The sequence below is a fragment of the Ranitomeya imitator genome, chromosome 4, assembly GCF_032444005.1.
Source record: "Ranitomeya imitator isolate aRanImi1 chromosome 4, aRanImi1.pri, whole genome shotgun sequence".
NCBI lineage: Eukaryota > Metazoa > Chordata > Amphibia > Anura > Dendrobatidae > Ranitomeya > Ranitomeya imitator.
The window spans coordinates 453,545,182-453,617,270 of record NC_091285.1 but is presented as its reverse complement, the minus strand read 5'-3'; the positions used below and the strand labels follow the sequence as shown (position 1 = coordinate 453,617,270).

Below are 72,089 nucleotides of genomic sequence, written 5' to 3'. Positions count from 1 at the left end.
CACAAGACCCATCATCAGTACATGAATACAGCACCAGAGACACCATCAGCACATAAACACAGCACCAAGCTTAACACAGAGATCCATTGCAATGGCGCAAAGGTCAACAGCAAAATACGCTGCAACTATACTATCTGCTTGCTACAGGCTTCAAATAACACCACCACACCATAGGGACAACTACTTCTGCAAATCAGTTAGGCATGCAATTCTACACAGAAAGCACTATGAACAAAACGCGGAGTAAAAAGAAACAAGCTTCAGCATCGACCTACCTGGGATGAAACGAGTGCACGGGACCTCTAAAAAGCTGTGCTTGGCCCGTACGGGGATCGAACCCGCGACCTTGGCGTTATTAGCACCACGCTCTAACCAACTGAGCTAACCGGCCATGGGTGGGGCGTTTATCCCCTACGCAAAGAACTGGAAATAGGTATGAGCGCAAATAATTCCGTTTTGGGGGGGGATGGATTTATCACACAATGTAGAGACTTCTGGTGGCAGTAAAGTGACAATCAAACAATAAAATATCAAAAGCCCCTGAATATGAATTTATTGCCAGCAGGATCAGCTTCTCGGAGCAAATTCAAGAATATAAGAGAGGCCTCCCCGTCGGGGAATCGAACCCCGGTCTCCCGCGTGACAGGCGGGGATACTTACCACTATACTAACGAGGATTGGCTGTGCCGTCACCTCTGGCATCGCACTCCGAGAAAGTGCACACGCGGTATGTGAATGATCAGATGAACCCCTGTTGGCCAGGCTCCTTTTTCGTTTTGGCACTTTCAGACAAGGGAGGCGAGACTGTGAAGAAAACTGCAATTTTTGGGAGAGAGAGCAGCCGCCCTAATGATGGCAAAGCTGTCTATAGTGTCTGGGAGCTTTTGTCAAACTTTTGCTCGGCAGACCAATAATGGCCTCATTCAGACAGCTGTATTTTCAGGACGGCATACTGACCCTAGCATGACCTAATATCAAGTCTAGTAAGTTAAAGATTGCCACAGCTACATTGATACATCACCAGAACCGCCGTCAGTGCCTGGCTGCGGAAACAGCACTTCCATCAGCATATGACTACATCAGCATATGAGTTCAACACAAGACCCATCATCAGTACATGAATACAGCACCAGAGACACCATCAGCACATAAACACAGCACCAAGCTTAACACAGAGATCCATTGCAATGGCGCAAAGGTCAACAGCAAAATACGCTGCAACTATACTATCTGCTTGCTACAGGCTTCAAATAACACCACCACACCATAGGGACAACTACTTCTGCAAATCAGTTAGGCATGCAATTCTACACAGAAAGCACTATGAACAAAACGCGGAGTAAAAAGAAACAAGCTTCAGCATCGACCTACCTGGGATGAAACGAGTGCACGGGACCTCTAAAAAGCTGTGCTTGGCCCGTACGGGGATCGAACCCGCGACCTTGGCGTTATTAGCACCACGCTCTAACCAACTGAGCTAACCGGCCATGGGTGGGGCGTTTATCCCCTACGCAAAGAACTGGAAATAGGTATGAGCGCAAATAATTCCGTTTTGGGGGGGGATGGATTTATCACACAATGTAGAGACTTCTGGTGGCAGTAAAGTGACAATCAAACAATAAAATATCAAAAGCCCCTGAATATGAATTTATTGCCAGCAGGATCAGCTTCTCGGAGCAAATTCAAGAATATAAGAGAGGCCTCCCCGTCGGGGAATCGAACCCCGGTCTCCCGCGTGACAGGCGGGGATACTTACCACTATACTAACGAGGATTGGCTGTGCCGTCACCTCTGGCATCGCACTCCGAAAAAGTGCACACGCGGTATGTGAATGATCAGATGAACCCCTGTTGGCCAGGCTCCTTTTTCGTTTTGGCACTTTCAGACAAGGGAGGCGAGACTGTGAAGAAAACTGCAATTTTTGGGAGAGAGAGCAACCGCCCTAATGATGGCAAAGCTGTCTATAGTGTCTGGGAGCTTTTGTCAAACTTTTGCTCGGCAGACCAATAATGGCCTCATTCAGACAGCTGTATTTTCAGGACGGCATACTGACCCTAGCATGACCTAATATCAAGTCTAGTAAGTTAAAGATTGCCACAGCTACATTGATACATCACCAGAACCGCCGTCAGTGCCTGGCTGCGGAAACAGCACTTCCATCAGCATATGACTACATCAGCATATGAGTTCAACACAAGACCCATCATCAGTACATGAATACAGCACCAGAGACACCATCAGCACATAAACACAGCACCAAGCTTAACACAGAGATCCATTGCAATGGCGCAAAGGTCAACAGCAAAATACGCTGCAACTATACTATCTGCTTGCTACAGGCTTCAAATAACACCACCACACCATAGGGACAACTACTTCTGCAAATCAGTTAGGCATGCAATTCTACACAGAAAGCACTATGAACAAAACGCGGAGTAAAAAGAAACAAGCTTCAGCATCGACCTACCTGGGATGAAACGAGTGCACGGGACCTCTAAAAAGCTGTGCTTGGCCCGTACGGGGATCGAACCCGCGACCTTGGCGTTATTAGCACCACGCTCTAACCAACTGAGCTAACCGGCCATGGGTGGGGCGTTTATCCCCTACGCAAAGAACTGGAAATAGGTATGAGCGCAAATAATTCCGTTTTGGGGGGGATGGATTTATCACACAATGTAGAGACTTCTGGTGGCAGTAAAGTGACAATCAAACAATAAAATATCAAAAGCCCCTGAATATGAATTTATTGCCAGCAGGATCAGCTTCTCGGAGCAAATTCAAGAATATAAGAGAGGCCTCCCCGTCGGGGAATCGAACCCCGGTCTCCCGCGTGACAGGCGGGGATACTTACCACTATACTAACGAGGATTGGCTGTGCCGTCACCTCTGGCATCGCACTCCGAGAAAGTGCACACGCGGTATGTGAATGATCAGATGAACCCCTGTTGGCCAGGCTCCCTTTTCGTTTTGGCACTTTCAGACAAGGGAGGCGAGACTGTGAAGAAAACTGCAATTTTTGGGAGAGAGAGCAGCCGCCCTAATGATGGCAAAGCTGTCTATAGTGTCTGGGAGCTTTTGTCAAACTTTTGCTCGGCAGACCAATAATGGCCTCATTCAGACAGCTGTATTTTCAGGACGGCATACTGACCCTAGCATGACCTAATATCAAGTCTAGTAAGTTAAAGATTGCCACAGCTACATTGATACATCACCAGAACCGCCGTCAGTGCCTGGCTGCGGAAACAGCACTTCCATCAGCATATGACTACATCAGCATATGAGTTCAACACAAGACCCATCATCAGTATATGAATACAGCACCAGAGACACCATCAGCACATAAACACAGCACCAAGCTTAACACAGAGATCCATTGCAATGGCGCAAAGGTCAACAGCAAAATACGCTGCAACTATACTATCTGCTTGCTACAGGCTTCAAATAACACCACCACACCATAGGGACAACTACTTCTGCAAATCAGTTAGGCATGCAATTCTACACAGAAAGCACTATGAACAAAACGCGGAGTAAAAAGAAACAAGCTTCAGCATCGACCTACCTGGGATGAAACGAGTGCACGGGACCTCTAAAAAGCTGTGCTTGGCCCGTACGGGGATCGAACCCGCGACCTTGGCGTTATTAGCACCACGCTCTAACCAACTGAGCTAACCGGCCATGGGTGGGGCGTTTATCCCCTACGCAAAGAACTGGAAATAGGTATGAGCGCAAATAATTCCGTTTTGGGGGGGGATGGATTTATCACACAATGTAGAGACTTCTGGTGGCAGTAAAGTGACAATCAAACAATAAAATATCAAAAGCCCCTGAATATGAATTTATTGCCAGCAGGATCAGCTTCTCGGAGCAAATTCAAGAATATAAGAGAGGCCTCCCCGTCGGGGAATCGAACCCCGGTCTCCCGCGTGACAGGCGGGGATACTTACCACTATACTAACGAGGATTGGCTGTGCCGTCACCTCTGGCATCGCACTCCGAGAAAGTGCACACGCGGTATGTGAATGATCAGATGAACCCCTGTTGGCCAGGCTCCTTTTTCGTTTTGGCACTTTCAGACAAGGGAGGCGAGACTGTGAAGAAAACTGCAATTTTTGGGAGAGAGAGCAGCCGCCCTAATGATGGCAAAGCTGTCTATAGTGTCTGGGAGCTTTTGTCAAACTTTTGCTCGGCAGACCAATAATGGCCTCATTCAGACAGCTGTATTTTCAGGACGGCATACTGACCCTAGCATGACCTAATATCAAGTCTAGTAAGTTAAAGATTGCCACAGCTACATTGATACATCACCAGAACCGCCGTCAGTGCCTGGCTGCGGAAACAGCACTTCCATCAGCATATGACTACATCAGCATATGAGTTCAACACAAGACCCATCATCAGTACATGAATACAGCACCAGAGACACCATCAGCACATAAACACAGCACCAAGCTTAACACAGAGATCCATTGCAATGGCGCAAAGGTCAACAGCAAAATACGCTGCAACTATACTATCTGCTTGCTACAGGCTTCAAATAACACCACCACACCATAGGGACAACTACTTCTGCAAATCAGTTAGGCATGCAATTCTACACAGAAAGCACTATGAACAAAACGCGGAGTAAAAAGAAACAAGCTTCAGCATCGACCTACCTGGGATGAAACGAGTGCACGGGACCTCTAAAAAGCTGTGCTTGGCCCGTACGGGGATCGAACCCGCGACCTTGGCGTTATTAGCACCACGCTCTAACCAACTGAGCTAACCGGCCATGGGTGGGGCGTTTATCCCCTACGCAAAGAACTGGAAATAGGTATGAGCGCAAATAATTCCGTTTTGGGGGGGGATGGATTTATCACACAATGTAGAGACTTCTGGTGGCAGTAAAGTGACAATCAAACAATAAAATATCAAAAGCCCCTGAATATGAATTTATTGCCAGCAGGATCAGCTTCTCGGAGCAAATTCAAGAATATAAGAGAGGCCTCCCCGTCGGGGAATCGAACCCCGGTCTCCCGCGTGACAGGCGGGGATACTTACCACTATACTAACGAGGATTGGCTGTGCCGTCACCTCTGGCATCGCGCTCCGAGAAAGTGCACACGCGGTATGTGAATGATCAGATGAACCCCTGTTGGCCAGGCTCCTTTTTCGTTTTGGCACTTTCAGACAAGGGAGGCGAGACTGTGAAGAAAACTGCAATTTTTGGGAGAGAGAGCAGCCGCCCTAATGATGGCAAAGCTGTCTATAGTGTCTGGGAGCTTTTGTCAAACTTTTGCTCGGCAGACCAATAATGGCCTCATTCAGACAGCTGTATTTTCAGGACGGCATACTGACCCTAGCATGACCTAATATCAAGTCTAGTAAGTTAAAGATTGCCACAGCTACATTGATACATCACCAGAACCGCCGTCAGTGCCTGGCTGCGGAAACAGCACTTCCATCAGCATATGACTACATCAGCATATGAGTTCAACACAAGACCCATCATCAGTACATGAATACAGCACCAGAGACACCATCAGCACATAAACACAGCACCAAGCTTAACACAGAGATCCATTGCAATGGCGCAAAGGTCAACAGCAAAATACGCTGCAACTATACTATCTGCTTGCTACAGGCTTCAAATAACACCACCACACCATAGGGACAACTACTTCTGCAAATCAGTTAGGCATGCAATTCTACACAGAAAGCACTATGAACAAAACGCGGAGTAAAAAGAAACAGGCTTCAGCATCGACCTACCTGGGATGAAACGAGTGCACGGGACCTCTAAAAAGCTGTGCTTGGCCCGTACGGGGATCGAACCCGCGACCTTAGCGTTATTAGCACCACGCTCTAACCAACTGAGCTAACCGGCCATGGGTGGGGCGTTTATCCCCTACGCAAAGAACTGGAAATAGGTATGAGCGCAAATAATTCCGTTTTGGGGGGGGATGGATTTATCACACAATGTAGAGACTTCTGGTGGCAGTAAAGTGACAATCAAACAATAAAATATCAAAAGCCCCTGAATATGAATTTATTGCCAGCAGGATCAGCTTCTCGGAGCAAATTCAAGAATATAAGAGAGGCCTCCCCGTCGGGGAATCGAACCCCGGTCTCCCGCGTGACAGGCGGGGATACTTACCACTATACTAAAGAGGATTGGCTGTGCCGTCACCTCTGGCATCGCACTCCGAGAAAGTGCACACGCGGTATGTGAATGATCAGATGAACCCCTGTTGGCCAGGCTCCTTTTTCGTTTTGGCACTTTCAGACAAGGGAGGCGAGACTGTGAAGAAAACTGCAATTTTTGGGAGAGAGAGCAGCCGCCCTAATGATGGCAAAGCTGTCTATAGTGTCTGGGAGCTTTTGTCAAACTTTTGCTCGGCAGACCAATAATGGCCTCATTCAGACAGCTGTATTTTCAGGACGGCATACTGACCCTAGCATGACCTAATATCAAGTCTAGTAAGTTAAAGATTGCCACAGCTACATTGATACATCACCAGAACCGCCGTCAGTGCCTGGCTGCGGAAACAGCACTTCCATCAGCATATGACTACATCAGCATATGAGTTCAACACAAGACCCATCATCAGTACATGAATACAGCACCAGAGACACCATCAGCACATAAACACAGCACCACGCTTAACACAGAGATCCATTGCAATGGCGCAAAGGTCAACAGCAAAATACGCTGCAACTATACTATCTGCTTGCTACAGGCTTCAAATAACACCACCACACCATAGGGACAACTACTTCTGCAAATCAGTTAGGCATGCAATTCTACACAGAAAGCACTATGAACAAAACGCGGAGTAAAAAGAAACAAGCTTCAGCATCGACCTACCTGGGATGAAACGAGTGCACGGGACCTCTAAAAAGCTGTGCTTGGCCCGTACGGGGATCGAACCCGCGACCTTGGCGTTATTAGCACCACGCTCTAACCAACTGAGCTAACCGGCCATGGGTGGGGCGTTTTTCCCCTACGCAAAGAACTGGAAATAGGTATGAGCGCAAATAATTCCGTTTTGGGGGGGGATGGATTTATCACACAATGTAGAGACTTCTGGTGGCAGTAAAGTGACAATCAAACAATAAAATATCAAAAGCCCCTGAATATGAATTTATTGCCAGCAGGATCAGCTTCTCGGAGCAAATTCAAGAATATAAGAGAGGCCTCCCCGTCGGGGAATCGAACCCCGGTCTCCCGCGTGACAGGCGGGGATACTTACCACTATACTAACGAGGATTGGCTGTGCCGTCACCTCTGGCATCGCACTCCGAGAAAGTGCACACGCGGTATGTGAATGATCAGATGAACCCCTGTTGGCCAGGCTCCTTTTTCGTTTTGGCACTTTCAGACAAGGGAGGCGAGACTGTGAAGAAAACTGCAATTTTTGGGAGAGAGAGCAGCCGCCCTAATGATGGCAAAGCTGTCTATAGTGTCTGGGAGCTTTTGTCAAACTTTTGCTCGGCAGACCAATAATGGCCTCATTCAGACAGCTGTATTTTCAGGACGGCATACTGACCCTAGCATGACCTAATATCAAGTCTAGTAAGTTAAAGATTGCCACAGCTACATTGATACATCACCAGAACCGCCGTCAGTGCCTGGCTGCGGAAACAGCACTTCCATCAGCATATGACTACATCAGCATATGAGTTCAACACAAGACCCATCATCAGTACATGAATACAGCACCAGAGACACCATCAGCACATAAACACAGCACCAAGCTTAACACAGAGATCCATTGCAATGGCGCAAAGGTCAACAGCAAAATACGCTGCAACTATACTATCTGCTTGCTACAGGCTTCAAATAACACCACCACACCATAGGGACAACTACTTCTGCAAATCAGTTAGGCATGCAATTCTACACAGAAAGCACTATGAACAAAACGTGGAGTAAAAAGAAACAAGCTTCAGCATCGACCTACCTGGGATGAAACGAGTGCACGGGACCTCTAAAAAGCTGTGCTTGGCCCGTACGGGGATCGAACCCGCGACCTTGGCGTTATTAGCACCACGCTCTAACCAACTGAGCTAACCGGCCATGGGTGGGGCGTTTATCCCCTACGCAAAGAACTGGAAATAGGTATGAGCGCAAATAATTCCGTTTTGGGGGGGGATGGATTTATCACACAATGTAGAGACTTCTGGTGGCAGTAAAGTGACAATCAAACAATAAAATATCAAAAGCCCCTGAATATGAATTTATTGCCAGCAGGATCAGCTTCTCGGAGCAAATTCAAGAATATAAGAGAGGCCTCCCCGTCGGGGAATCGAACCCCGGTCTCCCGCGTGACAGGCGGGGATACTTACCACTATACTAACGAGGATTGGCTGTGCCGTCACCTCTGGCATCGCACTCCGAGAAAGTGCACACGCGGTATGTGAATGATCAGATGAACCCCTGTTGGCCAGGCTCCTTTTTCGTTTTGGCACTTTCAGACAAGGGAGGCGAGACTGTGAAGAAAACTGCAATTTTTGGGAGAGAGAGCAGCCGCCCTAATGATGGCAAAGCTGTCTATAGTGTCTGGGAGCTTTTGTCAAACTTTTGCTCGGCAGACCAATAATGGCCTCATTCAGACAGCTGTATTTTCAGGACGGCATACTGACCCTAGCATGACCTAATATCAAGTCTAGTAAGTTAAAGATTGCCACAGCTACATTGATACATCACCAGAACCGCCGTCAGTGCCTGGCTGCGGAAACAGCACTTCCATCAGCATATGACTACATCAGCATATGAGTTCAACACAAGACCCATCATCAGTACATGAATACAGCACCAGAGACACCATCAGCACATAAACACAGCACCAAGCTTAACACAGAGATCCATTGCAATGGCGCAAAGGTCAACAGCAAAATACGCTGCAACTATACTATCTGCTTGCTACAGGCTTCAAATAACACCACCACACCATAGGGACAACTACTTCTGCAAATCAGTTAGGCATGCAATTCTACACAGAAAGCACTATGAACAAAACGCGGAGTAAAAAGAAACAAGCTTCAGCATCGACCTACCTGGGATGAAACGAGTGCACGGGACCTCTAAAAAGCTGTGCTTGGCCCGTACGGGGATCGAACCCGCGACCTTGGCGTTATTAGCACCACGCTCTAACCAACTGAGCTAACCGGCCATGGGTGGGGCGTTTATCCCCTACGCAAAGAACTGGAAATAGGTATGAGCGCAAATAATTCCGTTTTGGGGGGGGATGGATTTATCACACAATGTAGAGACTTCTGGTGGCAGTAAAGTGACAATCAAACAATAAAATATCAAAAGCCCCTGAATATGAATTTATTGCCAGCAGGATCAGCTTCTCGGAGCAAATTCAAGAATATAAGAGAGGCCTCCCCGTCGGAGAATCGAACCCCGGTCTCCCGCGTGACAGGCGGGGATACTTACCACTATACTAACGAGGATTGGCTGTGCCGTCACCTCTGGCATCGCACTCCGAGAAAGTGCACACGCGGTATGTGAATGATCAGATGAACCCCTGTTGGCCAGGCTCCTTTTTCGTTTTGGCACTTTCAGACAAGGGAGGCGAGACTGTGAAGAAAACTGCAATTTTTGGGAGAGAGAGCAGCCGCCCTAATGATGGCAAAGCTGTCTATAGTGTCTGGGAGCTTTTGTCAAACTTTTGCTCGGCAGACCAATAATGGCCTCATTCAGACAGCTGTATTTTCAGGACGGCATACTGACCCTAGCATGACCTAATATCAAGTCTAGTAAGTTAAAGATTGCCACAGCTACATTGATACATCACCAGAACCGCCGTCAGTGCCTGGCTGCGGAAACAGCACTTCCATCAGCATATGACTACATCAGCATATGAGTTCAACACAAGACCCATCATCAGTACATGAATACAGCACCAGAGACACCATCAGCACATAAACACAGCACCAAGCTTAACACAGAGATCCATTGCAATGGCGCAAAGGTCAACAGCAAAATACGCTGCAACTATACTATCTGCTTGCTACAGGCTTCAAATAACACCACCACACCATAGGGACAACTACTTCTGCAAATCAGTTAGGCATGCAATTCTACACAGAAAGCACTATGAACAAAACGCGGAGTAAAAAGAAACAAGCTTCAGCATCGACCTACCTGGGATGAAACGAGTGCACGGGACCTCTAAAGAGCTGTGCTTGGCCCGTACGGGGATCGAACCCGCGACCTTGGCGTTATTAGCACCACGCTCTAACCAACTGAGCTAACCGGCCATGGGTGGGGCGTTCTTCCCCTACGCAAAGAACTGGAAATAGGTATGAGCGCAAATAATTCCGTTTTGGGGGGGGATGGATTTATCACACAATGTAGAGACTTCTGGTGGCAGTAAAGTGACAATCAAACAATAAAATATCAAAGCCCCTGAATATGAATTTATTGCCAGCAGGATCAGCTTCTCGGAGCAAATTCAAGAATATAAGAGAGGCCTCCCCGTCGGGGAATCGAACCCCGGTCTCCCGCGTGACAGGCGGGGATACTTACCACTATACTAACGAGGATTGGCTGTGCCGTCACCTCTGGCATCGCACTCCGAGAAAGTGCACACGCGGTATGTGAATGATCAGATGAACCCCTGTTGGCCAGGCTCCTTTTTCGTTTTGGCACTTTCAGACAAGGGAGGCGAGACTGTGAAGAAAACTGCAATTTTTGGGAGAGAGAGCAGCCGCCCTAATGATGGCAAAGCTGTCTATAGTGTCTGGGAGCTTTTGTCAAACTTTTGCTCGGCAGACCAATAATGGCCTCATTCAGACAGCTGTATTTTCAGGACGGCATACTGACCCTAGCATGACCTAATATCAAGTCTAGTAAGTTAAAGATTGCCACAGCTACATTGATACATCACCAGAACCGCCGTCAGTGCCTGGCTGCGGAAACAGCACTTCCATCAGCATATGACTACATCAGCATATGAGTTCAACACAAGACCCATCATCAGTACATGAATACAGCACCAGAGACACCATCAGCACATAAACACAGCACCAAGCTTAACACAGAGATCCATTGCAATGGCGCAAAGGTCAACAGCAAAATACGCTGCAACTATACTATCTGCTTGCTACAGGCTTCAAATAACACCACCACACCATAGGGACAACTACTTCTGCAAATCAGTTAGGCATGCAATTCTAAACAGAAAGCACTATGAACAAAACGCGGAGTAAAAAGAAACAAGCTTCAGCATCGACCTACCTGGGATGAAACGAGTGCACGGGACCTCTAAAAAGCTGTGCTTGGCCCGTACGGGGATCGAACCCGCGACCTTGGCGTTATTAGCACCACGCTCTAACCAACTGAGCTAACCGGCCATGGGTGGGGCGTTTATCCCCTACACAAAGAACTGGAAATAGGTATGAGCGCAAATAATTCCGTTTTGGGGGGGGATGGATTTATCACACAATGTAGAGACTTCTGGTGGCAGTAAAGTGACAATCAAACAATAAAATATCAAAAGCCCCTGAATATGAATTTATTGCCAGCAGGATCAGCTTCTCGGAGCAAATTCAAGAATATAAGAGATGCCCCCCCGTCGGAGAATCGAACCCCGGTCTCCCGCGTGACAGGCGGGGATACTTACCACTATACTAACGAGGATTGGCTGTGCCGTCACCTCTGGCATCGCACTCCGAGAAAGTGCACACGCGGTATGTGAATGATCAGATGAACCCCTGTTGGCCAGGCTCCTTTTTCGTTTTGGCACTTTCAGACAAGGGAGGCGAGACTGTGAAGAAAACTGCAATTTTTGGGAGAGAGAGCAGCCGCCCTAATGATGGCAAAGCTGTCTATAGTGTCTGGGAGCTTTTGTCAAACTTTTGCTCGGCAGACCAATAATGGCCTCATTCAGACAGCTGTATTTTCAGGACGGCATACTGACCCTAGCATGACCTAATATCAAGTCTAGTAAGTTAAAGATTGCCACAGCTACATTGATACATCACCAGAACCGCCGTCAGTGCCTGGCTGCGGAAACAGCACTTCCATCAGCATATGACTACATCAGCATATGAGTTCAACACAAGACCCATCATCAGTACATGAATACAGCACCAGAGACACCATCAGCACATAAACACAGCACCAAGCTTAACACAGAGATCCATTGCAATGGCGCAAAGGTCAACAGCAAAATACGCTGCAACTATACTATCTGCTTGCTACAGGCTTCAAATAACACCACCACACCATAGGGACAACTACTTCTGCAAATCAGTTAGGCATGCAATTCTACACAGAAAGCACTATGAACAAAACGCGGAGTAAAAAGAAACAAGCTTCAGCATCGACCTACCTGGGATGAAACGAGTGCACGGGACCTCTAAAAAGCTGTGCTTGGCCCGTACGGGGATCGAACCCGCGACCTTGGCGTTATTAGCACCACGCTCTAACCAACTGAGCTAACCGGCCATGGGTGGGGCGTTTATCCCCTACGCAAAGAACTGGAAATAGGTATGAGCGCAAGTAATTCCGTTTTGGGGGGGGGATGGATTTATCACACAATGTAGAGAGTTCTGGTGGCAGTAAAGTGACAATCAAACAATAAAATATCAAAAGCCCCTGAATATGAATTTATTGCCAGCAGGATCAGCTTCTCGGAGCAAATTCAAGAATATAAGAGAGGCCTCCCCGTCGGGGAATCGAAACCCGGTCTCCCGCGTGACAGGCGGGGATACTTACCACTATACTAACGAGGATTGGCTGTGCCATCACCTCTGGCATCGCACTCCGAGAAAGTGCACACGCGGTATGTGAATGATCAGATGAACCCCTGTTGGCCAGGCTCCTTTTTCGTTTTGGCACTTTCAGACAAGGGAGGCGAGACTGTGAAGAAAACTGCAATTTTTGGGAGAGAGAGCAGCCGCCCTAATGATGGCAAAGCTGTCTATAGTGTCTGGGAGCTTTTGTCAAACTTTTGCTCGGCAGACCAATAATGGCCTCATTCAGACAGCTGTATTTTCAGGACGGCATACTGACCCTAGCATGACCTAATATCAAGTCTAGTAAGTTAAAGATTGCCACAGCTACATTGATACATCACCAGAACCGCCGTCAGTGCCTGGCTGCGGAAACAGCACTTCCATCAGCATATGACTACATCAGCATATGAGTTCAACACAAGACCCATCATCAGTACATGAATACAGCACCAGAGACACCATCAGCACATAAACACAGCACCAAGCTTAACACAGAGATCCATTGCAATGGCGCAAAGGTCAACAGCAAAATACGCTGCAACTATACTATCTGCTTGCTACAGGCTTCAAATAACACCACCACACCATAGGGACAACTACTTCTGCAAATCAGTTAGGCATGCAATTCTACACAGAAAGCACTATGAACAAAACGCGGAGTAAAAAGAAACAAGCTTCAGCATCGACCTACCTGGGATGAAACGAGTGCACGGGACCTCTAAAAAGCTGTGCTTGGCCCGTACGGGGATCGAACCCGCGACCTTGGCGTTATTAGCACCACGCTCTAACCAACTGAGCTAACCGGCCATGGGTGGGGCGTTTATCCCCTACGCAAAGAACTGGAAATAGGTATGAGCGCAAATAATTCCGTTTTGGGGGGGGATGGATTTATCACACAATGTAGAGACTTCTGGTGGCAGTAAAGTGACAATCAAACAATAAAATATCAAAAGCCCCTGAATATGAATTTATTGCCAGCAGGATCAGCTTCTCGGAGCAAATTCAAGAATATAAGAGAGGCCTCCCCGTCGGAGAATCGAACCCCGGTCTCCCGCGTGACAGGCGGGGATACTTACCACTATACTAACGAGGATTGGCTGTGCCGTCACCTCTGGCATCGCACTCCGAGAAAGTGCACACGCGGTATGTGAATGATCAGATGAACCCCTGTTGGCCAGGCTCCTTTTTCGTTTTGGCACTTTCAGACAAGGGAGGCGAGACTGTGAAGAAAACTGCAATTTTTGGGAGAGAGAGCAGCCGCCCTAATGATGGCAAAGCTGTCTATAGTGTCTGGGAGCTTTTGTCAAACTTTTGCTCGGCAGACCAATAATGGCCTCATTCAGACAGCTGTATTTTCAGGACGGCATACTGACCCTAGCATGACCTAATATCAAGTCTAGTAAGTTAAAGATTGCCACAGCTACATTGATACATCACCAGAACCGCCGTCAGTGCCTGGCTGCGGAAACAGCACTTCCATCAGCATATGACTACATCAGCATATGAGTTCAACACAAGACCCATCATCAGTACATGAATACAGCACCAGAGACACCATCAGCACATAAACACAGCACCAAGCTTAACACAGAGATCCATTGCAATGGCGCAAAGGTCAACAGCAAAATACGCTGCAACTATACTATCTGCTTGCTACAGGCTTCAAATAACACCACCACACCATAGGGACAACTACTTCTGCAAATCAGTTAGGCATGCAATTCTACACAGAAAGCACTATGAACAAAACGCGGAGTAAAAAGAAACAAGCTTCAGCATCGACCTACCTGGGATGAAACGAGTGCACGGGACCTCTAAAGAGCTGTGCTTGGCCCGTACGGGGATCGAACCCGCGACCTTGGCGTTATTAGCACCACGCTCTAACCAACTGAGCTAACCGGCCATGGGTGGGGCGTTCTTCCCCTACGCAAAGAACTGGAAATAGGTATGAGCGCAAATAATTCCGTTTTGGGGGGGGATGGATTTATCACACAATGTAGAGACTTCTGGTGGCAGTAAAGTGACAATCAAACAATAAAATATCAAAGCCCCTGAATATGAATTTATTGCCAGCAGGATCAGCTTCTCGGAGCAAATTCAAGAATATAAGAGAGGCCTCCCCGTCGGGGAATCGAACCCCGGTCTCCCGCGTGACAGGCGGGGATACTTACCACTATACTAACGAGGATTGGCTGTGCCGTCACCTCTGGCATCGCACTCCGAGAAAGTGCACACGCGGTATGTGAATGATCAGATGAACCCCTGTTGGCCAGGCTCCTTTTTCGTTTTGGCACTTTCAGACAAGGGAGGCGAGACTGTGAAGAAAACTGCAATTTTTGGGAGAGAGAGCAGCCGCCCTAATGATGGCAAAGCTGTCTATAGTGTCTGGGAGCTTTTGTCAAACTTTTGCTCGGCAGACCAATAATGGCCTCATTCAGACAGCTGTATTTTCAGGACGGCATACTGACCCTAGCATGACCTAATATCAAGTCTAGTAAGTTAAAGATTGCCACAGCTACATTGATACATCACCAGAACCGCCGTCAGTGCCTGGCTGCGGAAACAGCACTTCCATCAGCATATGACTACATCAGCATATGAGTTCAACACAAGACCCATCATCAGTACATGAATACAGCACCAGAGACACCATCAGCACATAAACACAGCACCAAGCTTAACACAGAGATCCATTGCAATGGCGCAAAGGTCAACAGCAAAATACGCTGCAACTATACTATCTGCTTGCTACAGGCTTCAAATAACACCACCACACCATAGGGACAACTACTTCTGCAAATCAGTTAGGCATGCAATTCTAAACAGAAAGCACTATGAACAAAACGCGGAGTAAAAAGAAACAAGCTTCAGCATCGACCTACCTGGGATGAAACGAGTGCACGGGACCTCTAAAAAGCTGTGCTTGGCCCGTACGGGGATCGAACCCGCGACCTTGGCGTTATTAGCACCACGCTCTAACCAACTGAGCTAACCGGCCATGGGTGGGGCGTTTATCCCCTACACAAAGAACTGGAAATAGGTATGAGCGCAAATAATTCCGTTTTGGGGGGGGATGGATTTATCACACAATGTAGAGACTTCTGGTGGCAGTAAAGTGACAATCAAACAATAAAATATCAAAAGCCCCTGAATATGAATTTATTGCCAGCAGGATCAGCTTCTCGGAGCAAATTCAAGAATATAAGAGATGCCCCCCCGTCGGAGAATCGAACCCCGGTCTCCCGCGTGACAGGCGGGGATACTTACCACTATACTAACGAGGATTGGCTGTGCCGTCACCTCTGGCATCGCACTCCGAGAAAGTGCACACGCGGTATGTGAATGATCAGATGAACCCCTGTTGGCCAGGCTCCTTTTTCGTTTTGGCACTTTCAGACAAGGGAGGCGAGACTGTGAAGAAAACTGCAATTTTTGGGAGAGAGAGCAGCCGCCCTAATGATGGCAAAGCTGTCTATAGTGTCTGGGAGCTTTTGTCAAACTTTTGCTCGGCAGACCAATAATGGCCTCATTCAGACAGCTGTATTTTCAGGACGGCATACTGACCCTAGCATGACCTAATATCAAGTCTAGTAAGTTAAAGATTGCCACAGCTACATTGATACATCACCAGAACCGCCGTCAGTGCCTGGCTGCGGAAACAGCACTTCCATCAGCATATGACTACATCAGCATATGAGTTCAACACAAGACCCATCATCAGTACATGAATACAGCACCAGAGACACCATCAGCACATAAACACAGCACCAAGCTTAACACAGAGATCCATTGCAATGGCGCAAAGGTCAACAGCAAAATACGCTGCAACTATACTATCTGCTTGCTACAGGCTTCAAATAACACCACCACACCATAGGGACAACTACTTCTGCAAATCAGTTAGGCATGCAATTCTACACAGAAAGCACTATGAACAAAACGCGGAGTAAAAAGAAACAAGCTTCAGCATCGACCTACCTGGGATGAAACGAGTGCACGGGACCTCTAAAAAGCTGTGCTTGGCCCGTACGGGGATCGAACCCGCGACCTTGGCGTTATTAGCACCACGCTCTAACCAACTGAGCTAACCGGCCATGGGTGGGGCGTTTATCCCCTACGCAAAGAACTGGAAATAGGTATGAGCGCAAGTAATTCCGTTTTGGGGGGGGGATGGATTTATCACACAATGTAGAGAGTTCTGGTGGCAGTAAAGTGACAATCAAACAATAAAATATCAAAAGCCCCTGAATATGAATTTATTGCCAGCAGGATCAGCTTCTCGGAGCAAATTCAAGAATATAAGAGAGGCCTCCCCGTCGGGGAATCGAAACCCGGTCTCCCGCGTGACAGGCGGGGATACTTACCACTATACTAACGAGGATTGGCTGTGCCATCACCTCTGGCATCGCACTCCGAGAAAGTGCACACGCGGTATGTGAATGATCAGATGAACCCCTGTTGGCCAGGCTCCTTTTTCGTTTTGGCACTTTCAGACAAGGGAGGCGAGACTGTGAAGAAAACTGCAATTTTTGGGAGAGAGAGCAGCCGCCCTAATGATGGCAAAGCTGTCTATAGTGTCTGGGAGCTTTTGTCAAACTTTTGCTCGGCAGACCAATAATGGCCTCATTCAGACAGCTGTATTTTCAGGACGGCATACTGACCCTAGCATGACCTAATATCAAGTCTAGTAAGTTAAAGATTGCCACAGCTACATTGATACATCACCAGAACCGCCGTCAGTGCCTGGCTGCGGAAACAGCACTTCCATCAGCATATGACTACATCAGCATATGAGTTCAACACAAGACCCATCATCAGTACATGAATACAGCACCAGAGACACCATCAGCACATAAACACAGCACCAAGCTTAACACAGAGATCCATTGCAATGGCGCAAAGGTCAACAGCAAAATACGCTGCAACTATACTATCTGCTTGCTACAGGCTTCAAATAACACCACCACACCATAGGGACAACTACTTCTGCAAATCAGTTAGGCATGCAATTCTACACAGAAAGCACTATGAACAAAACGCGGAGTAAAAAGAAACAAGCTTCAGCATCGACCTACCTGGGATGAAACGAGTGCATGGGACCTCTAAAAAGCTGTGCTTGGCCCGTACGGGGATCGAACCCGCGACCTTGGCGTTATTAGCACCACGCTCTAACCAACTGAGCTAACCGGCCATGGGTGGGGCGTTTATCCCCTACGCAAAGAACTGGAAATAGGTATGAGCGCAAATAATTCCGTTTTGGGGGGGGATGGATTTATCACACAATGTAGAGACTTCTGGTGGCAGTAAAGTGACAATCAAACAATAAAATATCAAAAGCCCCTGAATATGAATTTATTGCCAGCAGGATCAGCTTCTCGGAGCAAATTCAAGAATATAAGAGAGGCCTCCCCGTCGGGGAATCGAACCCCGGTCTCCCGCGTGACAGGCGGGGATACTTACCACTATACTAACGAGGATTGGCTGTGCCGTCACCTCTGGCATCGCACTCCGAGAAAGTGCACACGCGGTATGTGAATGATCAGATGAACCCCTGTTGGCCAGGCTCCTTTTTCGTTTTGGCACTTTCAGACAAGGGAGGCGAGACTGTGAAGAAAACTGCAATTTTTGGGAGAGAGAGCAGCCGCCCTAATGATGGCAAAGCTGTCTATAGTGTCTGGGAGCTTTTGTCAAACTTTTGCTCGGCAGACCAATAATGGCCTCATTCAGACAGCTGTATTTTCAGGACGGCATACTGACCCTAGCATGACCTAATATCAAGTCTAGTAAGTTAAAGATTGCCACAGCTACATTGATACATCACCAGAACCGCCGTCAGTGCCTGGCTGCGGAAACAGCACTTCCATCAGCATATGACTACATCAGCATATGAGTTCAACACAAGACCCATCATCAGTACATGAATACAGCACCAGAGACACCATCAGCACATAAACACAGCACCAAGCTTAACACAGAGATCCATTGCAATGGCGCAAAGGTCAACAGCAAAATACGCTGCAACTATACTATCTGCTTGCTACAGGCTTCAAATAACACCACCACACCATAGGGACAACTACTTCTGCAAATCAGTTAGGCATGCAATTCTACACAGAAAGCACTATGAACAAAACGCGGAGTAAAAAGAAACAAGCTTCAGCATCGACCTACCTGGGATGAAACGAGTGCACGGGACCTCTAAAAAGCTGTGCTTGGCCCGTACGGGGATCGAACCCGCGACCTTGGCGTTATTAGCACCACGCTCTAACCAACTGAGCTAACCGGCCATGGGTGGGGCGTTTATCCCCTACGCAAAGAACTGGAAATAGGTATGAGCGCAAATAATTCCGTTTTGGGGGGGGATGGATTTATCACACAATGTAGAGACTTCTGGTGGCAGTAAAGTGACAATCAAACAATAAAATATCAAAAGCCCCTGAATATGAATTTATTGCCAGCAGGATCAGCTTCTCGGAGCAAATTCAAGAATATAAGAGAGGCCTCCCCGTCGGGGAATCGAACCCCGGTCTCCCGCGTGACAGGCGGGGATACTTACCACTATACTAACGAGGATTGGCTGTGCCGTCACCTCTGGCATCGCACTCCGAGAAAGTGTGAATGATCAGATGAACCCCTGTTGGCCAGGCTCCTTTTTCGTTTTGGCACTTTCAGACAAGGGAGGCGAGACTGTGAAGAAAACTGCAATTTTTGGGAGAGAGCAGCCGCCCTAATGATGGCAAAGCTGTCTATAGTGTCTGGGAGCTTTTGTCAAACTTTTGCTCGGCAGACCAATAATGGCCTCATTCAGACAGCTGTATTTTCAGGACGGCATACTGACCCTAGCATGACCTAATATCAAGTCTAGTAAGTTAAAGATTGCCACAGCTACATTGATACATCACCAGAACCGCCGTCAGTGCCTGGCTGCGGAAACAGCACTTCCATCAGCATATGACTACATCAGCATATGAGTTCAACACAAGACCCATCATCAGTACATGAATACAGCACCAGAGACACCATCAGCACATAAACACAGCACCAAGCTTAACACAGAGATCCATTGCAATGGCGCAAAGGTCAACAGCAAAATACGCTGCAACTATACTATCTGCTTGCTACAGGCTTCAAATAACACCACCACACCATAGGGACAACTACTTCTGCAAATCAGTTAGGCATGCAATTCTACACAGAAAGCACTATGAACAAAACGCGGAGTAAAAAGAAACAAGCTTCAGCATCGACCTACCTGGGATGAAACGAGTGCACGGGACCTCTAAAAAGCTGTGCTTGGCCCGTACGGGGATCGAACCCGCGACCTTGGCGTTATTAGCACCACGCTCTAACCAACTGAGCTAACCGGCCATGGGTGGGGCGTTTATCCCCTACGCAAAGAACTGGAAATAGGTATGAGCGCAAATAATTCCGTTTTTGGGGGGGATGGATTTATCACACAATGTAGAGACTTCTGGTGGCAGTAAAGTGACAATCAAACAATAAAATATCAAAAGCCCCTGAATATGAATTTATTGCCAGCAGGATCAGCTTCTCGGAGCAAATTCAAGAATATAAGAGAGGCCTCCCCGTCGGGGAATCGAACCCCGGTCTCCCGCGTGACAGGCGGGGATACTTACCACTATACTAACGAGGATTGGCTGTGCCGTCACCTCTGGCATCGCACTCCGAGAAAGTGTGAATGATCAGATGAACCCCTGTTGGCCAGGCTCCTTTTTCGTTTTGGCACTTTCAGACAAGGGAGGCGAGACTGTGAAGAAAACTGCAATTTTTGGGAGAGAGAGCAGCCGCCCTAATGATGGCAAAGCTGTCTATAGTGTCTGGGAGCTTTTGTCAAACTTTTGCTCGGCAGACCAATAATGGCCTCATTCAGACAGCTGTATTTTCAGGACGGCAAACTGACCCTAGCATGACCTAATATCAAGTCTAGTAAGTTAAAGATTGCCACAGCTACATTGATACATCACCAGAACCGCCGTCAGTGCCTGGCTGCGGAAACAGCACTTCCATCAGCATATGACTACATCAGCATATGAGTTCAACACAAGACCCATCATCAGTACATGAATACAGCACCAGAGACACCATCAGCACATAAACACAGCACCAAGCTTAACACAGAGATCCATTGCAATGGCGCAAAGGTCAACAGCAAAATACGCTGCAACTATACTATCTGCTTGCTACAGGCTTCAAATAACACCACCACACCATAGGGACAACTACTTCTGCAAATCAGTTAGGCATGCAATTCTACACAGAAAGCACTATGAACAAAACGCGGAGTAAAAAGAAACAAGCTTCAGCATCGACCTACCTGGGATGAAACGAGTGCACGGGACCTCTAAAAAGCTGTGCTTGGCCCGTACGGGGATCGAACCCGCGACCTTGGCGTTATTAGCACCACGCTCTAACCAACTGAGCTAACCGGCCATGGGTGGGGCGTTTATCCCCTACGCAAAGAACTGGAAATAGGTATGAGCGCAAATAATTCCGTTTTGGGGGGGGATGGATTTATCACACAATGTAGAGACTTCTGGTGGCAGTAAAGTGACAATCAAATATCAAAAGCCCCTGAATATGAATTTATTGCCAGCAGGATCAGCTTCTCGGAGCAAATTCAAGAATATAAGAGAGGCCTCCCCGTCGGGGAATCGAACCCCGGTCTCCCGCGTGACAGGCGGGGATACTTACCACTATACTAACGAGGATTGGCTGTGCCGTCACCTCTGGCATCGCACTCCGAGAAAGTGCACACGCGGTATGTGAATGATCAGATGAACCCCTGTTGGCCAGGCTCCTTTTTCGTTTTGGCACTTTCAGACAAGGGAGGCGAGACTGTGAAGAAAACTGCAATTTTTGGGAGAGAGAGCAGCCGCCCTAATGATGGCAAAGCTGTCTATAGTGTCTGGGAGCTTTTGTCAAACTTTTGCTCGGCAGACCAATAATGGCCTCATTCAGACAGCTGTATTTTCAGGACGGCATACTGACCCTAGCATGACCTAATATCAAGTCTAGTAAGTTAAAGATTGCCACAGCTACATTGATACATCACCAGAACCGCCGTCAGTGCCTGGCTGCGGAAACAGCACTTCCATCAGCATATGACTACATCAGCATATGAGTTCAACACAAGACCCATCATCAGTACATGAATACAGCACCAGAGACACCATCAGCACATAAACACAGCACCAAGCTTAACACAGAGATCCATTGCAATGGCGCAAAGGTCAACAGCAAAATACGCTGCAACTATACTATCTGCTTGCTACAGGCTTCAAATAACACCACCACACCATAGGGACAACTACTTCTGCAAATCAGTTAGGCATGCAATTCTACACAGAAAGCACTATGAACAAAACGCGGAGTAAAAAGAAACAAGCTTCAGCATCGACCTACCTGGGATGAAACGAGTGCACGGGACCTCTAAAAAGCTGTGCTTGGCCCGTACGGGGATCGAACCCGCGACCTTGGCGTTATTAGCACCACGCTCTAACCAACTGAGCTAACCGGCCATGGGTGGGGCGTTTATCCCCTACGCAAAGAACTGGAAATAGGTATGAGCGCAAATAATTCCGTTTTGGGGGGGGATGGATTTATCACACAATGTAGAGACTTCTGGTGGCAGTAAAGTGACAATCAAACAATAAAATATCAAAATCCCCTGAATATGAATTTATTGCCAGCAGGATCAGCTTCTCGGAGCAAATTCAAGAATATAAGAAATGGCCTCCCCGTCGGGGAATCGAACCCCGGTCTCCCGCGTGACAGGCGGGGATACTTACCACTATACTAACGAGGATTGGCTGTGCCGTCACCTCTGGCATCGCACTCCGAGAAAGTGCACACGTGGTATGTGAATGATCAGATGAACCCCTGTTGGCCAGGCTCCTTTTTCGTTTTGGCACTTTCAGACAAGGGAGGCGAGACTGTGAAGAAAACTGCAATTTTTGGGAGAGAGAGCAGCCGCCCTAATGATGGCAAAGCTGTCTATAGTGTCTGGGAGCTTTTGTCAAACTTTTGCTCGGCAGACCAATAATGGCCTCATTCAGACAGCTGTATTTTCAGGACGGCATACTGACCCTAGCATGACCTAATATCAAGTCTAGTAAGTTAAAGATTGCCACAGCTACATTGATACATCACCAGAACCGCCGTCAGTGCCTGGCTGCGGAAACAGCACTTCCATCAGCATATGACTACATCAGCATATGAGTTCAACACAAGACCCATCATCAGTACATGAATACAGCACCAGAGACACCATCAGCACATAAACACAGCACCAAGCTTAACACAGAGATCCATTGCAATGGCGCAAAGGTCAACAGCAAAATACGCTGCAACTATACTATCTGCTTGCTACAGGCTTCAAATAACACCACCACACCATAGGGACAACTACTTCTGCAAATCAGTTAGGCATGCAATTCTACACAGAAAGCACTATGAACAAAACGCGGAGTAAAAAGAAACAAGCTTCAGCATCGACCTACCTGGGATGAAACGAGTGCACGGGACCTCTAAAAAGCTGTGCTTGGCCCGTACGGGGATCGAACCCGCGACCTTGGCGTTATTAGCACCACGCTCTAACCAACTGAGCTAACCGGCCATGGGTGGGGCGTTTATCCCCTTACGCAAAGAACTGGAAATAGGTATGAGCGCAAATAATTCCGTTTTGGGGGGGGATGGATTTATCACACAATGTAGAGACTTCTGGTGGCAGTAAAGTGACAATCAAACAATAAAATATCAAAAGCCCCTGAATATGAATTTATTGCCAGCAGGATCAGCTTCTCGGAGCAAATTCAAGAATATAAGAGAGGCCTCCCCGTCGGGGAATCGAACCCCGGTCTCCCGCGTGACAGGCGGGGATACTTACCACTATACTAACGAGGATTGGCTGTGCCGTCACCTCTGGCATCGCACTCCGAGAAAGTGCACACGCGGTATGTGAATGATCAGATGAACCCCTGTTGGCCAGGCTCCTTTTTCGTTTTGGCACTTTCAGACAAGGGAGGCGAGACTGTGAAGAAAACTGCAATTTTTGGGAGAGAGAGCAGCCGCCCTAATGATGGCAAAGCTGTCTATAGTGTCTGGGAGCTTTTGTCAAACTTTTGCTCGGCAGACCAATAATGGCCTCATTCAGACAGCTGTATTTTCAGGACGGCATACTGACCCTAGCATGACCTAATATCAAGTCTAGTAAGTTAAAGATTGCCACAGCTACATTGATACATCACCAGAACCGCCGTCAGTGCCTGGCTGCGGAAACAGCACTTCCATCAGCATATGACTACATCAGCATATGAGTTCAACACAAGACCCATCATCAGTACATGAATACAGCACCAGAGACACCATCAGCACATAAACACAGCACCAAGCTTAACACAGAGATCCATTGCAATGGCGCAAAGGTCAACAGCAAAATACGCTGCAACTATACTATCTGCTTGCTACAGGCTTCAAATAACACCACCACACCATAGGGACAACTACTTCTGCAAATCAGTTAGGCATGCAATTCTACACAGAAAGCACTATGAACAAAACGCGGAGTAAAAAGAAACAAGCTTCAGCATCGACCTACCTGGGATGAAACGAGTGCACGGGACCTCTAAAAAGCTGTGCTTGGCCCGTACGGGGATCGAACCCGCGACCTTGGCGTTATTAGCACCACGCTCTAACCAACTGAGCTAACCGGCCATGGGTGGGGCGTTTATCCCCTACGCAAAGAACTGGAAATAGGTATGAGCGCAAATAATTCCGTTTTGGGGGGGGATGGATTTATCACACAATGTAGAGACTTCTGGTGGCAGTAAAGTGACAATCAAACAATAAAATATCAAAAGCCCCTGAATATGAATTTATTGCCAGCAGGATCAGCTTCTCGGAGCAAATTCAAGAATATAAGAGAGGCCTCCCCGTCGGGGAATCGAACCCCGGTCTCCCGCGTGACAGGCGGGGATACTTACCACTATACTAACGAGGATTGGCTGTGCCGTCACCTCTGGCATCGCACTCCGAGAAAGTGCACACGCGGTATGTGAATGATCAGATGAACCCCTGTTGGCCAGGCTCCTTTTTCGTTTTGGCACTTTCAGACAAGGGAGGCGAGACTGTGAAGAAAACTGCAATTTTTGGGAGAGAGAGCAGCCGCCCTAATGATGGCAAAGCTGTCTATAGTGTCTGGGAGCTTTTGTCAAACTTTTGCTCGGCAGACCAATAATGGCCTCATTCAGACAGCTGTATTTTCAGGACGGCATACTGACCCTAGCATGACCTAATATCATCTGATCATTCACATACCGCGTGTGCACTTTCTCGGAGTGCGATGCCAGAGGTGACGGCACAGCCAATCCTCGTTAGTATAGTGGTAAGTATCCCCGCCTGTCACGCGGGAGACCGGGGTTCGATTCCCCGACGGGGAGGCCTCTCTTATATTCTTGAATTTGCTCCGAGAAGCTGATCCTGCTGGCAATAAATTCATATTCAGGGGCTTTTGATATTTTATTGTTTGATTGTCACTTTACTGCCACCAGAAGTCTCTACATTGTGTGATAAATCCATCCCCCCCCAAAACGGAATTATTTGCGCTCATACCTATTTCCAGTTCTTTGCGTAGGGGATAAACGCCCCACCCATGGCCGGTTAGCTCAGTTGGTTAGAGCGTGGTGCTAATAACGCCAAGGTCGCGGGTTCGATCCCCGTACGGGCCAAGCACAGCTTTTTAGAGGTCCCGTGCACTCGTTTCATCCTAGGTAGGTCGATGCTGAAGCTTGTTTCTTTTTACTCCGCGTTTTGTTCATAGTGCTTTCTGTGTAGAATTGCATGCCTAACTGATTTGCAGAAGTAGTTGTCCCTATGGTGTGGTGGTGTTATTTGAAGCCTGTAGCAAGCAGATAGTATAGTTGCAGCGTATTTTGCTGTTGACCTTTGCGCCATTGCAATGGATCTCTGTGTTAAGCTTGGTGCTGTGTTTATGTGCTGATGGTGTCTCTGGTGCTGTATTCATGTACTGATGATGGGTCTTGTGTTGAACTCATATGCTGATGTAGTCATATGCTGATGGAAGTGCTGTTTCCGCAGCCAGGCACTGACGGCGGTTCTGGTGATGTATCAATGTAGCTGTGGCAATCTTTAACTTACTAGACTTGATATTAGGTCATGCTAGGGTCAGTATGCCGTCCTGAAAATACAGCTGTCTGAATGAGGCCATTATTGGTCTGCCGAGCAAAAGTTTGACAAAAGCTCCCAGACACTATAGACAGCTTTGCCATCATTAGGGCGGCTGCTCTCTCTCCCAAAAATTGCAGTTTTCTTCACAGTCTCGCCTCCCTTGTCTGAAAGTGCCAAAACGAAAAAGGAGCCTGGCCAACAGGGGTTCATCTGATCATTCACATACCGCGTGTGCACTTTCTCGGAGTGCGATGCCAGAGGTGACGGCACAGCCAATCCTCGTTAGTATAGTGGTAAGTATCCCCGCCTGTCACGCGGGAGACCGGGGTTCGATTCCCCGACGGGGAGGCCTCTCTTATATTCTTGAATTTGCTCCGAGAAGCTGATCCTGCTGGCAATAAATTCATATTCAGGGGCTTTTGATATTTTATTGTTTGATTGTCACTTTACTGCCACCAGAAGTCTCTACATTGTGTGATAAATCCATCCCCCCCCAAAACGGAATTATTTGCGCTCATACCTATTTCCAGTTCTTTGCGTAGGGGATAAACGCCCCACCCATGGCCGGTTAGCTCAGTTGGTTAGAGCGTGGTGCTAATAACGCCAAGGTCGCGGGTTCGATCCCCGTACGGGCCAAGCACAGCTTTTTAGAGGTCCCGTGCACTCGTTTCATCCCAGGTAGGTCGATGCTGAAGCTTGTTTCTTTTTACTCCGCGTTTTGTTCATAGTGCTTTCTGTGTAGAATTGCATGCCTAACTGATTTGCAGAAGTAGTTGTCCCTATGGTGTGGTGGTGTTATTTGAAGCCTGTAGCAAGCAGATAGTATAGTTGCAGCGTATTTTGCTGTTGACCTTTGCGCCATTGCAATGGATCTCTGTGTTAAGCTTGGTGCTGTGTTTATGTGCTGATGGTGTCTCTGGTGCTGTATTCATGTACTGATGATGGGTCTTGTGTTGAACTCATATGCTGATGTAGTCATATGCTGATGGAAGTGCTGTTTCCGCAGCCAGGCACTGACGGCGGTTCTGGTGATGTATCAATGTAGCTGTGGCAATCTTTAACTTACTAGACTTGATATTAGGTCATGCTAGGGTCAGTATGCCGTCCTGAAAATACAGCTGTCTGAATGAGGCCATTATTGGTCTGCCGAGCAAAAGTTTGACAAAAGCTCCCAGACACTATAGACAGCTTTGCCATCATTAGGGCAGCTGCTCTCTCTCCCAAAAATTGCAGTTTTCTTCACAGTCTCGCCTCCCTTGTCTGAAAGTGCCAAAACGAAAAAGGAGCCTGGCCAACAGGGGTTCATCTGATCATTCACATACCGCGTGTGCACTTTCTCGGAGTGCGATGCCAGAGGTGACGGCACAGCCAATCCTCGTTAGTATAGTGGTAAGTATCCCCGCCTGTCACGCGGGAGACCGGGGTTCGATTCACCGACGGGGAGGCCTCTCTTATATTCTTGAATTTGCTCCGAGAAGCTGATCCTGCTGGCAATAAATTCATATTCAGGGGCTTTTGATATTTTATTGTTTGATTGTCACTTTACTGCCACCAGCTTTGCCACCTGTTGGCCAGGCTCCTTTTTCGTTTTGGCACTTTCAGACAAGGGAGGCGAGACTGTGAAGAAAACTGCAATTTTTGGGAGAGAGAGCAGCCGCCCTAATGATGGCAAAGCTGTCTATAGTGTCTGGGAGCTTTTGTCAAACTTTTGCTCGGCAGACCAATAATGGCCTCATTCAGACAGCTGTATTTTCAGGACGGCATACTGACCCTAGCATGACCTAATATCAAGTCTAGTAAGTTAAAGATTGCCACAGCTACATTGATACATCACCAGAACCGCCGTCAGTGCCTGGCTGCGGAAACAGCACTTCCATCAGCATATGACTACATCAGCATATGAGTTCAACACAAGACCCATCATCAGTACATGAATACAGCACCAGAGACACCATCAGCACATAAACACAGCACCAAGCTTAACACAGAGATCCATTGCAATGGCGCAAAGGTCAACAGCAAAATACGCTGCAACTATACTATCTGCTTGCTACAGGCTTCAAATAACACCACCACACCATAGGGACAACTACTTCTGCAAATCAGTTAGGCATGCAATTCTACACAGAAAGCACTATGAACAAAACGCGGAGTAAAAAGAAACAAGCTTCAGCATCGACCTACCTGGGATGAAACGAGTGCACGGGACCTCTAAAAAGCTGTGCTTGGCCCGTACGGGGATCGAACCCGCGACCTTGGCGTTATTAGCACCACGCTCTAACCAACTGAGCTAACCGGCCATGGGTGGGGCGTTTATCCCCTACGCAAAGAACTGGAAATAGGTATGAGCGCAAATAATTCCGTTTTGGGGGGGGATGGATTTATCACACAATGTAGAGACTTCTGGTGGCAGTAAAGTGACAATCAAACAATAAAATATCAAAAGCCCCTGAATATGAATTTATTGCCAGCAGGATCAGCTTCTAGTAAGTTAAAGATTGCCACAGCTACATTGATACATCACCAGAACCGCCGTCAGTGCCTGGCTGCGGAAACAGCACTTCCATCAGCATATGACTACATCAGCATATGAGTTCAACACAAGACCCATCATCAGTACATGAATACAGCACCAGAGACACCATCAGCACATAAACACAGCACCAAGCTTAACACAGAGATCCATTGCAATGGCGCAAAGGTCAACAGCAAAATACGCTGCAACTATACTATCTGCTTGCTACAGGCTTCAAATAACACCACCACACCATAGGGACAACTACTTCTGCAAATCAGTTAGGCATGCAATTCTACACAGAAAGCACTATGAACAAAACGCGGAGTAAAAAGAAACAAGCTTCAGCATCGACCTACCTGGGATGAAACGAGTGCACGGGACCTCTAAAAAGCTGTGCTTGGCCCGTACGGGGATCGAACCCGCGACCTTGGCGTTATTAGCACCACGCTCTAACCAACTGAGCTAACCGGCCATGGGTGGGGCGTTTATCCCCTACGCAAAGAACTGGAAATAGGTATGAGCGCAAATAATTCCGTTTTGGGGGGGGATGGATTTATCACACAATGTAGAGACTTCTGGTGGCAGTAAAGTGACAATCAAACAATAAAATATCAAAAGCCCCTGAATATGAATTTATTGCCAGCAGGATCAGCTTCTCGGAGCAAATTCAAGAATATAAGAGAGGCCTCCCCGTCGGGGAATCGAACCCCGGTCTCCCGCGTGACAGGCGGGGATACTTACCACTATACTAACGAGGATTGGCTGTGCCGTCACCTCTGGCATCGCACTCCGAGAAAGTGCACACGCGGTATGTGAATGATCAGATGAACCCCTGTTGGCCAGGCTCCTTTTTCGTTTTGGCACTTTCAGACAAGGGAGGCGAGACTGTGAAGAAAACTGCAATTTTTGGGAGAGAGAGCAGCCGCCCTAATGATGGCAAAGCTGTCTATAGTGTCTGGGAGCTTTTGTCAAACTTTTGCTCGGCAGACCAATAATGGCCTCATTCAGACAGCTGTATTTTCAGGACGGCATACTGACCCTAGCATGACCTAATATCAAGTCTAGTAAGTTAAAGATTGCCACAGCTACATTGATACATCACCAGAACCGCCGTCAGTGCCTGGCTGCGGAAACAGCACTTCCATCAGCATATGACTACATCAGCATATGAGTTCAACACAAGACCCATCATCAGTACATGAATACAGCACCAGAGACACCATCAGCACATAAACACAGCACCAAGCTTAACACAGAGATCCATTGCAATGGCGCAAAGGTCAACAGCAAAATACGCTGCAACTATACTATCTGCTTGCTACAGGCTTCAAATAACACCACCACACCATAGGGACAACTACTTCTGCAAATCAGTTAGGCATGCAATTCTACACAGAAAGCACTATGAACAAAACGCGGAGTAAAAAGAAACAAGCTTCAGCATCGACCTACCTGGGATGAAACGAGTGCACGGGACCTCTAAAAAGCTGTGCTTGGCCCGTACGGGGATCGAACCCGCGACCTTGGCGTTATTAGCACCACGCTCTAACCAACTGAGCTAACCGGCCATGGGTGGGGCGTTTATCCCCTACGCAAAGAACTGGAAATAGGTATGAGCGCAAATAATTCCGTTTTGGGGGGGGATGGATTTATCACACAATGTAGAGACTTCTGGTGGCAGTAAAGTGACAATCAAACAATAAAATATCAAAAGCCCCTGAATATGAATTTATTGCCAGCAGGATCAGCTTCTCGGAGCAAATTCAAGAATATAAGAGAGGCCTCCCCGTCGGGGAATCGAACCCCGGTCTCCCGCGTGACAGGCGGGGATACTTACCACTATACTAACGAGGATTGGCTGTGCCGTCACCTCTGGCATCGCACTCCGAGAAAGTGCACACGCGGTATGTGAATGATCAGATGAACCCCTGTTGGCCAGGCTCCTTTTTCGTTTTGGCACTTTCAGACAAGGGAGGCGAGACTGTGAAGAAAACTGCAATTTTTGGGAGAGAGAGCAGCCGCCCTAATGATGGCAAAGCTGTCTATAGTGTCTGGGAGCTTTTGTCAAACTTTTGCTCGGCAGACCAATAATGGCCTCATTCAGACAGCTGTATTTTCAGGACAGCATACTGACCCTAGCATGACCTAATATCAAGTCTAGTAAGTTAAAGATTGCCACAGCTACATTGATACATCACCAGAACCGCCGTCAGTGCCTGGCTGCGGAAACAGCACTTCCATCAGCATATGACTACATCAGCATATGAGTTCAACACAAGACCCATCATCAGTACATGAATACAGCACCAGAGACACCATCAGCACATAAACACAGCACCAAGCTTAACACAGAGATCCATTGCAATGGCGCAAAGGTCAACAGCAAAATACGCTGCAACTATACTATCTGCTTGCTACAGGCTTCAAATAACACCACCACACCATAGGGACAACTACTTCTGCAAATCAGTTAGGCATGCAATTCTACACAGAAAGCACTATGAACAAAACGCGGAGTAAAAAGAAACAAGCTTCAGCATCGACCTACCTGGGATGAAACGAGTGCACGGGACCTCTAAAAAGCTGTGCTTGGCCCGTACGGGGATCGAACCCGCGACCTTGGCGTTATTAGCACCACGCTCTAACCAACTGAGCTAACCGGCCATGGGTGGGGCGTTTATCCCCTACGCAAAGAACTGGAAATAGGTATGAGCGCAAATAATTCCGTTTTGGGGGGGGATGGATTTATCACACAATGTAGAGACTTCTGGTGGCAGTAAAGTGACAATCAAACAATAAAATATCAAAAGCCCCTGAATATGAATTTATTGCCAGCAGGATCAGCTTCTCGGAGCAAATTCAAGAATATAAGAGAGGCCTCCCCGTCGGGGAATCGAACCCCGGTCTCCCGCGTGACAGGCGGGGATACTTACCACTATACTAACGAGGATTGGCTGTGCTGTCACCTCTGGCATCGCACTCCGAGAAAGTGCACACGCGGTATGTGAATGATCAGATGAACCCCTGTTGGCCAGGCTCCTTTTTCGTTTTGGCACTTTCAGACAAGGGAGGCGAGACTGTGAAGAAAACTGCAATTTTTGGGAGAGAGAGCAGCCGCCCTAATGATGGCAAAGCTGTCTATAGTGTCTGGGAGCTTTTGTCAAACTTTTGCTCGGCAGACCAATAATGGCCTCATTCAGACAGCTGTATTTTCAGGACAGCATACTGACCCTAGCATGACCTAATATCAAGTCTAGTAAGTTAAAGATTGCCACAGCTACATTGATACATCACCAGAACCGCCGTCAGTGCCTGGCTGCGGAAACAGCACTTCCATCAGCATATGACTACATCAGCATATGAGTTCAACACAAGACCCATCATCAGTACATGAATACAGCACCAGAGACACCATCAGCACATAAACACAGCACCAAGCTTAACACAGAGATCCATTGCAATGGCGCAAAGGTCAACAGCAAAATACGCTGCAACTATACTATCTGCTTGCTACAGGCTTCAAATAACACCACCACACCATAGGGACAACTACTTCTGCAAATCAGTTAGGCATGCAATTCTACACAGAAAGCACTATGAACAAAACGCGGAGTAAAAAGAAACAAGCTTCAGCATCGACCTACCTGGGATGAAACGAGTGCACGGGACCTCTAAAAAGCTGTGCTTGGCCCGTACGGGGATCGAACCCGCGACCTTGGCGTTATTAGCACCACGCTCTAACCAACTGAGCTAACCGGCCATGGGTGGGGCGTTTATCCCCTACGCAAAGAACTGGAAATAGGTATGAGCGCAAATAATTCCGTTTTGGGGGGGGATGGATTTATCACACAATGTAGAGACTTCTGGTGGCAGTAAAGTGACAATCAAACAATAAAATATCAAAAGCCCCTGAATATGAATTTATTGCCAGCAGGATCAGCTTCTCGGAGCAAATTCAAGAATATAAGAGAGGCCTCCCCGTCGGGGAATCGAACCCCGGTCTCCCGCGTGACAGGCGGGGATACTTACCACTATACTAACGAGGATTGGCTGTGCCGTCACCTCTGGCATCGCACTCCGAGAAAGTGCACACGCGGTATGTGAATGATCAGATGAACCCCTGTTGGCCAGGCTCCTTTTTCGTTTTGGCACTTTCAGACAAGGGAGGCGAGACTGTGAAGAAAACTGCAATTTTTGGGAGAGAGAGCAGCCGCCCTAATGATGGCAAAGCTGTCTATAGTGTCTGGGAGCTTTTGTCAAACTTTTGCTCGGCAGACCAATAATGGCCTCATTCAGACAGCTGTATTTTCAGGACGGCATACTGACCCTAGCATGACCTAATATCAAGTCTAGTAAGTTAAAGATTGCCACAGCTACATTGATACATCACCAGAACCGCCGTCAGTGCCTGGCTGCGGAAACAGCACTTCCATCAGCATATGACTACATCAGCATATGAGTTCAACACAAGACCCATCATCAGTACATGAATACAGCACCAGAGACACCATCAGCACATAAACACAGCACCAAGCTTAACACAGAGATCCATTGCAATGGCGCAATGGTCAACAGCAAAATACGCTGCAACTATACTATCTGCTTGCTACAGGCTTCAAATAACACCACCACACCATAGGGACAACTACTTCTGCAAATCAGTTAGGCATGCAATTCTACACAGAAAGCACTATGAACAAAACGCGGAGTAAAAAGAAACAAGCTTCAGCATCGACCTACCTGGGATGAAACGAGTGCACGGGACCTCTAAAAAGCTGTGCTTGGCCCGTACGGGGATCGAACCCGCGACCTTGGCGTTATTAGCACCACGCTCTAACCAACTGAGCTAACCGGCCATGGGTGGGGCGTTTATCCCCTACGCAAAGAACTGGAAATAGGTATGAGCGCAAATAATTCCGTTTTGGGGGGGGGATGGATTTATCACACAATGTAGAGACTTCTGGTGGCAGTAAAGTGACAATCAAACAATAAAATATCAAAAGCCCCTGAATATGAATTTATTGCCAGCAGGATCAGCTTCTCGGAGCAAATTCAAGAATATAAGAGAGGCCTCCCCGTCGGGGAATCGAACCCCGGTCTCCCGCGTGACAGGCGGGGATACTTACCACTATACTAACGAGGATTGGCTGTGCCGTCACCTCTGGCATCGCACTCCGAGAAAGTGCACACGCGGTATGTGAATGATCAGATGAACCCCTGTTGGCCAGGCTCCTTTTTCGTTTTGGCACTTTCAGACAAGGGAGGCGAGACTGTGAAGAAAACTGCAATTTTTGGGAGAGAGAGCAGCCGCCCTAATGATGGCAAAGCTGTCTATAGTGTCTGGGAGCTTTTGTCAAACTTTTGCTCGGCAGACCAATAATGGCCTCATTCAGACAGCTGTATTTTCAGGACAGCATACTGACCCTAGCATGACCTAATATCAAGTCTAGTAAGTTAAAGATTGCCACAGCTACATTGATACATCACCAGAACCGCCGTCAGTGCCTGGCTGCGGAAACAGCACTTCCATCAGCATATGACTACATCAGCATATGAGTTCAACACAAGACCCATCATCAGTACATGAATACAGCACCAGAGACACCATCAGCACATAAACACAGCACCAAGCTTAACACAGAGATCCATTGCAATGGCGCAAAGGTCAACAGCAAAATACGCTGCAACTATACTATCTGCTTGCTACAGGCTTCAAATAACACCACCACACCATAGGGACAACTACTTCTGCAAATCAGTTAGGCATGCAATTCTACACAGAAAGCACTATGAACAAAACGCGGAGTAAAAAGAAACAAGCTTCAGCATCGACCTACCTGGGATGAAACGAGTGCACGGGACCTCTAAAAAGCTGTGCTTGGCCCGTACGGGGATCGAACCCGCGACCTTGGCGTTATTAGCACCACGCTCTAACCAACTGAGCTAACCGGCCATGGGTGGGGCGTTTATCCCCTACGCAAAGAACTGGAAATAGGTATGAGCGCAAATAATTCCGTTTTGGGGGGGGATGGATTTATCACACAATGTAGAGACTTCTGGTGGCAGTAAAGTGACAATCAAACAATAAAATATCAAAAGCCCCTGAATATGAATTTATTGCCAGCAGGATCAGCTTCTCGGAGCAAATTCAAGAATATAAGAGAGGCCTCCCCGTCGGGGAATCGAACCCCGGTCTCCCGCGTGACAGGCGGGGATACTTACCACTATACTAACGAGGATTGGCTGTGCCGTCACCTCTGGCATCGCACTCCGAGAAAGTGCACACGCGGTATGTGAATGATCAGATGAACCCCTGTTGGCCAGGCTCCTTTTTCGTTTTGGCACTTTCAGACAAGGGAGGCGAGACTGTGAAGAAAACTGCAATTTTTGGGAGAGAGAGCAGCCGCCCTAATGATGGCAAAGCTGTCTATAGTGTCTGGGAGCTTTTGTCAAACTTTTGCTCGGCAGACCAATAATGGCCTCATTCAGACAGCTGTATTTTCAGGACGGCATACTGACCCTAGCATGACCTAATATCAAGTCTAGTAAGTTAAAGATTGCCACAGCTACATTGATACATCACCAGAACCGCCGTCAGTGCCTGGCTGCGGAAACAGCACTTCCATCAGCATATGACTACATCAGCATATGCGTTCAACACAAGACCCATCATCAGTACATGAATACAGCACCAGAGACACCATCAGCACATAAACACAGCACCAAGCTTAACACAGAGATCCATTGCAATGGCGCAAAGGTCAACAGCAAAATACGCTGCAACTATACTATCTGCTTGCTACAGGCTTCAAATAACACCACCACACCATAGGGACAACTACTTCTGCAAATCAGTTAGGCATGCAATTCTACACAGAAAGCACTATGAACAAAACGCGGAGTAAAAAGAAACAAGCTTCAGCATCGACCTACCTGGGATGAAACGAGTGCACGGGACCTCTGAAAAGCTGTGCTTGGCCCGTACGGGGATCGAACCCGCGACCTTGGCGTTATTAGCACCACGCTCTAACCAACTGAGCTAACCGGCCATGGGTGGGGCGTTTATCCCCTACGCAAAGAACTGGAAATAGGTATGAGCGCAAATAATTCCGTTTTGGGGGGGGATGGATTTATCACACAATGTAGAGACTTCTGGTGGCAGTAAAGTGACAATCAAACAATAAAATATCAAAAGCCCCTGAATATGAATTTATTGCCAGCAGGATCAGCTTCTCGGAGCAAATTCAAGAATATAAGAGAGGCCTCCCCGTCGGGGAATCGAACCCCGGTCTCCCGCGTGACAGGCGGGGATACTTACCACTATACTAACGAGGATTGGCTGTGCCGTCACCTCTGGCATCGCACTCCGAGAAAGTGCACACGCGGTATGTGAATGATCAGATGAACCCCTGTTGGCCAGGCTCCTTTTTCGTTTTGGCACTTTCAGACAAGGGAGGCGAGACTGTGAAGAAAACTGCAATTTTTGGGAGAGAGAGCAGCCGCCCTAATGATGGCAAAGCTGTCTATAGTGTCTGGGAGCTTTTGTCAAACTTTTGCTCGGCAGACCAATAATGGCCTCATTCAGACAGCTGTATTTTCAGGACAGCATACTGACCCTAGCATGACCTAATATCAAGTCTAGTAAGTTAAAGATTGCCACAGCTACATTGATACATCACCAGAACCGCCGTCAGTGCCTGGCTGCGGAAACAGCACTTCCATCAGCATATGACTACATCAGCATATGAGTTCAACACAAGACCCATCATCAGTACATGAATACAGCACCAGAGACACCATCAGCACATAAACACAGCACCAAGCTTAACACAGAGATCCATTGCAATGGCGCAAAGGTCAACAGCAAAATACGCTGCAACTATACTATCTGCTTGCTACAGGCTTCAAATAACACCACCACACCATAGGGACAACTACTTCTGCAAATCAGTTAGGCATGCAATTCTACACAGAAAGCACTATGAACAAAACGCGGAGTAAAAAGAAACAAGCTTCAGCATCGACCTACCTGGGATGAAACGAGTGCACGGGACCTCTAAAAAGCTGTGCTTGGCCCGTACGGGGATCGAACCCGCGACCTTGGCGTTATTAGCACCACGCTCTAACCAACTGAGCTAACCGGCCATGGGTGGGGCGTTTATCCCCTACGCAAAGAACTGGAAATAGGTATGAGCGCAAATAATTCCGTTTTGGGGGGGGATGGATTTATCACACAATGTAGAGACTTCTGGTGGCAGTAAAGTGACAATCAAACAATAAAATATCAAAAGCCCCTGAATATGAATTTATTGCCAGCAGGATCAGCTTCTCGGAGCAAATTCAAGAATATAAGAGAGGCCTCCCCGTCGGGGAATCGAACCCCGGTCTCCCGCGTGACAGGCGGGGATACTTACCACTATACTAACGAGGATTGGCTGTGCTGTCACCTCTGGCATCGCACTCCGAGAAAGTGCACACGCGGTATGTGAATGATCAGATGAACCCCTGTTGGCCAGGCTCCTTTTTCGTTTTGGCACTTTCAGACAAGGGAGGCGAGACTGTGAAGAAAACTGCAATTTTTGGGAGAGAGAGCAGCCGCCCTAATGATGGCAAAGCTGTCTATAGTGTCTGGGAGCTTTTGTCAAACTTTTGCTCGGCAGACCAATAATGGCCTCATTCAGACAGCTGTATTTTCAGGACAGCATACTGACCCTAGCATGACCTAATATCAAGTCTAGTAAGTTAAAGATTGCCACAGCTACATTGATACATCACCAGAACCGCCGTCAGTGCCTGGCTGCGGAAACAGCACTTCCATCAGCATATGACTACATCAGCATATGAGTTCAACACAAGACCCATCATCAGTACATGAATACAGCACCAGAGACACCATCAGCACATAAACACAGCACCAAGCTTAACACAGAGATCCATTGCAATGGCGCAAAGGTCAACAGCAAAATACGCTGCAACTATACTATCTGCTTGCTACAGGCTTCAAATAACACCACCACACCATAGGGACAACTACTTCTGCAAATCAGTTAGGCATGCAATTCTACACAGAAAGCACTATGAACAAAACGCGGAGTAAAAAGAAACAAGCTTCAGCATCGACCTACCTGGGATGAAACGAGTGCACGGGACCTCTAAAAAGCTGTGCTTGGCCCGTACGGGGATCGAACCCGCGACCTTGGCGTTATTAGCACCACGCTCTAACCAACTGAGCTAACCGGCCATGGGTGGGGCGTTTATCCCCTACGCAAAGAACTGGAAATAGGTATGAGCGCAAATAATTCCGTTTTGGGGGGGGATGGATTTATCACACAATGTAGAGACTTCTGGTGGCAGTAAAGTGACAATCAAACAATAAAATATCAAAAGCCCCTGAATATGAATTTATTGCCAGCAGGATCAGCTTCTCGGAGCAAATTCAAGAATATAAGAGAGGCCTCCCCGTCGGGGAATCGAACCCCGGTCTCCCGCGTGACAGGCGGGGATACTTACCACTATACTAACGAGGATTGGCTGTGCCGTCACCTCTGGCATCGCACTCCGAGAAAGTGCACACGCGGTATGTGAATGATCAGATGAACCCCTGTTGGCCAGGCTCCTTTTTCGTTTTGGCACTTTCAGACAAGGGAGGCGAGACTGTGAAGAAAACTGCAATTTTTGGGAGAGAGAGCAGCCGCCCTAATGATGGCAAAGCTGTCTATAGTGTCTGGGAGCTTTTGTCAAACTTTTGCTCGGCAGACCAATAATGGCCTCATTCAGACAGCTGTATTTTCAGGACGGCATACTGACCCTAGCATGACCTAATATCAAGTCTAGTAAGTTAAAGATTGCCACAGCTACATTGATACATCACCAGAACCGCCGTCAGTGCCTGGCTGCGGAAACAGCACTTCCATCAGCATATGACTACATCAGCATATGAGTTCAACACAAGACCCATCATCAGTACATGAATACAGCACCAGAGACACCATCAGCACATAAACACAGCACCAAGCTTAACACAGAGATCCATTGCAATGGCGCAATGGTCAACAGCAAAATACGCTGCAACTATACTATCTGCTTGCTACAGGCTTCAAATAACACCACCACACCATAGGGACAACTACTTCTGCAAATCAGTTAGGCATGCAATTCTACACAGAAAGCACTATGAACAAAACGCGGAGTAAAAAGAAACAAGCTTCAGCATCGACCTACCTGGGATGAAACGAGTGCACGGGACCTCTAAAAAGCTGTGCTTGGCCCGTACGGGGATCGAACCCGCGACCTTGGCGTTATTAGCACCACGCTCTAACCAACTGAGCTAACCGGCCATGGGTGGGGCGTTTATCCCCTACGCAAAGAACTGGAAATAGGTATGAGCGCAAATAATTCCGTTTTGGGGGGGGGATGGATTTATCACACAATGTAGAGACTTCTGGTGGCAGTAAAGTGACAATCAAACAATAAAATATCAAAAGCCCCTGAATATGAATTTATTGCCAGCAGGATCAGCTTCTCGGAGCAAATTCAAGAATATAAGAGAGGCCTCCCCGTCGGGGAATCGAACCCCGGTCTCCCGCGTGACAGGCGGGGATACTTACCACTATACTAACGAGGATTGGCTGTGCCGTCACCTCTGGCATCGCACTCCGAGAAAGTGCACACGCGGTATGTGAATGATCAGATGAACCCCTGTTGGCCAGGCTCCTTTTTCGTTTTGGCACTTTCAGACAAGGGAGGCGAGACTGTGAAGAAAACTGCAATTTTTGGGAGAGAGAGCAGCCGCCCTAATGATGGCAAAGCTGTCTATAGTGTCTGGGAGCTTTTGTCAAACTTTTGCTCGGCAGACCAATAATGGCCTCATTCAGACAGCTGTATTTTCAGGACAGCATACTGACCCTAGCATGACCTAATATCAAGTCTAGTAAGTTAAAGATTGCCACAGCTACATTGATACATCACCAGAACCGCCGTCAGTGCCTGGCTGCGGAAACAGCACTTCCATCAGCATATGACTACATCAGCATATGAGTTCAACACAAGACCCATCATCAGTACATGAATACAGCACCAGAGACACCATCAGCACATAAACACAGCACCAAGCTTAACACAGAGATCCATTGCAATGGCGCAAAGGTCAACAGCAAAATACGCTGCAACTATACTATCTGCTTGCTACAGGCTTCAAATAACACCACCACACCATAGGGACAACTACTTCTGCAAATCAGTTAGGCATGCAATTCTACACAGAAAGCACTATGAACAAAACGCGGAGTAAAAAGAAACAAGCTTCAGCATCGACCTACCTGGGATGAAACGAGTGCACGGGACCTCTAAAAAGCTGTGCTTGGCCCGTACGGGGATCGAACCCGCGACCTTGGCGTTATTAGCACCACGCTCTAACCAACTGAGCTAACCGGCCATGGGTGGGGCGTTTATCCCCTACGCAAAGAACTGGAAATAGGTATGAGCGCAAATAATTCCGTTTTGGGGGGGGATGGATTTATCACACAATGTAGAGACTTCTGGTGGCAGTAAAGTGACAATCAAACAATAAAATATCAAAAGCCCCTGAATATGAATTTATTGCCAGCAGGATCAGCTTCTCGGAGCAAATTCAAGAATATAAGAGAGGCCTCCCCGTCGGGGAATCGAACCCCGGTCTCCCGCGTGACAGGCGGGGATACTTACCACTATACTAACGAGGATTGGCTGTGCCGTCACCTCTGGCATCGCACTCCGAGAAAGTGCACACGCGGTATGTGAATGATCAGATGAACCCCTGTTGGCCAGGCTCCTTTTTCGTTTTGGCACTTTCAGACAAGGGAGGCGAGACTGTGAAGAAAACTGCAATTTTTGGGAGAGAGAGCAGCCGCCCTAATGATGGCAAAGCTGTCTATAGTGTCTGGGAGCTTTTGTCAAACTTTTGCTCGGCAGACCAATAATGGCCTCATTCAGACAGCTGTATTTTCAGGACGGCATACTGACCCTAGCATGACCTAATATCAAGTCTAGTAAGTTAAAGATTGCCACAGCTACATTGATACATCACCAGAACCGCCGTCAGTGCCTGGCTGCGGAAACAGCACTTCCATCAGCATATGACTACATCAGCATATGCGTTCAACACAAGACCCATCATCAGTACATGAATACAGCACCAGAGACACCATCAGCACATAAACACAGCACCAAGCTTAACACAGAGATCCATTGCAATGGCGCAAAGGTCAACAGCAAAATACGCTGCAACTATACTATCTGCTTGCTACAGGCTTCAAATAACACCACCACACCATAGGGACAACTACTTCTGCAAATCAGTTAGGCATGCAATTCTACACAGAAAGCACTATGAACAAAACGCGGAGTAAAAAGAAACAAGCTTCAGCATCGACCTACCTGGGATGAAACGAGTGCACGGGACCTCTGAAAAGCTGTGCTTGGCCCGTACGGGGATCGAACCCGCGACCTTGGCGTTATTAGCACCACGCTCTAACCAACTGAGCTAACCGGCCATGGGTGGGGCGTTTATCCCCTACGCAAAGAACTGGAAATAGGTATGAGCGCAAATAATTCCGTTTTGGGGGGGGATGGATTTATCACACAATGTAGAGACTTCTGGTGGCAGTAAAGTGACAATCAAACAATAAAATATCAAAAGCCCCTGAATATGAATTTATTGCCAGCAGGATCAGCTTCTCGGAGCAAATTCAAGAATATAAGAGAGGCCTCCCCGTCGGGGAATCGAACCCCGGTCTCCCGCGTGACAGGCGGGGATACTTACCACTATACTAACGAGGATTGGCTGTGCCGTCACCTCTGGCATCGCACTCCGAGAAAGTGCACACGCGGTATGTGAATGATCAGATGAACCCCTGTTGGCCAGGCTCCTTTTTCGTTTTGGCACTTTCAGACAAGGGAGGCGAGACTGTGAAGAAAACTGCAATTTTTGGGAGAGAGAGCAGCCGCCCTAATGATGGCAAAGCTGTCTATAGTGTCTGGGAGCTTTTGTCAAACTTTTGCTCGGCAGACCAATAATGGCCTCATTCAGACAGCTGTATTTTCAGGACGGCATACTGACCCTAGCATGACCTAATATCAAGTCTAGTAAGTTAAAGATTGCCACAGCTACATTGATACATCACCAGAACCGCCGTCAGTGCCTGGCTGCGGAAACAGCACTTCCATCAGCATATGACTACATCAGCATATGAGTTCAACACAAGACCCATCATCAGTACATGAATACAGCACCAGAGACACCATCAGCACATAAACACAGCACCAAGCTTAACACAGAGATCCATTGCAATGGCGCAAAGGTCAACAGCAAAATACGCTGCAACTATACTATCTGCTTGCTACAGGCTTCAAATAACACCACCACACCATAGGGACAACTACTTCTGCAAATCAGTTAGGCATGCAATTCTACACAGAAAGCACTATGAACAAAACGCGGAGTAAAAAGAAACAAGCTTCAGCATCGACCTACCTGGGATGAAACGAGTGCACGGGACCTCTAAAAAGCTGTGCTTGGCCCGTACGGGGATCGAACCCGCGCCCTTGGCGTTATTAGCACCACGCTCTAACCAACTGAGCTAACCGGCCATGGGTGGGGCGTTTATCCCCTACGCAAAGAACTGGAAATAGGTATGAGCGCAAATAATTCCGTTTTGGGGGGGGATGGATTTATCACACAATGTAGAGACTTCTGGTGGCAGTAAAGTGACAATCAAACAATAAAATATCAAAAGCCCCTGAATATGAATTTATTGCCAGCAGGATCAGCTTCTCGGAGCAAATTCAAGAATATAAGAGAGGCCTCCCCGTCGGGGAATCGAACCCCGGTCTCCCGCGTGACAGGCGGGGATACTTACCACTATACTAACGAGGATTGGCTGTGCCGTCACCTCTGGCATCGCACTCCGAGAAAGTGCACACGCGGTATGTGAATGATCAGATGAACCCCTGTTGGCCAGGCTCCTTTTTCGTTTTGGCACTTTCAGACAAGGGAGGCGAGACTGTGAAGAAAACTGCAATTTTTGGGAGAGAGAGCAGCCGCCCTAATGATGGCAAAGCTGTCTATAGTGTCTGGGAGCTTTTGTCAAACTTTTGCTCGGCAGACCAATAATGGCCTCATTCAGACAGCTGTATTTTCAGGACGGCATACTGACCCTAGCATGACCTAATATCAAGTCTAGTAAGTTAAAGATTGCCACAGCTACATTGATACATCACCAGAACCGCCGTCAGTGCCTGGCTGCGGAAACAGCACTTCCATCAGCATATGACTACATCAGCATATGAGTTCAACACAAGACCCATCATCAGTACATGAATACAGCACCAGAGACACCATCAGCACATAAACACAGCACCAAGCTTAACACAGAGATCCATTGCAATGGCGCAAAGGTCAACAGCAAAATACGCTGCAACTATACTATCTGCTTGCTACAGGCTTCAAATAACACCACCACACCATAGGGACAACTACTTCTGCAAATCAGTTAGGCATGCAATTCTACACAGAAAGCACTATGAACAAAACGCGGAGTAAAAAGAAACAAGCTTCAGCATCGACCTACCTGGGATGAAACGAGTGCACGGGACCTCTAAAAAGCTGTGCTTGGCCCGTACGGGGATCGAACCCGCGACCTTGGCGTTATTAGCACCACGCTCTAACCAACTGAGCTAACCGGCCATGGGTGGGGCGTTTATCCCCTACGCAAAGAACTGGAAATAGGTATGAGCGCAAATAATTCCGTTTTGGGGGGGGATGGATTTATCACACAATGTAGAGACTTCTGGTGGCAGTAAAGTGACAATCAAACAATAAAATATCAAAAGCCCCTGAATATGAATTTATTGCCAGCAGGATCAGCTTCTCGGAGCAAATTCAAGAATATAAGAGAGGCCTCCCCGTCGGGGAATCGAACCCCGGTCTCCCGCGTGACAGGCGGGGATACTTACCACTATACTAACGAGGATTGGCTGTGCCGTCACCTCTGGCATCGCACTCCGAGAAAGTGCACACGCGGTATGTGAATGATCAGATGAACCCCTGTTGGCCAGGCTCCTTTTTCGTTTTGGCACTTTCAGACAAGGGAGGCGAGACTGTGAAGAAAACTGCAATTTTTGGGAGAGAGAGCAGCCGCCCTAATGATGGCAAAGCTGTCTATAGTGTCTGGGAGCTTTTGTCAAACTTTTGCTCGGCAGACCAATAATGGCCTCATTCAGACAGCTGTATTTTCAGGACGGCATACTGACCCTAGCATGACCTAATATCAAGTCTAGTAAGTTAAAGATTGCCACAGCTACATTGATACATCACCAGAACCGCCGTCAGTGCCTGGCTGCGGAAACAGCACTTCCATCAGCATATGACTACATCAGCATATGAGTTCAACACAAGACCCATCATCAGTACATGAATACAGCACCAGAGACACCATCAGCACATAAACACAGCACCAAGCTTAACACAGAGATCCATTGCAATGGCGCAAAGGTCAACAGCAAAATACGCTGCAACTATACTATCTGCTTGCTACAGGCTTCAAATAACACCACCACACCATAGGGACAACTACTTCTGCAAATCAGTTAGGCATGCAATTCTACACAGAAAGCACTATGAACAAAACGCGGAGTAAAAAGAAACAAGCTTCAGCATCGACCTACCTGGGATGAAACGAGTGCACGGGACCTCTAAAAAGCTGTGCTTGGCCCGTACGGGGATCGAACCCGCGCCCTTGGCGTTATTAGCACCACGCTCTAACCAACTGAGCTAACCGGCCATGGGTGGGGCGTTTATCCCCTACGCAAAGAACTGGAAATAGGTATGAGCGCAAATAATTCCGTTTTGGGGGGGGATGGATTTATCACACAATGTAGAGACTTCTGGTGGCAGTAAAGTGACAATCAAACAATAAAATATCAAAAGCCCCTGAATATGAATTTATTGCCAGCAGGATCAGCTTCTCGGAGCAAATTCAAGAATATAAGAGAGGCCTCCCCGTCGGGGAATCGAACCCCGGTCTCCCGCATGACAGGCGGGGATACTTACCACTATACTAACGAGGATTGGCTGTGCCGTCACCTCTGGCATCGCACTCCGAGAAAGTGCACACGCGGTATGTGAATGATCAGATGAACCCCTGTTGGCCAGGCTCCTTTTTCGTTTTGGCACTTTCAGACAAGGGAGGCGAGACTGTGAAGAAAACTGCAATTTTTGGGAGAGAGAGCAGCCGCCCTAATGATGGCAAAGCTGTCTATAGTGTCTGGGAGCTTTTGTCAAACTTTTGCTCGGCAGACCAATAATGGCCTCATTCAGACAGCTGTATTTTCAGGACGGCATACTGACCCTAGCATGACCTAATATCAAGTCTAGTAAGTTAAAGATTGCCACAGCTACATTGATACATCACCAGAACCGCCGTCAGTGCCTGGCTGCGGAAACAGCACTTCCATCAGCATATGACTACATCAGCATATGAGTTCAACACAAGACCCATCATCAGTACATGAATACAGCACCAGAGACACCATCAGCACATAAACACAGCACCAAGCTTAACACAGAGATCCATTGCAATGGCGCAAAGGTCAACAGCAAAATACGCTGCAACTATACTATCTGCTTGCTACAGGCTTCAAATAACACCACCACACCATAGGGACAACTACTTCTGCAAATCAGTTAGGCATGCAATTCTACACAGAAAGCACTATGAACAAAACGCGGAGTAAAAAGAAACAAGCTTCAGCATCGACCTACCTGGGATGAAACGAGTGCACGGGACCTCTAAAAAGCTGTGCTTGGCCCGTACGGGGATCGAACCCGCGACCTTGGCGTTATTAGCACCACGCTCTAACCAACTGAGCTAACCGGCCATGGGTGGGGCGTTTATCCCCTACGCAAAGAACTGGAAATAGGTATGAGCGCAAATAATTCCGTTTTGGGGGGGGATGGATTTATCACACAATGTAGAGACTTCTGGTGGCAGTAAAGTGACAATCAAACAATAAAATATCAAAAGCCCCTGAATATGAATTTATTGCCAGCAGGATCAGCTTCTCGGAGCAAATTCAAGAATATAAGAGAGGCCTCCCCGTCGGGGAATCGAACCCCGGTCTCCCGCGTGACAGGCGGGGATACTTACCACTATACTAACGAGGATTGGCTGTGCCGTCACCTCTGGCATCGCACTCCGAGAAAGTGCACACGCGGTATGTGAATGATCAGATGAACCCCTGTTGGCCAGGCTCCTTTTTCGTTTTGGCACTTTCAGACAAGGGAGGCGAGACTGTGAAGAAAACTGCAATTTTTGGGAGAGAGAGCAGCCGCCCTAATGATGGCAAAGCTGTCTATAGTGTCTGGGAGCTTTTGTCAAACTTTTGCTCGGCAGACCAATAATGGCCTCATTCAGACAGCTGTATTTTCAGGACGGCATACTGACCCTAGCATGACCTAATATCAAGTCTAGTAAGTTAAAGATTGCCACAGCTACATTGATACATCACCAGAACCGCCGTCAGTGCCTGGCTGCGGAAACAGCACTTCCATCAGCATATGACTACATCAGCATATGAGTTCAACACAAGACCCATCATCAGTACATGAATACAGCACCAGAGACACCATCAGCACATAAACACAGCACCAAGCTTAACACAGAGATCCATTGCAATGGCGCAAAGGTCAACAGCAAAATACGCTGCAACTATACTATCTGCTTGCTACAGGCTTCAAATAACACCACCACACCATAGGGACAACTACTTCTGCAAATCAGTTAGGCATGCAATTCTACACAGAAAGCACTATGAACAAAACGCGGAGTAAAAAGAAACAAGCTTCAGCATCGACCTACCTGGGATGAAACGAGTGCACGGGACCTCTAAAAAGCTGTGCTTGGCCCGTACGGGGATCGAACCCGCGACCTTGGCGTTATTAGCACCACGCTCTAACCAACTGAGCTAACCGGCCATGGGTGGGGCGTTTATCCCCTACGCAAAGAACTGGAAATAGGTATGAGCGCAAATAATTCCGTTTTGGGGGGGGATGGATTTATCACACAATGTAGAGACTTCTGGTGGCAGTAAAGTGACAATCAAACAATAAAATATCAAAAGCCCCTGAATATGAATTTATTGCCAGCAGGATCAGCTTCTCGGAGCAAATTCAAGAATATAAGAGAGGCCTCCCCGTCGGGGAATCGAACCCCGGTCTCCCGCGTGACAGGCGGGGATACTTACCACTATACTAACGAGGATTGGCTGTGCCGTCACCTCTGGCATCGCACTCCGAGAAAGTGCACACGCGGTATGTGAATGATCAGATGAACCCCTGTTGGCCAGGCTCCTTTTTCGTTTTGGCACTTTCAGACAAGGGAGGCGAGACTGTGAAGAAAACTGCAATTTTTGGGAGAGAGAGCAGCCGCCCTAATGATGGCAAAGCTGTCTATAGTGTCTGGGAGCTTTTGTCAAACTTTTGCTCGGCAGACCAATAATGGCCTCATTCAGACAGCTGTATTTTCAGGACGGCATACTGACCCTAGCATGACCTAATATCAAGTCTAGTAAGTTAAAGATTGCCACAGCTACATTGATACATCACCAGAACCGCCGTCAGTGCCTGGCTGCGGAAACAGCACTTCCATCAGCATATGACTACATCAGCATATGAGTTCAACACAAGACCCATCATCAGTACATGAATACAGCACCAGAGACACCATCAGCACATAAACACAGCACCAAGCTTAACACAGAGATCCATTGCAATGGCGCAAAGGTCAACAGCAAAATACGCTGCAACTATACTATCTGCTTGCTACAGGCTTCAAATAACACCACCACACCATAGGGACAACTACTTCTGCAAATCAGTTAGGCATGCAATTCTACACAGAAAGCACTATGAACAAAACGCGGAGTAAAAAGAAACAAGCTTCAGCATCGACCTACCTGGGATGAAACGAGTGCACGGGACCTCTAAAAAGCTGTGCTTGGCCCGTACGGGGATCGAACCCGCGACCTTGGCGTTATTAGCACCACGCTCTAACCAACTGAGCTAACCGGCCATAGGTGGGGCGTTTATCCCCTACGCAAAGAACTGGAAATAGGTATGAGCGCAAATAATTCCGTTTTGAGGGGGGATGGATTTATCACACAATGTAGAGACTTCTGGTGGCAGTAAAGTGACAATCAAACAATAAAATATCAAAAGCCCCTGAATATGAATTTATTGCCAGCAGGATCAGCTTCTCGGAGCAAATTCAAGAATATAAGAGAGGCCTCCCCGTCGGGGAATCGAACCCCGGTCTCCCGCGTGACAGGCGGGGATACTTACCACTATACTAACGAGGATTGGCTGTGCCGTCACCTCTGGCATCGCACTCCGAGAAAGTGCACACGCGGTATGTGAATGATCAGATGAACCCCTGTTGGCCAGGCTCCTTTTTCGTTTTGGCACTTTCAGACAAGGGAGGCGAGACTGTGAAGAAAACTGCAATTTTTGGGAGAGAGAGCAGCCGCCCTAATGATGGCAAAGCTGTCTATAGTGTCTGGGAGCTTTTGTCAAACTTTTGCTCGGCAGACCAATAATGGCCTCATTCAGACAGCTGTATTTTCAGGACGGCATACTGACCCTAGCATGACCTAATATCAAGTCTAGTAAGTTAAAGATTGCCACAGCTACATTGATACATCACCAGAACCGCCGTCAGTGCCTGGCTGCGGAAACAGCACTTCCATCAGCATATGACTACATCAGCATATGAGTTCAACACAAGACCCATCATCAGTACATGAATACAGCACCAGAGACACCATCAGCACATAAACACAGCACCAAGCTTAACACAGAGATCCATTGCAATGGCGCAAAGGTCAACAGCAAAATACGCTGCAACTATACTATCTGCTTGCTACAGGCTTCAAATAACACCACCACACCATAGGGACAACTACTTCTGCAAATCAGTTAGGCATGCAATTCTACACAGAAAGCACTATGAACAAAACGCGGAGTAAAAAGAAACAAGCTTCAGCATCGACCTACCTGGGATGAAACGAGTGCACGGGACCTCTAAAAAGCTGTGCTTGGCCCGTACGGGGATCGAACCCGCGACCTTGGCGTTATTAGCACCACGCTCTAACCAACTGAGCTAACCGGCCATGGGTGGGGCGTTTATCCCCTACGCAAAGAACTGGAAATAGGTATGAGCGCAAATAATTCCGTTTTGGGGGGGGATGGATTTATCACACAATGTAGAGACTTCTGGTGGCAGTAAAGTGACAATCAAACAATAAAATATCAAAAGCCCCTGAATATGAATTTATTGCCAGCAGGATCAGCTTCTCGGAGCAAATTCAAGAATATAAGAGAGGCCTCCCCGTCGGGGAATCGAACCCCGGTCTCCCGCGTGACAGGCGGGGATACTTACCACTATACTAACGAGGATTGGCTGTGCCGTCACCTCTGGCATCGCACTCCGAGAAAGTGCACACGCGGTATGTGAATGATCAGATGAACCCCTGTTGGCCAGGCTCCTTTTTCGTTTTGGCACTTTCAGACAAGGGAGGCGAGACTGTGAAGAAAACTGCAATTTTTGGGAGAGAGAGCAGCCGCCCTAATGATGGCAAAGCTGTCTATAGTGTCTGGGAGCTTTTGTCAAACTTTTGCTCGGCAGACCAATAATGGCCTCATTCAGACAGCTGTATTTTCAGGACGGCATACTGACCCTAGCATGACCTAATATCAAGTCTAGTAAGTTAAAGATTGCCACAGCTACATTGATACATCACCAGAACCGCCGTCAGTGCCTGGCTGCGGAAACAGCACTTCCATCAGCATATGACTACATCAGCATATGAGTTCAACACAAGACCCATCATCAGTACATGAATACAGCACCAGAGACACCATCAGCACATAAACACAGCACCAAGCTTAACACAGAGATCCATTGCAATGGCGCAAAGGTCAACAGCAAAATACGCTGCAACTATACTATCTGCTTGCTACAGGCTTCAAATAACACCACCACACCATAGGGACAACTACTTCTGCAAATCAGTTAGGCATGCAATTCTACACAGAAAGCACTATGAACAAAACGCGGAGTAAAAAGAAACAAGCTTCAGCATCGACCTACCTGGGATGAAACGAGTGCACGGGACCTCTAAAAAGCTGTGCTTGGCCCGTACGGGGATCGAACCCGCGACCTTGGCGTTATTAGCACCACGCTCTAACCAACTGAGCTAACCGGCCATGGGTGGGGCGTTTATCCCCTACGCAAAGAACTGGAAATAGGTATGAGCGCAAATAATTCCGTTTTGGGGGGGGATGGATTTATCACACAATGTAGAGACTTCTGGTGGCAGTAAAGTGACAATCAAACAATAAAATATCAAAAACCCCTGAATATGAATTTATTGCCAGCAGGATCAGCTTCTCGGAGCAAATTCAAGAATATAAGAGAGGCCTCCCCGTCGGGGAATCGAACCCCGGTCTCCCGCGTGACAGGCGGGGATACTTACCACTATACTAACGAGGATTGGCTGTGCCGTCACCTCTGGCATCGCACTCCGAGAAAGTGCACACGCGGTATGTGAATGATCAGATGAACCCCTGTTGGCCAGGCTCCTTTTTCGTTTTGGCACTTTCAGACAAGGGAGGCGAGACTGTGAAGAAAACTGCAATTTTTGGGAGAGAGAGCAGCCGCCCTAATGATGGCAAAGCTGTCTATAGTGTCTGGGAGCTTTTGTCAAACTTTTGCTCGGCAGACCAATAATGGCCTCATTCAGACAGCTGTATTTTCAGGACGGCATACTGACCCTAGCATGACCTAATATCAAGTCTAGTAAGTTAAAGATTGCCACAGCTACATTGATACATCACCAGAACCGCCGTCAGTGCCTGGCTGCGGAAACAGCACTTCCATCAGCATATGACTACATCAGCATATGAGTTCAACACAAGACCCATCATCAGTACATGAATACAGCACCAGAGACACCATCAGCACATAAACACAGCACCAAGCTTAACACAGAGATCCATTGCAATGGCGCAAAGGTCAACAGCAAAATACGCTGCAACTATACTATCTGCTTGCTACAGGCTTCAAATAACACCACCACACCATAGGGACAACTACTTCTGCAAATCAGTTAGGCATGCAATTCTACACAGAAAGCACTATGAACAAAACGTGGAGTAAAAAGAAACAAGCTTCAGCATCGACCTACCTGGGATGAAACGAGTGCACGGGACCTCTCAAAAGCTGTGCTTGGCCCGTACGGGGATCGAACCCGCGACCTTGGCGTTGTTAGCACCACGCTCTAACCAACTGAGCTAACCGGCCATGGGTGGGGCGTTTATCCCCTACGCAAAGAACTGGAAATAGGTATGAGCGCAAATAATTCCGTTTTGGGGGGGGATGGATTTATCACACAATGTAGAGACTTCTGGTGGCAGTAAAGTGACAATCAAACAATAAAATATCAAAAGCCCCTGAATATGAATTTATTGCCAGCAGGATCAGCTTCTCGGAGCAAATTCAAGAATATAAGAGAGGCCTCCCCGTCGGGGAATCGAACCCCGGTCTCCCGCGTGACAGGCGGGGATACTTACCACTATACTAACGAGGATTGGCTGTGCCGTCACCTCTGGCATCGCACTCCGAGAAAGTGCACACGCGGTATGTGAATGATCAGATGAACCCCTGTTGGCCAGGCTCCTTTTTCGTTTTGGCACTTTCAGACAAGGGAGGCGAGACTGTGAAGAAAACTGCAATTTTTGGGAGAGAGAGCAGCCGCCCTAATGATGGCAAAGCTGTCTATAGTGTCTGGGAGCTTTTGTCAAACTTTTGCTCGGCAGACCAATAATGGCCTCATTCAGACAGCTGTATTTTCAGGACGGCATACTGACCCTAGCATGACCTAATATCAAGTCTAGTAAGTTAAAGATTGCCACAGCTACATTGATACATCACCAGAACCGCCGTCAGTGCCTGGCTGCGGAAACAGCACTTCCATCAGCATATGACTACATCAGCATATGAGTTCAACACAAGACCCATCATCAGTACATGAATACAGCACCAGAGACACCATCAGCACATAAACACAGCACCAAGCTTAACACAGAGATCCATTGCAATGGCGCAAAGGTCAACAGCAAAATACGCTGCAACTATACTATCTGCTTGCTACAGGCTTCAAATAACACCACCACACCATAGGGACAACTACTTCTGCAAATCAGTTAGGCATGCAATTCTACACAGAAAGCACTATGAACAAAACGCGGAGTAAAAAGAAACAAGCTTCAGCATCGACCTACCTGGGATGAAACGAGTGCACGGGACCTCTAAAAAGCTGTGCTTGGCCCGTACGGGGATCGAACCCGCGACCTTGGCGTTATTAGCACCACGCTCTAACCAACTGAGCTAACCGGCCATGGGTGGGGTGTTTATCCCCTACGCAAAGAACTGGAAATAGGTATGAGCGCAAATAATTCCGTTTTGGGGGGGATGGATTTATCACACAATGTAGAGACTTCTGGTGGCAGTAAAGTGACAATCAAACAATAAAATATCAAAAGCCCCTGAATATGAATTTATTGCCAGCAGGATCAGCTTCTCGGAGCAAATTCAAGAATATAAGAGAGGCCTCCCCGTCGGGGAATCGAACCCCGGTCTCCCGCGTGACAGGCGGGGATACTTACCACTATACTAACGAGGATTGGCTGTGCCGTCACCTCTGGCATCGCACTCCGAGAAAGTGCACACGCGGTATGTGAATGATCAGATGAACCCCTGTTGGCCAGGCTCCTTTTTCGTTTTGGCACTTTCAGACAAGGGAGGCGAGACTGTGAAGAAAACTGCAATTTTTGGGAGAGAGAGCAGCCGCCCTAATGATGGCAAAGCTGTCTATAGTGTCTGGGAGCTTTTGTCAAACTTTTGCTCGGCAGACCAATAATGGCCTCATTCAGACAGCTGTATTTTCAGGACAGCATACTGACCCTAGCATGACCTAATATCAAGTCTAGTAAGTTAAAGATTGCCACAGCTACATTGATACATCACCAGAACCGCCGTCAGTGCCTGGCTGCGGAAACAGCACTTCCATCAGCATATGACTACATCAGCATATGAGTTCAACACAAGACCCATCATCAGTACATGAATACAGCACCAGAGACACCATCAGCACATAAACACAGCACCAAGCTTAACACAGAGATCCATTGCAATGGCGCAAAGGTCAACAGCAAAATACGCTGCAACTATACTATCTGCTTGCTACAGGCTTCAAATAACACCACCACACCATAGGGACAACTACTTCTGCAAATCAGTTAGGCATGCAATTCTACACAGAAAGCACTATGAACAAAACGCGGAGTAAAAAGAAACAAGCTTCAGCATCGACCTACCTGGGATGAAACGAGTGCACGGGACCTCTAAAAAGCTGTGCTTGGCCCGTACGGGGATCGAACCCGCGACCTTGGCGTTATTAGCACCACGCTCTAACCAACTGAGCTAACCGGCCATGGGTGGGGCGTTTATCCCCTACGCAAAGAACTGGAAATAGGTATGAGCGCAAATAATTCCGTTTTGGGGGGGGATGGATTTATCACACAATGTAGAGACTTCTGGTGGCAGTAAAGTGACAATCAAACAATAAAATATCAAAAGCCCCTGAATATGAATTTATTGCCAGCAGGATCAGCTTCTCGGAGCAAATTCAAGAATATAAGAGAGGCCTCCCCGTCGGGGAATCGAACCCCGGTCTCCCGCGTGACAGGCGGGGATACTTACCACTATACTAACGAGGATTGGCTGTGCCGTCACCTCTGGCATCGCACTCCGAGAAAGTGCACACGCGGTATGTGAATGATCAGATGAACCCCTGTTGGCCAGGCTCCTTTTTCGTTTTGGCACTTTCAGACAAGGGAGGCGAGACTGTGAAGAAAACTGCAATTTTTGGGAGAGAGAGCAGCCGCCCTAATGATGGCAAAGCTGTCTATAGTGTCTGGGAGCTTTTGTCAAACTTTTGCTCGGCAGACCAATAATGGCCTCATTCAGACAGCTGTATTTTCAGGACGGCATACTGACCCTAGCATGACCTAATATCAAGTCTAGTAAGTTAAAGATTGCCACAGCTACATTGATACATCACCAGAACCGCCGTCAGTGCCTGGCTGCGGAAACAGCACTTCCATCAGCATATGACTACATCAGCATATGAGTTCAACACAAGACCCATCATCAGTACATGAATACAGCACCAGAGACACCATCAGCACATAAACACAGCACCAAGCTTAACACAGAGATCCATTGCAATGGCGCAAAGGTCAACAGCAAAATACGCTGCAACTATACTATCTGCTTGCTACAGGCTTCAAATAACACCACCACACCATAGGGACAACTACTTCTGCAAATCAGTTAGGCATGCAATTCTACACAGAAAGCACTATGAACAAAACGCGGAGTAAAAAGAAACAAGCTTCAGCATCGACCTACCTGGGATGAAACGAGTGCACGGGACCTCTAAAAAGCTGTGCTTGGCCCGTACGGGGATCGAACCCGCGACCTTGGCGTTATTAGCACCACGCTCTAACCAACTGAGCTAACCGGCCATGGGTGGGGCGTTTATCCCCTACGCAAAGAACTGGAAATAGGTATGAGCGCAAATAATTCCGTTTTGGGGGGGATGGATTTATCACACAATGTAGAGACTTCTGGTGGCAGTAAAGTGACAATCAAACAATAAAATATCAAAAGCCCCTGAATATGAATTTATTGCCAGCAGGATCAGCTTCTCGGAGCAAATTCAAGAATATAAGAGAGGCCTCCCCGTCGGGGAATCGAACCCCGGTCTCCCGCGTGACAGGCGGGGATACTTACCACTATACTAACGAGGATTGGCTGTGCCGTCACCTCTGGCATCGCACTCCGAGAAAGTGCACACGCGGTATGTGAATGATCAGATGAACCCCTGTTGGCCAGGCTCCTTTTTCGTTTTGGCACTTTCAGACAAGGGAGGCGAGACTGTGAAGAAAACTGCAATTTTTGGGAGAGAGAGCAGCCGCCCTAATGATGGCAAAGCTGTCTATAGTGTCTGGGAGCTTTTGTCAAACTTTTGCTCGGCAGACCAATAATGGCCTCATTCAGACAGCTGTATTTTCAGGACAGCATACTGACCCTAGCATGACCTAATATCAAGTCTAGTAAGTTAAAGATTGCCACAGCTACATTGATACATCACCAGAACCGCCGTCAGTGCCTGGCTGCGGAAACAGCACTTCCATCAGCATATGACTACATCAGCATATGAGTTCAACACAAGACCCATCATCAGTACATGAATACAGCACCAGAGACACCATCAGCACATAAACACAGCACCAAGCTTAACACAGAGATCCATTGCAATGGCGCAAAGGTCAACAGCAAAATACGCTGCAACTATACTATCTGCTTGCTACAGGCTTCAAATAACACCACCACACCATAGGGACAACTACTTCTGCAAATCAGTTAGGCATGCAATTCTACACAGAAAGCACTATGAACAAAACGCGGAGTAAAAAGAAACAAGCTTCAGCATCGACCTACCTGGGATGAAACGAGTGCACGGGACCTCTAAAAAGCTGTGCTTGGCCCGTACGGGGATCGAACCCGCGACCTTGGCGTTATTAGCACCACGCTCTAACCAACTGAGCTAACCGGCCATGGGTGGGGCGTTTATCCCCTACGCAAAGAACTGGAAATAGGTATGAGCGCAAATAATTCCGTTTTGGGGGGGGATGGATTTATCACACAATGTAGAGACTTCTGGTGGCAGTAAAGTGACAATCAAACAATAAAATATCAAAAGCCCCTGAATATGAATTTATTGCCAGCAGGATCAGCTTCTCGGAGCAAATTCAAGAATATAAGAGAGGCCTCCCCGTCGGGGAATCGAACCCCGGTCTCCCGCGTGACAGGCGGGGATACTTACCACTATACTAACGAGGATTGGCTGTGCCGTCACCTCTGGCATCGCACTCCGAGAAAGTGCACACGCGGTATGTGAATGATCAGATGAACCCCTGTTGGCCAGGCTCCTTTTTCGTTTTGGCACTTTCAGACAAGGGAGGCGAGACTGTGAAGAAAACTGCAATTTTTGGGAGAGAGAGCAGCCGCCCTAATGATGGCAAAGCTGTCTATAGTGTCTGGGAGCTTTTGTCAAACTTTTGCTCGGCAGACCAATAATGGCCTCATTCAGACAGCTGTATTTTCAGGACGGCATACTGACCCTAGCATGACCTAATATCAAGTCTAGTAAGTTAAAGATTGCCACAGCTACATTGATACATCACCAGAACCGCCGTCAGTGCCTGGCTGCGGAAACAGCACTTCCATCAGCATATGACTACATCAGCATATGAGTTCAACACAAGACCCATCATCAGTACATGAATACAGCACCAGAGACACCATCAGCACATAAACACAGCACCAAGCTTAACACAGAGATCCATTGCAATGGCGCAAAGGTCAACAGCAAAATACGCTGCAACTATACTATCTGCTTGCTACAGGCTTCAAATAACACCACCACACCATAGGGACAACTACTTCTGCAAATCAGTTAGGCATGCAATTCTACACAGAAAGCACTATGAACAAAACGCGGAGTAAAAAGAAACAAGCTTCAGCATCGACCTACCTGGGATGAAACGAGTGCACGGGACCTCTAAAAAGCTGTGCTTGGCCCGTACGGGGATCGAACCCGCGACCTTGGCGTTATTAGCACCACGCTCTAACCAACTGAGCTAACCGGCCATGGGTGGGGCGTTTATCCCCTACGCAAAGAACTGGAAATAGGTATGAGCGCAAATAATTCCGTTTTGGGGGGGGATGGATTTATCACACAATGTAGAGACTTCTGGTGGCAGTAAAGTGACAATCAAACAATAAAATATCAAAAGCCCCTGAATATGAATTTATTGCCAGCAGGATCAGCTTCTCGGAGCAAATTCAAGAATATAAGAGAGGCCTCCCCGTCGGGGAATCGAACCCCGGTCTCCCGCGTGACAGGCGGGGATACTTACCACTATACTAACGAGGATTGGCTGTGCCGTCACCTCTGGCATCGCACTCCGAGAAAGTGCACACGCGGTATGTGAATGATCAGATGAACCCCTGTTGGCCAGGCTCCTTTTTCGTTTTGGCACTTTCAGACAAGGGAGGCGAGACTGTGAAGAAAACTGCAATTTTTGGGAGAGAGAGCAGCCGCCCTAATGATGGCAAAGCTGTCTATAGTGTCTGGGAGCTTTTGTCAAACTTTTGCTCGGCAGACCAATAATGGCCTCATTCAGACAGCTGTATTTTCAGGACGGCATACTGACCCTAGCATGACCTAATATCAAGTCTAGTAAGTTAAAGATTGCCACAGCTACATTGATACATCACCAGAACCGCCGTCAGTGCCTGGCTGCGGAAACAGCACTTCCATCAGCATATGACTACATCAGCATATGAGTTCAACACAAGACCCATCATCAGTACATGAATACAGCACCAGAGACACCATCAGCACATAAACACAGCACCAAGCTTAACACAGAGATCCATTGCAATGGCGCAAAGGTCAACAGCAAAATACGCTGCAACTATACTATCTGCTTGCTACAGGCTTCAAATAACACCACCACACCATAGGGACAACTACTTCTGCAAATCAGTTAGGCATGCAATTCTACACAGAAAGCACTATGAACAAAACGCGGAGTAAAAAGAAACAAGCTTCAGCATCGACCTACCTGGGATGAAACGAGTGCACGGGACCTCTAAAAAGCTGTGCTTGGCCCGTACGGGGATCGAACCCGCGACCTTGGCGTTATTAGCACCACGCTCTAACCAACTGAGCTAACCGGCCATGGGTGGGGCGTTTATCCCCTACGCAAAGAACTGGAAATAGGTATGAGCGCAAATAATTCCGTTTTGGGGGGGGATGGATTTATCACACAATGTAGAGACTTCTGGTGGCAGTAAAGTGACAATCAAACAATAAAATATCAAAAGCCCCTGAATATGAATTTATTGCCAGCAGGATCAGCTTCTCGGAGCAAATTCAAGAATATAAGAGAGGCCTCCCCGTCGGGGAATCGAACCCCGGTCTCCCGCGTGACAGGCGGGGATACTTACCACTATACTAACGAGGATTGGCTGTGCCGTCACCTCTGGCATCGCACTCCGAGAAAGTGCACACGCGGTATGTGAATGATCAGATGAACCCCTGTTGGCCAGGCTCCTTTTTCGTTTTGGCACTTTCAGACAAGGGAGGCGAGACTGTGAAGAAAACTGCAATTTTTGGGAGAGAGAGCAGCCGCCCTAATGATGGCAAAGCTGTCTATAGTGTCTGGGAGCTTTTGTCAAACTTTTGCTCGGCAGACCAATAATGGCCTCATTCAGACAGCTGTATTTTCAGGACGGCATACTGACCCTAGCATGACCTAATATCAAGTCTAGTAAGTTAAAGATTGCCACAGCTACATTGATACATCACCAGAACCGCCGTCAGTGCCTGGCTGCGGAAACAGCACTTCCATCAGCATATGACTACATCAGCATATGAGTTCAACACAAGACTAGTGTTGAGCATTCCGATACCGCAAGTATCGGGTATCGGCCGATACTTGCGGTATCGGAATTCCGATACCGAGATACGATATTTTTGTGATATCGGGTATCGGTATCGGAAGTGTAAAATAAAGAATTAAAATAAAAAATATTGTTATATTCACCTCTCCGGCGGCCCCTGGACATCAGCGGGAGGATCCGGCGTCCGGCACGGCTTCTTTCTTCAAAATGCGCGCCTTCAGGACCTGTGGAATGACGTCCCGGCTTCTGATTGGTCGCGTGCCGCCCATGTGACCGCCACGCGACCAATCAGAAGCCGCGACGTCATTCCTCAGCTAAAGTCCTAGAATGAGCGCCTTCTAGGACCTGAGGAATGACGTCGCGGCTTCTGATTGGTCGCGTGGCGGTCACATGGGCGGCACGCGACCAATCAGAAGCCGGGACGTCATTCCACAGGTCCTGAAGGCGCGCATTTTGAAGAAAGAAGCCGTGCCGGACGCCGGATCCTCCCGCTGATGTCCAGGGGCCGCCGGAGAGGTGAATATAACAATATTTTTTATTTTAATTCTTTATTTTACACTTTAATATGGATCCCAGGGCCTGAAGGAGAGTTTCCTCTCCTTCAGACCCTGGGATCCATGAGGATACATTCCGATACTTGATGTCCCATTGACTTGTATTGGTATCGGATATCGGTATCGGCGATATCCGATATTTTTCGGGTATCGGCCGATACTATCCGATACCGATACTTTCAAGTATCGGACGGTATCGCTCAACACTACACAAGACCCATCATCAGTACATGAATACAGCACCAGAGACACCATCAGCACATAAACACAGCACCAAGCTTAACACAGAGATCCATTGCAATGGCGCAAAGGTCAACAGCAAAATACGCTGCAACTATACTATCTGCTTGCTACAGGCTTCAAATAACACCACCACACCATAGGGACAACTACTTCTGCAAATCAGTTAGGCATGCAATTCTACACAGAAAGCACTATGAACAAAACGCGGAGTAAAAAGAAACAAGCTTCAGCATCGACCTACCTGGGATGAAACGAGTGCACGGGACCTCTGAAAAGCTGTGCTTGGCCCGTACGGGGATCGAACCCGCGACCTTGGCGTTATTAGCACCACGCTCTAACCAACTGAGCTAACCGGCCATGGGTGGGGCGTTTATCCCCTACGCAAAGAACTGGAAATAGGTATGAGCGCAAATAATTCCGTTTTGGGGGGGGATGGATTTATCACACAATGTAGAGACTTCTGGTGGCAGTAAAGTGACAATCAAACAATAAAATATCAAAAGCCCCTGAATATGAATTTATTGCCAGCAGGATCAGCTTCTCGGAGCAAATTCAAGAATATAAGAGAGGCCTCCCCGTCGGGGAATCGAACCCCGGTCTCCCGCGTGACAGGCGGGGATACTTACCACTATACTAACGAGGATTGGCTGTGCCGTCACCTCTGGCATCGCACTCCGAGAAAGTGCACACGCGGTATGTGAATGATCAGATGAACCCCTGTTGGCCAGGCTTCTTTTTCGTTTTGGCACTTTCAGACAAGGGAGGCGAGACTGTGAAGAAAACTGCAATTTTTGGGAGAGAGAGCAGCCGCCCTAATGATGGGCAAAGCTGTCTATAGTGTCTGGGAGCTTTTGTCAAACTTTTGCTCGGCAGACCAATAATGGCCTCATTCAGACAGCTGTATTTTCAGGACAGCATACTGACCCTAGCATGACCTAATATCAAGTCTAGTAAGTTAAAGATTGCCACAGCTACATTGATACATCACCAGAACCGCCGTCAGTGCCTGGCTGCGGAAACAGCACTTCCATCAGCATATGACTACATCAGCATATGAGTTCAACACAAGACCCATCATCAGTACATGAATACAGCACCAGAGACACCATCAGCACATAAACACAGCACCAAGCTTAACACAGAGATCCATTGCAATGGCGCAAAGGTCAACAGCAAAATACGCTGCAACTATACTATCTGCTTGCTACAGGCTTCAAATAACACCACCACACCATAGGGACAACTACTTCTGCAAATCAGTTAGGCATGCAATTCTACACAGAAAGCACTATGAACAAAACGCGGAGTAAAAAGAAACAAGCTTCAGCATCGACCTACCTGGGATGAAACGAGTGCACGGGACCTCTAAAAAGCTGTGCTTGGCCCGTACGGGGATCGAACCCGCGACCTTGGCGTTATTAGCACCACGCTCTAACCAACTGAGCTAACCGGCCATGGGTGGGGCGTTTATCCCCTACGCAAAGAACTGGAAATAGGTATGAGCGCAAATAATTCCGTTTTGGGGGGGGATGGATTTATCACACAATGTAGAGACTTCTGGTGGCAGTAAAGTGACAATCAAACAATAAAATATCAAAAGCCCCTGAATATGAATTTATTGCCAGCAGGATCAGCTTCTCGGAGCAAATTCAAGAATATAAGAGAGGCCTCCCCGTCGGGGAATCGAACCCCGGTCTCCCGCGTGACAGGCGGGGATACTTACCACTATACTAACGAGGATTGGCTGTGCCGTCACCTCTGGCATCGCACTCCGAGAAAGTGCACACGCGGTATGTGAATGATCAGATGAACCCCTGTTGGCCAGGCTCCTTTTTCGTTTTGGCACTTTCAGACAAGGGAGGCGAGACTGTGAAGAAAACTGCAATTTTTGGGAGAGAGAGCAGCCGCCCTAATGATGGCAAAGCTGTCTATAGTGTCTGGGAGCTTTTGTCAAACTTTTGCTCGGCAGACCAATAATGGCCTCATTCAGACAGCTGTATTTTCAGGACGGCATACTGACCCTAGCATGACCTAATATCAAGTCTAGTAAGTTAAAGATTGCCACAGCTACATTGATACATCACCAGAACCGCCGTCAGTGCCTGGCTGCGGAAACAGCACTTCCATCAGCATATGACTACATCAGCATATGAGTTCAACACAAGACCCATCATCAGTACATGAATACAGCACCAGAGACACCATCAGCACATAAACACAGCACCAAGCTTAACACAGAGATCCATTGCAATGGCGCAAAGGTCAACAGCAAAATACGCTGCAACTATACTATCTGCTTGCTACAGGCTTCAAATAACACCACCACACCATAGGGACAACTACTTCTGCAAATCAGTTAGGCATGCAATTCTACACAGAAAGCACTATGAACAAAACGCGGAGTAAAAAGAAACAAGCTTCAGCATCGACCTACCTGGGATGAAACGAGTGCACGGGACCTCTAAAAAGCTGTGCTTGGCCCGTACGGGGATCGAACCCGCGACCTTGGCGTTATTAGCACCACGCTCTAACCTCTGGCATCGCACTCCGAGAAAGTGCACACGCGGTATGTGAATGATCAGATGAACCCCTGTTGGCCAGGCTCCTTTTTCGTTTTGGCACTTTCAGACAAGGGAGGCGAGACTGTGAAGAAAACTGCAATTTTTGGGAGAGAGAGCAGCCGCCCTAATGATGGCAAAGCTGTCTATAGTGTCTGGGAGCTTTTGTCAAACTTTTGCTCGGCAGACCAATAATGGCCTCATTCAGACAGCTGTATTTTCAGGACAGCATACTGACCCTAGCATGACCTAATATCAAGTCTAGTAAGTTAAAGATTGCCACAGCTACATTGATACATCACCAGAACCGCCGTCAGTGCCTGGCTGCGGAAACAGCACTTCCATCAGCATATGACTACATCAGCATATGAGTTCAACACAAGACCCATCATCAGTACATGAATACAGCACCAGAGACACCATCAGCACATAAACACAGCACCAAGCTTAACACAGAGATCCATTGCAATGGCGCAAAGGTCAACAGCAAAATACGCTGCAACTATACTATCTGCTTGCTACAGGCTTCAAATAACACCACCACACCATAGGGACAACTACTTCTGCAAATCAGTTAGGCATGCAATTCTACACAGAAAGCACTATGAACAAAACGCGGAGTAAAAAGAAACAAGCTTCAGCATCGACCTACCTGGGATGAAACGAGTGCACGGGACCTCTAAAAAGCTGTGCTTGGCCCGTACGGGGATCGAACCCGCGACCTTGGCGTTATTAGCACCACGCTCTAACCAACTGAGCTAACCGGCCATGGGTGGGGCGTTTATCCCCTACGCAAAGAACTGGAAATAGGTATGAGCGCAAATAATTCCGTTTTGGGGGGGGATGGATTTATCACACAATGTAGAGACTTCTGGTGGCAGTAAAGTGACAATCAAACAATAAAATATCAAAAGCCCCTGAATATGAATTTATTGCCAGCAGGATCAGCTTCTCGGAGCAAATTCAAGAATATAAGAGAGGCCTCCCCGTCGGGGAATCGAACCCCGGTCTCCCGCGTGACAGGCGGGGATACTTACCACTATACTAACGAGGATTGGCTGTGCCGTCACCTCTGGCATCGCACTCCGAGAAAGTGCACACGCGGTATGTGAATGATCAGATGAACCCCTGTTGGCCAGGCTCCTTTTTCGTTTTGGCACTTTCAGACAAGGGAGGCGAGACTGTGAAGAAAACTGCAATTTTTGGGAGAGAGAGCAGCCGCCCTAATGATGGCAAAGCTGTCTATAGTGTCTGGGAGCTTTTGTCAAACTTTTGCTCGGCAGACCAATAATGGCCTCATTCAGACAGCTGTATTTTCAGGACAGCATACTGACCCTAGCATGACCTAATATCAAGTCTAGTAAGTTAAAGATTGCCACAGCTACATTGATACATCACCAGAACCGCCGTCAGTGCCTGGCTGCGGAAACAGCACTTCCATCAGCATATGACTACATCAGCATATGAGTTCAACACAAGACCCATCATCAGTACATGAATACAGCACCAGAGACACCATCAGCACATAAACACAGCACCAAGCTTAACACAGAGATCCATTGCAATGGCGCAAAGGTCAACAGCAAAATACGCTGCAACTATACTATCTGCTTGCTACAGGCTTCAAATAACACCACCACACCATAGGGACAACTACTTCTGCAAATCAGTTAGGCATGCAATTCTACACAGAAAGCACTATGAACAAAACGCGGAGTAAAAAGAAACAAGCTTCAGCATCGACCTACCTGGGATGAAACGAGTGCACGGGACCTCTAAAAAGCTGTGCTTGGCCCGTACGGGGATCGAACCCGTGACCTTGGCGTTATTAGCACCACGCTCTAACCAACTGAGCTAACCGGCCATGGGTGGGGCGTTTATCCCCTACGCAAAGAACTGGAAATAGGTATGAGCGCAAATAATTCCGTTTTGGGGGGAGATGGATTTATCACACAATGTAGAGACTTCTGGTGGCAGTAAAGTGACAATCAAACAATAAAATATCAAAAGCCCCTGAATATGAATTTATTGCCAGCAGGATCAGCTTCTCGGAGCAAATTCAAGAATATAAGAGAGGCCTCCCCGTCGGGGAATCGAACCCCGGTCTCCCGCGTGACAGGCGGGGATACTTACCACTATACTAACGAGGATTGGCTGTGCCGTCACCTCTGGCATCGCACTCCGAGAAAGTGCACACGCGGTATGTGAATGATCAGATGAACCCCTGTTGGCCAGGCTCCTTTTTCGTTTTGGCACTTTCAGACAAGGGAGGCGAGACTGTGAAGAAAACTGCAATTTTTGGGAGAGAGAGCAGCCGCCCTAATGATGGCAAAGCTGTCTATAGTGTCTGGGAGCTTTTGTCAAACTTTTGCTCGGCAGACCAATAATGGCCTCATTCAGACAGCTGTATTTTCAGGACGGCATACTGACCCTAGCATGACCTAATATCAAGTCTAGTAAGTTAAAGATTGCCACAGCTACATTGATACATCACCAGAACCGCCGTCAGTGCCTGGCTGCGGAAACAGCACTTCCATCAGCATATGACTACATCAGCATATGAGTTCAACACAAGACCCATCATCAGTACATGAATACAGCACCAGAGACACCATCAGCACATAAACACAGCACCAAGCTTAACACAGAGATCCATTGCAATGGCGCAAAGGTCAACAGCAAAATACGCTGCAACTATACTAACTGCTTGCTACAGGCTTCAAATAACACCACCACACCATAGGGACAACTACTTCTGCAAATCAGTTAGGCATGCAATTCTACACAGAAAGCACTATGAACAAAACGCGGAGTAAAAAGAAACAAGCTTCAGCATCGACCTACCTGGGATGAAACGAGTGCACGGGACCTCTAAAAAGCTGTGCTTGGCCCGTACGGGGATCGAACCCGCGACCTTGGCGTTATTAGCACCACGCTCTAACCAACTGAGCTAACCGGCCATGGGTGGGGCGTTTATCCCCTACGCAAAGAACTGGAAATAGGTATGAGCGCAAATAATTCCGTTTTGGGGGGGGATGGATTTATCACACAATGTAGAGACTTCTGGTGGCAGTAAAGTGACAATCAAACAATAAAATATCAAAAGCCCCTGAATATGAATTTATTGCCAGCAGGATCAGCTTCTCGGAGCAAATTCAAGAATATAAGAGAGGCCTCCCCGTCGGGGAATCGAACCCCGGTCTCCCGCGTGACAGGCGGGGATACTTACCACTATACTAACGAGGATTGGCTGTGCCGTCACCTCTGGCATCGCACTCCGAGAAAGTGCACACGCGGTATGTGAATGATCAGATGAACCCCTGTTGGCCAGGCTCCTTTTTCGTTTTGGCACTTTCAGACAAGGGAGGCGAGACTGTGAAGAAAACTGCAATTTTTGGGAGAGAGAGCAGCCGCCCTAATGATGGCAAAGCTGTCTATAGTGTCTGGGAGCTTTTGTCAAACTTTTGCTCGGCAGACCAATAATGGCCTCATTCAGACAGCTGTATTTTCAGGACAGCATACTGACCCTAGCATGACCTAATATCAAGTCTAGTAAGTTAAAGATTGCCACAGCTACATTGATACATCACCAGAACCGCCGTCAGTGCCTGGCTGCGGAAACAGCACTTCCATCAGCATATGACTACATCAGCATATGAGTTCAACACAAGACCCATCATCAGTACATGAATACAGCACCAGAGACACCATCAGCACATAAACACAGCACCAAGCTTAACACAGAGATCCATTGCAATGGCGCAAAGGTCAACAGAAAAATACGCTGCAACTATACTATCTGCTTGCTACAGGCTTCAAATAACACCACCACACCATAGGGACAACTACTTCTGCAAATCAGTTAGGCATGCAATTCTACACAGAAAGCACTATGAACAAAACGCGGAGTAAAAAGAAACAAGCTTCAGCATCGACCTACCTGGGATGAAACGAGTGCACGGGACCTCTAAAAAGCTGTGCTTGGCCCGTACGGGGATCGAACCCGCGACCTTGGCGTTATTAGCACCACGCTCTAACCAACTGAGCTAACCGGCCATGGGTGGGGCGTTTATCCCCTACGCAAAGAACTGGAAATAGGTATGAGCGCAAATAATTCCGTTTTGGGGGGGGATGGATTTATCACACAATGTAGAGACTTCTGGTGGCAGTAAAGTGACAATCAAACAATAAAATATCAAAAGCCCCTGAATATGAATTTATTGCCAGCAGGATCAGCTTCTCGGAGCAAATTCAAGAATATAAGAGAGGCCTCCCCGTCGGGGAATCGAACCCCGGTCTCCCGCGTGACAGGCGGGGATACTTACCACTATACTAACGAGGATTGGCTGTGCCGTCACCTCTGGCATCGCACTCCGAGAAAGTGCACACGCGGTATGTGAATGATCAGATGAACCCCTGTTGGCCAGGCTCCTTTTTCGTTTTGGCACTTTCAGACAAGGGAGGCGAGACTGTGAAGAAAACTGCAATTTTTGGGAGAGAGAGCAGCCGCCCTAATGATGGCAAAGCTGTCTATAGTGTCTGGGAGCTTTTGTCAAACTTTTGCTCGGCAGACCAATAATGGCCTCATTCAGACAGCTGTATTTTCAGGACAGCATACTGACCCTAGCATGACCTAATATCAAGTCTAGTAAGTTAAAGATTGCCACAGCTACATTGATACATCACCAGAACCGCCGTCAGTGCCTGGCTGCGGAAACAGCACTTCCATCAGCATATGACTACATCAGCATATGAGTTCAACACAAGACCCATCATCAGTACATGAATACAGCACCAGAGACACCATCAGCACATAAACACAGCACCAAGCTTAACACAGAGATCCATTGCAATGGCGCAAAGGTCAACAGCAAAATACGCTGCAACTATACTATCTGCTTGCTACAGGTTTCAAATAACACCACCACACCATAGGGACAACTACTTCTGCAAATCAGTTAGGCATGCAATTCTACACAGAAAGCACTATGAACAAAACGCGGAGTAAAAAGAAACAAGCTTCAGCATCGACCTACCTGGGATGAAACGAGTGCACGGGACCTCTAAAAAGCTGTGCTTGGCCCGTACGGGGATCGAACCCGCGACCTTGGCGTTATTAGCACCACGCTCTAACCAACTGAGCTAACCGGCCATGGGTGGGGCGTTTATCCCCTACGCAAAGAACTGGAAATAGGTATGAGCGCAAATAATTCCGTTTTGGGGGGGATGGATTTATCACACAATGTAGAGACTTCTGGTGGCAGTAAAGTGACAATCAAACAATAAAATATCAAAAGCCCCTGAATATGAATTTATTGCCAGCAGGATCAGCTTCTCGGAGCAAATTCAAGAATATAAGAGAGGCCTCCCCGTCGGGGAATCGAACCCCGGTCTCCCGCGTGACAGGCGGGGATACTTACCACTATACTAACGAGGATTGGCTGTGCCGTCACCTCTGGCATCGCACTCCGAGAAAGTGCACACGCGGTATGTGAATGATCAGATGAACCCCTGTTGGCCAGGCTCCTTTTTCGTTTTGGCACTTTCAGACAAGGGAGGCGAGACTGTGAAGAAAACTGCAATTTTTGGGAGAGAGAGCAGCCGCCCTAATGATGGCAAAGCTGTCTATAGTGTCTGGGAGCTTTTGTCAAACTTTTGCTCGGCAGACCAATAATGGCCTCATTCAGACAGCTGTATTTTCAGGACAGCATACTGACCCTAGCATGACCTAATATCAAGTCTAGTAAGTTAAAGATTGCCACAGCTACATTGATACATCACCAGAACCGCCGTCAGTGCCTGGCTGCGGAAACAGCACTTCCATCAGCATATGACTACATCAGCATATGAGTTCAACACAAGACCCATCATCAGTACATGAATACAGCACCAGAGACACCATCAGCACATAAACACAGCACCAAGCTTAACACAGAGATCCATTGCAATGGCGCAAAGGTCAACAGCAAAATACGCTGCAACTATACTATCTGCTTGCTACATGATCAGATGAACCCCTGTTGGCCAGGCTCCTTTTTCGTTTTGGCACTTTCAGACAAGGGAGGCGAGACTGTGAAGAAAACTGCAATTTTTGGGAGAGAGAGCAGCCGCCCTAATGATGGCAAAGCTGTCTATAGTGTCTGGGAGCTTTTGTCAAACTTTTGCTCGGCAGACCAATAATGGCCTCATTCAGACAGCTGTATTTTCAGGACAGCATACTGACCCTAGCATGACCTAATATCAAGTCTAGTAAGTTAAAGATTGCCACAGCTACATTGATACATCACCAGAACCGCCGTCAGTGCCTGGCTGCGGAAACAGCACTTCCATCAGCATATGACTACATCAGCATATGAGTTCAACACAAGACCCATCATCAGTACATGAATACAGCACCAGAGACACCATCAGCACATAAACACAGCACCAAGCTTAACACAGAGATCCATTGCAATGGCGCAAAGGTCAACAGCAAAATACGCTGCAACTATACTATCTGCTTGCTACAGGCTTCAAATAACACCACCACACCATAGGGACAACTACTTCTGCAAATCAGTTAGGCATGCAATTCTACACAGAAAGCACTATGAACAAAACGCGGAGTAAAAAGAAACAAGCTTCAGCATCGACCTACCTGGGATGAAACGAGTGCACGGGACCTCTAAAAAGCTGTGCTTGGCCCGTACGGGGATCGAACCCGCGACCTTGGCGTTATTAGCACCACGCTCTAACCAACTGAGCTAACCGGCCATGGGTGGGGCGTTTATCCCCTACGCAAAGAACTGGAAATAGGTATGAGCGCAAATAATTCCGTTTTGGGGGGGGATGGATTTATCACACAATGTAGAGACTTCTGGTGGCAGTAAAGTGACAATCAAACAATAAAATATCAAAAGCCCCTGAATATGAATTTATTGCCAGCAGGATCAGCTTCTCGGAGCAAATTCAAGAATATAAGAGAGGCCTCCCCGTCGGGGAATCGAACCCCGGTCTCCCGCGTGACAGGCGGGGATACTTACCACTATACTAACGAGGATTGGCTGTGCCGTCACCTCTGGCATCGCACTCCGAGAAAGTGCACACGCGGTATGTGAATGATCAGATGAACCCCTGTTGGCCAGGCTCCTTTTTCGTTTTGGCACTTTCAGACAAGGGAGGCGAGACTGTGAAGAAAACTGCAATTTTTGGGAGAGAGAGCAGCCGCCCTAATGATGGCAAAGCTGTCTATAGTGTCTGGGAGCTTTTGTCAAACTTTTGCTCGGCAGACCAATAATGGCCTCATTCAGACAGCTGTATTTTCAGGACAGCATACTGACCCTAGCATGACCTAATATCAAGTCTAGTAAGTTAAAGATTGCCACAGCTACATTGATACATCACCAGAACCGCCGTCAGTGCCTGGCTGCGGAAACAGCACTTCCATCAGCATATGACTACATCAGCATATGAGTTCAACACAAGACCCATCATCAGTACATGAATACAGCACCAGAGACACCATCAGCACATAAACACAGCACCAAGCTTAACACAGAGATCCATTGCAATGGCGCAAAGGTCAACAGCAAAATACGCTGCAACTATACTATCTGCTTGCTACAGGCTTCAAATAACACCACCACACCATAGGGACAACTACTTCTGCAAATCAGTTAGGCATGCAATTCTACACAGAAAGCACTATGAACAAAACGCGGAGTAAAAAGAAACAAGCTTCAGCATCGACCTACCTGGGATGAAACGAGTGCACGGGACCTCTAAAAAGCTGTGCTTGGCCCGTACGGGGATCGAACCCGCGACCTTGGCGTTATTAGCACCACGCTCTAACCAACTGAGCTAACCGGCCATGGGTGGGGCGTTTATCCCCTACGCAAAGAACTGGAAATAGGTATGAGCGCAAATAATTCCGTTTTGGGGGGGGATGGATTTATCACACAATGTAGAGACTTCTGGTGGCAGTAAAGTGACAATCAAACAATAAAATATCAAAAGCCCCTCAATATGAATTTATTGCCAGCAGGATCAGCTTCTCGGAGCAAATTCAAGAATATAAGAGAGGCCTCCCCGTCGGGGAATCGAACCCCGGTCTCCCGCGTGACAGGCGGGGATACTTACCACTATACTAACGAGGATTGGCTGTGCCGTCACCTCTGGCATCGCACTCCGAGAAAGTGCACACGCGGTATGTGAATGATCAGATGAACCCCTGTTGGCCAGGCTCCTTTTTCGTTTTGGCACTTTCAGACAAGGGAGGCGAGACTGTGAAGAAAACTGCAATTTTTGGGAGAGAGAGCAGCCGCCCTAATGATGGCAAAGCTGTCTATAGTGTCTGGGAGCTTTTGTCAAACTTTTGCTCGGCAGACCAATAATGGCCTCATTCAGACAGCTGTATTTTCAGGACGGCATACTGACCCTAGCATGACCTAATATCAAGTCTAGTAAGTTAAAGATTGCCACAGCTACATTGATACATCACCAGAACCGCCGTCAGTGCCTGGCTGCGGAAACAGCACTTCCATCAGCATATGACTACATCAGCATATGAGTTCAACACAAGACCCATCATCAGTACATGAATACAGCACCAGAGACACCATCAGCACATAAACACAGCACCAAGCTTAACACAGAGATCCATTGCAATGGCGCAAAGGTCAACAGCAAAATACGCTGCAACTATACTATCTGCTTGCTACAGGCTTCAAATAACACCACCACACCATAGGGACAACTACTTCTGCAAATCAGTTAGGCATGCAATTCTACACAGAAAGCACTATGAACAAAACGCGGAGTAAAAAGAAACAAGCTTCAGCATCGACCTACCTGGGATGAAACGAGTGCACGGGACCTCTAAAAAGCTGTGCTTGGCCCGTATGGGGATCGAACCCGCGACCTTGGCGTTATTAGCACCACGCTCTAACCAACTGAGCTAACCGGCCATGGGTGGGGCGTTTATCCCCTACGCAAAGAACTGGAAATAGGTATGAGCGCAAATAATTCCGTTTTGGGGGGGGATGGATTTATCACACAATGTAGAGACTTCTGGTGGCAGTAAAGTGACAATCAAACAATAAAATATCAAAAGCCCCTGAATATGAATTTATTGCCAGCAGGATCAGCTTCTCGGAGCAAATTCAAGAATATAAGAGAGGCCTCCCCGTCGGGGAATCGAACCCCGGTCTCCCGCGTGACAGGCGGGGATACTTACCACTATACTAACGAGGATTGGCTGTGCCGTCACCTCTGGCATCGCACTCCGAGAAAGTGCACACGCGGTATGTGAATGATCAGATGAACCCCTGTTGGCCAGGCTCCTTTTTCGTTTTGGCACTTTCAGACAAGGGAGGCGAGACTGTGAAGAAAACTGCAATTTTTGGGAGAGAGAGCAGCCGCCCTAATGATGGCAAAGCTGTCTATAGTGTCTGGGAGCTTTTGTCAAACTTTTGCTCGGCAGACCAATAATGGCCTCATTCAGACAGCTGTATTTTCAGGACGGCATACTGACCCTAGCATGACCTAATATCAAGTCTAGTAAGTTAAAGATTGCCACAGCTACATTGATACATCACCAGAACCGCCGTCAGTGCCTGGCTGCGGAAACAGCACTTCCATCAGCATATGACTACATCAGCATATGAGTTCAACACAAGACCCATCATCAGTACATGAATACAGCACCAGAGACACCATCAGCACATAAACACAGCACCAAGCTTAACACAGAGATCCATTGCAATGGCGCAAAGGTCAACAGCAAAATACGCTGCAACTATACTATCTGCTTGCTACAGGCTTCAAATAACACCACCACACCATAGGGACAACTACTTCTGCAAATCAGTTAGGCATGCAATTCTACACAGAAAGCACTATGAACAAAACGCGGAGTAAAAAGAAACAAGCTTCAGCATCGACCTACCTGGGATGAAACGAGTGCACGGGACCTCTAAAAAGCTGTGCTTGGCCCGTACGGGGATCGAACCCGCGACCTTGGCGTTATTAGCACCACGCTCTAACCAACTGAGCTAACCGGACATGGGTGGGGCGTTTATCCCCTACGCAAAGAACTGGAAATAGGTATGAGCGCAAATAATTCCGTTTTGGGGGGGGATGGATTTATCACACAATGTAGAGACTTCTGGTGGCAGTAAAGTGACAATCAAACAATAAAATATCAAAAGCCCCTGAATATGAATTTATTGCCAGCAGGATCAGCTTCTCGGAGCAAATTCAAGAATATAAGAGAGGCCTCCCCGTCGGGGAATCGAACCCCGGTCTCCCGCGTGACAGGCGGGGATACTTACCACTATACTAACGAGGATTGGCTGTGCCGTCACCTCTGGCATCGCACTCCGAGAAAGTGCACACGCGGTATGTGAATGATCAGATGAACCCCTGTTGGCCAGGCTCCTTTTTCGTTTTGGCACTTTCAGACAAGGGAGGCGAGACTGTGAAGAAAACTGCAATTTTTGGGAGAGAGAGCAGCCGCCCTAATGATGGCAAAGCTGTCTATAGTGTCTGGGAGCTTTTGTCAAACTTTTGCTCGGCAGACCAATAATGGCCTCATTCAGACAGC

The 72,089-nt window shown here is 47.7% G+C and overlaps 6 non-coding genes across 6 annotated transcripts; 4 read left to right on the top strand and 2 right to left on the bottom strand.

Moving 5' to 3' along the window:
* Positions 1-25,121: 25,121 nt before the first annotated feature.
* On the top strand, positions 25,122-25,193 carry TRNAD-GUC (transfer RNA aspartic acid (anticodon GUC)). The gene has a single exon. It is a non-coding gene; the product is annotated as a tRNA-Asp (tRNA).
* Positions 25,194-25,407: 214 nt separating this feature from the next.
* On the top strand, positions 25,408-25,481 carry TRNAI-AAU (transfer RNA isoleucine (anticodon AAU)). The gene has a single exon. It is a non-coding gene; the product is annotated as a tRNA-Ile (tRNA).
* A 736-nt stretch (positions 25,482-26,217) lies between these two features.
* TRNAD-GUC (transfer RNA aspartic acid (anticodon GUC)) lies at positions 26,218-26,289 on the top strand. Its single transcript has one exon. It is a non-coding gene; the product is annotated as a tRNA-Asp (tRNA).
* A 214-nt stretch (positions 26,290-26,503) lies between these two features.
* On the top strand, positions 26,504-26,577 carry TRNAI-AAU (transfer RNA isoleucine (anticodon AAU)). The gene has a single exon. It is a non-coding gene; the product is annotated as a tRNA-Ile (tRNA).
* Positions 26,578-50,779: 24,202 nt separating this feature from the next.
* Positions 50,780-50,853, bottom strand: TRNAV-AAC (transfer RNA valine (anticodon AAC)). Its single transcript has one exon. It is a non-coding gene; the product is annotated as a tRNA-Val (tRNA).
* Positions 50,854-63,297: 12,444 nt separating this feature from the next.
* TRNAI-AAU (transfer RNA isoleucine (anticodon AAU)) lies at positions 63,298-63,371 on the bottom strand. Its single transcript has one exon. It is a non-coding gene; the product is annotated as a tRNA-Ile (tRNA).
* Between the last annotated feature and the right edge of the window lie 8,718 nt (positions 63,372-72,089).